Raw genomic sequence first — 72,089 nt, 5'->3', positions numbered from 1 at the left:
TGTTGTCATAATTCTTGTTGCTGTTGTGGTTGTTGTCATACCAGTAGTAGTAGTTGTTGTCATTGTTGTTGTTGCTGTTGTGGTTGTTGTCATAGCAGTAGTAGTTGTTGTCATTTTTGTTGTCGTCGTCGTCGTCGTTGTTGTTGTTGTTGCGAGCTTTAATGAAAAGGAAGACCTGTGGGAAGGGGGATTCAGGCCGTTATGGAGGTCGTCTGAAGAAGTATCATTTATAAATCATCTAGACCACGGCTATATTGTCCGTACTATAGGCCGCTTTTCGTGGCATAAATGATAATATCGCAGACGGCATCGTGTGACAGTGATGCGGTGTCAATGTGATTTGTGCTGTCGTGGTAAGGAAAACTAAATGTTCACGGGGGTTGGCGCGTGCATGACTTCAGCCCCACCATGACTGCACCCAGCTATCATATTCTTTGTTCTTGTCAATTCATTCAAAAGCAAGATTAACCCTGTTTTTGTTCTTGTTTATGTGCGCCTAATATTTGTACACTATGGTATTTTGGGCTTCAAATTCATCTAAAACGCAGCTATCAAGAGCAGAAAAAAAGCCCGAAACCACGAGTACAGCGAAAAGATGCCTCAAACACCGAGCCCCCAAAGCGGGGACCACCCCGGGACCAATACAATTAAGCTGATAGCGCATAAATTTCATGAAAAACAATTACACTAGCGCTTCTCGGCAGAAGATTCCGCAATGACAGTGCCACCACGCTTCCGCATTCAACCAATAAAACCGCCAAGAGAAGCTTTGAGATGCGAGTTTGAGCAGCGCTGTGTTGCCCAGGCCCGCATGCCCGAGAATACACATCCGATCGTCCGCTGCATTCAAGCATGCGGGCGTTCGATCATCCGAGCAACTAACGGAGGAGCGCATTCCTTCCTTTCTTTTTCGCCTGCTGCTACCCGCTCGCATCGTTTGATATTTGGTACCTCAGAAATGGTAATCCCTCCAGGTACCACCCTCATTTAATTATGGCGTACAACGTACGATTTCTGCTGCGCTACGCTTCTGATTTAAACATCTGTACGGCATTAGTACTGTGAAGATTTGGCTGCTGACCATCAAAGCTTGGGACGTGCTTTTCTCGGTGTCTCTTGAGGTGCACTTCTATGCGATATCGAGCTTTTTTTTATGCCCCTTCGAATACTGACCCCAAGGCATGCAGCTGTGCGCAAGAGGCTCATAAAGGTTGCGGAATGTTCAAACATGACGAAGTACTTAGATCTGTATCGTAAACTTGTGACTCACAGCCGCATGACCTTTTCAAATGTGTCACAATAGAACGATTGACAAGACATCGTTGAATTGTATTGCGCCTCACAGTTTGCGCATAGTGATTCACAGGTCGTACCGTGAGGACCTTTTTAATATTTGTGCACATTTTTTCTTCTGTTTGACTTTTCGCGCACATGAACGAGAGCTTCTAGTTTATAACAAGGGAGGAAAAAACGGAAGGCTCCTTGAAAACGCATATATTGTGTTTCCTGCCGCTATGCTATTTTTTGTATATGTGAGCCCATTCTAGGAAAGAAAAAAAGAACAAAAGTACCGAAATTCTGAAAACACTCTATTAATGCATGAATATTTTTACGCCGCTTCTCTTCATCTTCAGTTTCTTTCCTTCGGCAAATAATGTGCATTTACATTGTTATAACGATTAAATGTGTCCACTTCGCCACTTGTGCATTTTTCGCGGATACATGGCTTTACACGGTTGGTGCTTCTTCACGATTTTTATTTTTGATTCTTTTTGGCTTTCGGGGCTTTTTATTTTTGCTTTCTTTGTGTTAAGATGTTGTATCAGGTGGGCGTTCTTAATTTCGTTAGTCAACGTTTAGTTATTTTTATTATTTTATTTTATGTATTGATTTAATTTTCTTCGACATTGTACATTATGCTTTTATGGAGGTTGAATGTGTTAACTGCGCCAATTTTGCATTTTTGTGCAGATACAGGCCGTTACATGGTTGGGGCTGTTCAGTACTCGGTAGAGAATGCTTGCGCAATAAAGGGCCCAAGTTGCTAACGTGCGAATTATTTTGACTGCGCCACTTCTTTTACAATGTACCGATTTACCGTGTCACGGCCTGAACATTGTTTTTTTCATGAACATTTTGCATGGTTACGTGGCCGACCAGTGTGTGCAAGTTTTTAATGGCGTAAACATTAGCAAAAATTTTCTCAAAGAAGGTAAAGTTCCTGCGACTTTGCAACGAAAACTCGCTGCTCCGTCTGACTTGTGATCTTGAAGACGAAACAATGGGGTCCTCATATGCGCCTTGCGGAATTCACCAGGAAAAAAAGGGAGCATCGAATTCGCTCCGTGAAGCTGTAACTTCATGACTGTTATCCACGTTCTGGGCAGGGCGTGTTTTTCGTACAGCGCGCTCGAGAAACACGCCAATGCGGCCTATACACCGTGCCTGCCAAAAGATAATAACAGAAGACGTAAATAATGCGGACGCAGGTGGATTTTCGTGCATGAACACAAATTTGAACAGAACTGTAGCCACCAGAAGCAGGGCGTCAATCGAAACCCGTCTACAATTTTTTTTAGTGAAGTACGACATTAGGGGAAAAATTGGGTTCTTTTGGGCTACTAAATGGTGTGCACGGAACTCGTGAAAAGAACATCAAAAACAAATTGAAAATGAACTTACTTGTTCGATTTTTCATAGAATCTGCCCTGTGAAAGACCATTAGAAAAGGTGATCCAGTATAAAATTTCACTTTCAAGAAACATGGCCAAAAAGTGGACGTGCTTTTTGCGTGAAGGAAATTATGTAGGAGGCTCCGGAATGTTTTGTGGAGGGCCAAAACAAGTCATGAGTGCCGGTTTTATATACAACTAAACTGATCAGGCAACTGTTGTAAAAACGGTTGATTAGTCAGAGCGTTCAGGTGTTCAAGATGATTGTCCTAGAAGAAATTCGTTAAAAGCGGCACTCTTATCTGTGCGAAATTCAGCCCAGTAATGTTACCGCCTTGTGGGTGTGCTTGGCGAGCGACAACCTGCTGGTGCGCCGCTTTCGCAAATGTGAGACCTCTGCGTCCCTGCTCCGTGGAGTGTACTGCAGACGGTTGCGTTGCGACGAGCTCAGCTGGCGCCAACTGTCGGCGCTCATTAGCGTCATGATGCACTACTTCGCTTCACCTCTCTTAGACGGCAGCACCATCGATATAGAGGTGGTTATAGGAAAGATATATGGCGCGTTCATACGGCCGCCGGCGCTTCAGCTCGTAGCGGAGTCGGTAAAGCGCCCGGCGCCTCCCGTTGCTGGCTTGGGGCACCCGGCTCGACTCCTGGCGCAGCCGTGTTTTTATGGCTACGTCATTTACGTGACGGATATTACGTCACTCAGATCTTGGTGTATCCCGGCATAAAACACTTTTGTGTTAAAATAAAGGTTTTTGGAAATGTAGAAATATCAAGGCGCAAACGCCACTCATAATTTTACCCACGAAAACGTTTCCACTGAAGGGCGGACAGTGGCCATTTACGACAAATAAATAAATAAATAAATAAATAAATAAATAAATAAATAAATAAATAAATAAATAAAAATAATAAATAAATAAATAAATAAATAAATAAAATGACAACCTTTCCTCAACTTTCCCTCCGCGTTTTCATTCCGAAAACAAACCAGGGACAGACGGGTGATAAGCCTAGCGCACCGTGCATGGCCTCCCAGGCTCGGTTTGGTGGAGCAATTCACAAAAAGCTAAGCCGTCAATAACCGCATTGGACATCTGTGTAAGCTGGAAATAGAGAAGTCATAAACAACTCTGGGTTCTAGGAGCAGACGTATGGTTAAGTGTCTCCGCTCAGCCAGGCTCGCAACTGGAGGGCCCGGCGTGGTAAATTGAAGTAAGAATAAGTTGAGTACGCAGGGCGTCGACTTTCTTTGCAGCGGTTCTGCTGGGACGAGTCCCAAGAAAGTAAAGCACTGCCCTCCCACCCGGCATTACGCGTTTCTGCTTGTCTTCTTCCACAATCTCGTTTCGGGAGAGCGTGCGTATAAATGTGCTCGCCGATCGGTCTCCGCGAGTGATCCCGCGCACCTGGTGCCTTCCGGATTTTACGGGCTCCTGCTCGTCCCGGGCGAAAGATGCCTTCCACGCCGCTTCCGCAAGAGGTGTCGAGTGCGGGGATCCCCAATCGGATCGGAATAGGTGCCCATGCCGGCATTTCATTGTTCTTGGGGCGAGACTTTCGGGGAGCCCGCCCCATTTCAGCTTTCGTTTTCCTCTCCCCCATGCACCCCCCCCCTTTTTTTTCGATTTTAATTCTTTTATTTTGTTCCTGGGTGATGTTCAGACGGGTGGACCTATCGTGGAATCGCTTCTCCGCTTCTTAGTATTTCGGTGTCGAAAGGAGGACGAAACGAGCGGAGAGAGACCGGCCCCGCTTTGACTTTGCGGGGAATCTCATCTGCAGGGAGGAACGGCGCCACCCGCTCTATAAGGCGCGTTTCCTCCGCAATGGACGCGTCTTATCTCGCCAAGCGAGGTCTGACCCCTCATATAACCTCGGCCATTCTCCTCCCATCCACAGCCCTTTGCTTCTTCGTCATCCTCTGTCTATACTGCCTCTTTACTGTTGACCTTTTTTTTCTCCCCCTTCCTCTCTTTTTCTCACATTTATGCCTCTTCCTCTCCATGCAGGCTAGGGTCACAGTTACAACTGGGGGTGTCTCGACTCTCATTTGCCAACAATAGCACCTATAAAGGAATGCCTGCTATCATTTGGTTCTTTTTTTCGCGGGCGGGTCTTTATTTGAGCATCTCGGAGCTGCGTGATCCTTTCCACTTGCATTGATTCCTTCTCTGTACTCTTTTTCCCGCACCGCTCCCGTGCGTGCTGTCAGAGTTGGAGTGAGAAAGGCCGGGCGCCCTAAACGCTTCCGGAAGAATCGGGGCTTTAGGGCTCCCGCTTCCGTCTTTCCCCTCCCGATGCTTCCGAATCGTTCGGATTTCTTTCCAGTCTGTACCTCAATTTCCGCTTCGCTGAGGCAGCGCCCAGATGTGCGTGCTCGATTTCATTTCTTTTATTGCGCTTCGGTTATGTGCGCCCCGTTTTTACGTCTGGCACTGCATCGATATCTCGTGCTTCGTTACGGTGGAAGCTGACCACGATAATATTTATCTCAAAAACTAACTTGAAAACAAAGGGCGACGAAATAGACAGAAAAAAAGGGGGATGGAATAAAAAAAAACGTAATCTGCCCAAGCGGTAAACAAAATTGTTGAATGGGTGTCTATCGCATATGTCGTTTGCTGAATGTGGGGATATTCTTAATCTTTTTTTTGTATGTGTTGTCTCAACCTTTCAAGAAAAATGTGACATCTAGGTACGAGGTACATTAAACTTGTGCTTTGTTTTGTGGTATTTTTGACTTGAGGCTTATAGACGAGTCTAAAGGAGTACGTGGTATTCTAGGTGGCCAAGGTAGCAACATAGTAAAAGAAAACACCAAGAAATTACCTTCTGTGATTGCTATTTTACCTGTATCAAGTCCTCGAGATTGGTACCGTAATATGTGGAACACTGCGTCTTTAGTAACAAAGACGAGACTTGAAAAGTTGACAGCTCTACCATACTGCTGAGTAGTATAGTTGCACAATGCTGTAGGCATTACAAGAAGGGAGTTATGTCGAGATTAATGCCGTTCTTTAGCACAAAGTGTTTGCCTTCACCTATACTACAGCCCATCATGGATGATGAATAATTATTATATGTCTGATTCTCATCCGCGCCAAACTTACGTCAGGTATGTCAGGGCAGAGAAAAAAATAAAAAAAAAAGTTTAACTCAACTCATTTGTAGCCAGGCGGTATTCCAAATCAACAAAAATAGATCCATCGTTATCCGCTTCTGTCTCGTTCCAGACCGAGAACCAGTATTATCCAATTAACGCCAAGAAACCATAACGTACAAATTACAGCATTAGCGGAGATGTAGCCGCACAAAACAGCAAGGCCCACATAAACACATCATTGAATTTCGTAAAGTGATGCGCAAAGCATATAAGATTTGCTATGACAAGCTAATAATTGATGACGCAAAAAAGTTTTTGATACATTTCTTTCACCCTAATCAACACGGGTTTGAAAAATGGCTTTCATGTGATATATAAATTGCCCTGTTCATCGATGACTTTAGTTCTACATGGAGTTTTTTTTCTTTTTACTTTCTTTTCCTGCTTCTTTTGTGCTTCTTTTCTGTTTTTCTTTCTTTTTTTATGCTACTTTGGCACGTGCAGCATTGTTTGCGTTCGGTATAAATGTTTGTGGTGGATTTTCAATAAATTCAATTCAGAGTCAGCGCCTGTCCTGTGGTTATTCTTCTGTCTGTCCTGTCGTTCGCTCTGTGATTAGTTATGAATAGCGTCACTAAATAAGGTGCGCTTAAGAGTACCGCCACTTCGTGCACCCAGAAGCGTCTGAGGGCCATTTTGTTTCTGGCTTGCAGTGTTGCCATCTCTCCCAATGAAACCGCCGCCGGTTGTGACGGGTAGAGTGTGACCGGCCCTCGCTCTAGCGTCCGCGCAGCAGAGAGAGAGAGAAAGAGAGAGTAGAGGCACTCAAAAACAAAATGGCTGCGCCCAAATGTAAACAAATATCACGTGGTGCCGACCGACCAATGGAAATCCTGGCGGCACATAACAATGAGAGAAAAGAGTGCCGATACTCTAAAAGCCTTTATGTAGTGACGCTAGTTATGAACACCTACTAGCTCGCCCAACTTGCAACTGTCCTACATCGAGTTCTACATCTACATTAGCGTACCAATAGACAGCACCTTTTTATCAGGAAAGAAGCTTTGGATAAAATATTTCATAACAGAGTATTTTTGAGGCATTCACTTCTCAACCCCGATGTTCTGATGTTAAATGGCTATCTGACTTCTTAGCAAACTGCCAACGGTTCATTTATGTTACTACGCCTTGCACCCCCCTTTCTTCCGTCACTTAAGGCATGCCTCAAGGCACCGAGCTTGGCCTTGTACTTTTCCTTATAGATACTGATGACTCACGACTAACATATTTTCTAATGTTGAGCTTTTCGAGGATGACTGCGTCATTCATCGCTCAACACACTGATTGGTTCAAACCTGGTGCCAAAGATAGCTTAGCTTATAAGCTTTTTTGGTACCACACATAAAGAAATATAAACATAAATATAAATATAAATATAAATATAAATATAAATATAAATATAAATATAAATATAAATACAAATACAAATATAAATATAAATATAAATATAAATATACAGAAAGCCCGAATTATTTTCTCCCCCTGCCAGCTATATATACTCCATATATATACTCATTCACCTGTTCCACTCACATAATGAACATAACTTGGCGAATCGTAGTTTTGGCTATCTACGGGCAAACTTAAATCCTGCCTCGGCTTCTGATAAACTTTTAACTTGTCTAACGCCGATCCGCCCGAAGCTGCGACATCCATGTGCCACTGGCATCCTGGTCAACCCACTTTACTAAAACACTTGAGCCCACGCAGAATTGGGAAGCCAGACATATTTATTCAGATTTCTCCCATCATAACAGCTCACTGATCTCAATCTAAGGCAAGTATTACTAACATAACATTGCGTCAGAAAATTGCAAGACTTCATCTCCTTTCTAGGTTTTATCATGAGTTGCACCTGAGCCTTGTTATCGGTCTAGCTCATCGCCTTTTATAATGAATAAGCCACTCAAGTGCTGTTTGCATCAACATCACACTTGATATTTCCCTTGCGCTTACTTTTGCCCACAACATTTCATTTTTCACGCAAACTTCGACGGAATGGAATTATCGTCCTGCAGACGTTGCTCGCAACTCTTGTATCACCCTTTCAAAAAAGCTATCTAACAAATCATGTCAGTGGCTTGCTAACCCTTCCTTGTAAGACCCCTTGATATGGGGCCTCTGATAAATAAAGAAATTGTTGCCTAAATATCTAAGTAGTCGGGGAAAAATCAATCAATCAATCAATCAATCAATCAATCAATCAATCAATCAATCAATCAATCAATCAATCAAATTTTGTATTGTGCTTCAAATTTTGTATTGTGCTTTTCAAGCCGCTGCTGCCAGGCTTTTTGTGTTGAATCATGACTGATATACTGTGTTTTGCATGTGAAAAGCTTGTACGCAAAGGGACTTAACGTTAGGTTGCTCAACTTGCGGTAGTCTTTCACGCTGGCTGTTCCTCTGATGTCACTGAAAGGTCAATCAGGTCAAAGAGCATATCCTTCCGGAAAAACCGGAAGTGCATGGATTGCGTGATAGTTAACTTCCCTGAGGAAACGTGCGAAAAAAAAACAACTTTAACACAGTGCAATAATTTGTGCTACTCAACCAAAATCTGTAGAAGTTGCTGTCACTACGGACTAGTGTAGTGGAAATGGTGTCAGGCAAGTTTGACGAAGCTATGAAGCGGCTTGACCGCCAAGACGCCGGCATCAAATAGTTAAAGAAACGTGTCGGGAAGATTGAAAGCAGCCGGCTCATAGACACACAAAAGCAGCTGCAAGAGGCGGTACACGACCTTCAATGGCGCAGTAAACAGTTAAACCTTGAGTTCCATGGTATACCAGTCACCACGCATGAAAATCCACTCGAAAAAATCAACGAAGTTTCCCCCTTGCTTAAATTGCCGAACCTCATGTCCAGTGACATTTGTGCTATTTTTCGGATTCCTGCAAAACCTCAACAAATACCTGGAATTGGCGGTGAGCGCGACCACGGGCGGCGCTGGGAAGCGCGCCTCTGGGATGTCAGCTTAGGGATTCTCGCATTTGTCGTCTGCTTCACTCGGTTAAGGAAAACGAGCGCTACAAACCAGGACAGAAAAAACGAAGAACGACGAGACAGATGCGGGACGAGACATTCGGGCTCGCTCTCCCTGCTGTTTTATTGCGTTCGGTTGACGTCTGCTGCTTGTCCGCACCAGATTTTGCGTGTGCGCAACTTTTTATCATAATAATAGATATAAATCGCATACACTAGCTCAGGGCGTAATTTAAATTATAGTTTTGGATACCGCTACAGAAGAAACATTGCCAGCGTCGCCCCATTCCTTGCGAAGCCGTTCCTGTCACGGAGCGCGAAGAGTCAGAGCTAGGTGTCAGCTTTTGTATTAAGCAATCTTTCGAAGAAAGGGAATAGCCAGATGCTAGTAACCGACAACAGCAAAAATACAACACCAAAACAAATTGCAGGCCTTTGAGACCGTTGGCTTTGGCAGAAGGCATTACAATTCCCGGTACTCATATGGAAGGTAAAACAGTTTTTGCAACCTTGCCCAACGCAGCAGAATCGAAAGTATTGAATCGCGTCACTTTACGTTGTTATGGCATGAAAGTATGCCGACATGCACTATGGACTGCAAAAACTGTAGGTTTAGTTCCAAATAACCCACTGTGTGTATAGGCGCGTGCTGGTTTTATACCAGGCTTCTGCCCAGTATGGAGGTTTATTCTGCAAAACGAGTCCCGTCTACGGTAAAGATACAGTAACGCTATGTTTGTTCAGACTTGGAGGCATAGTTCGGTACATTTCCCACAGCCATAACTTCCTACTATTTAGATATGCATCATAGCAAAACAAGAGGAGAAAACTTTATTTAACAGTAAAATCGAGCTGATCAGCGGGCTGGGTCCTCAGTCTAAGACAAGAGAGTAGGAGTAATTTTCTTCAACTCATAGAACGTCATCCCGAGTAGATTAGGATTTGTTCTTTACGCCTGGAAGGGTTGGAAAACAATAAACAGCTGCTTGGAAATATTCATCGGGTTCGATTATTGTAATACTATTTATTGCGTTGGTTGGAGAGTACATCAATCCTTTAACACCATGATAATGTCATACAGTGAAACCTCGATATCGAACAGCGCACTGCCCGCGAAATAGTTCGATATAACCAGACTTCGATATATAAAATCACTTAAAAAACGTGTCATGAACTGGTACAAATCAATAAATAAACAAATTATGCAGTAAATACTCACTTGGTGCTTCAAAGTATTTATTCGTTTGGCTTAAAGTACTGTAGCAGGGTAGCCTGGCGTGTTATACACGACTTCCTCAACGTAGTCTAAACGTTCCACAAGCGACAGGCCAGTGCCTTCTATAGCGCTGCAGTAGCGGTGCGGTAGGGCCAAAACCGCTGAAGCCTCGGTCGAAGTCGGGAGCGGCGCACTACCAGCGCTTGCGGGTACAACCTCGGCAGCGTCTTCGTTTGTGCGTTCAGTAGTAACCTACGCTAGGATCTCCACATCCGTCAACTCCGCCGTCGTTCCGGTGCTGTCGTCACCGCCAACAAAGTCATCAATGCACATGTTTCGTGGCTCAGCACCAAACAAAGCGCTCCAGCTAACCCCAGGTTTCTTCAAGCTCGCATTCTTCTTTTGCACCGTCCAATTCTGCTTCGGTGTAACCGATGCGCCGCAGTCGGGAACGCCCATCGAGTCACCGCTATCCTCGAGGGTACTGCGGGATAGCTCGCCGCCTGTCAACAGAGCGCGAGCGGTCTGGGCAGTCTGGGGAGGCGGAGTTCGTTATACCCATTTCATGTCCGCCCCAGTTCGAAATAAAAAGTGAAAATGCATGTGATTTTCCGCGTGATATAGAAAGTGTTCGATATAGGCAATAATTCGATATACCCGTGTTCGATATATCGAGGTTTGACTGTAATTGTTCAGGTTAAGAGTAAGTTCGTTATGATAACGATGGTTACGTTATAAATGTGGAGCACAAAAGCTGCCTTCGAATACTCTGGACAACGTTGTCTTGGGCTTCATCGCGGTGGCTTAACACAAACGTTCTCGTTGTATTTGCATCTGAATAAACAACGAACACTGCGGATATGCACCATCGTGCACGCAGCCATAACGAAAGCCAATTTGTGAAGAAGGGAATGTATGCCATACAGCCTGAAGAAAATATTGTTACGTGGCGGAAGGTCAATGATGAGGCGAACCATGGGCGACGGTGAAGTGATGTATTTACAAGATGTTACCGCAGAGCGATGCGATCTATTTACAAGCGGCCATGATCGCTCGATCCAGCCGCATCCTCTTCGTCGTCTTCGGTGACGTCACAATATCCACGCGATGATTGTGAGCCTCCAAAACATCTTCAAATCTATTAATAAGACGTTCGTCAAGGTGCAGAAAAATTAATGCGTTGGGCACAGAAAAAAAAAAAAGCATTCATCTGATACAAGTCCACAACAACGAAAGAAATAGAAGACAGCCGTTTTATTTCCTGCTGTGCGATGCGCGTGTAGGGGCCCGCTGCTTGGTACGTAGCATTACACTGTTGAGTCTTGATAAGAGCATCTGAAAAATACTTTAGGGAAGTCTACGCATTTTGAATACTTATCGAGGAGCTCTGAGCACTGAACCGCGCGAATAAGCTAGAAAGCACAAGTTACACACGATCTTCTGACCGATGGTTTCAAGAAAGTTGTTCTCTCTCTCCTCATGTGTTGGAAACTTGTGGGGGATACAGCTTAAAATTGTTCAGATATGTGAGAAGCTGGAAAAAATAATTGAATTACTAGAAATACGCTATTTAATGCACTAAAGCATCAAAGCGGGCGATTTCTAGCGCAGGCACTGCTGCCCCGCACAAGCGGAGTGTAGCAGCCGACAGCGGCGCGAGTCCCTAAGCCGACGTCAGAGCCAGAGGGCGCCACTCAAACATCTCACCGCCAATAATCGCCTCGACGTCAGAAACAAATGGTTTCAAAAGCGACCCGCCGCGGTGGCTCAGTGGCTAAGGCGTTGCGCTGCTGAGCACGAGGTCACGGGTTCGATTCCCGGCCGCGGCGGCCGCTTTTCTGATGGAGGCGAAAAGCAAAAACGCCCGTGTGTGCGAGATTTCGGCGCACGTTAAAGATCCCTAGGTGGTCAAAATTAATCCGGAGCCCTCCACTACGGCGCGCCTCATCGCCTGCGTTGCGTCGGCGCGTTAAACCCTACAATCAATCAATCAATCAGTTTCAAAAGCGAAAAGCGCCGCGGGAAAAGGCGAAGGATGTTTTCATTCAAGAAAACATGACAAAGCACAACCGTGAGCTCTTGCGCGCAACGAAAGAATGGGCGGCTGTCCAGAACTTCCGTTTCACTTTGCACGCAAACGGGAAGATCCTTCTCAAAAAAGAACATGGAACCCCAAAAAAATTGTGAAATCAGAAGCACAACAGAACATGTTAGTAAAATGAATGTTATCTTGTAAACATGTGACATGGGCTTTGCACCAACAGATTTCTTACAAGTTGTACAGCCAAGCAAATCTTGTCTTTCTTTTGTAACCTCTGCTAAATCAAATGTTAATGCATTAGATTGCTTTTTTAACACGCTTGGCTATGCGTTTCGCGTTATTATACTCACAGAAACGTGGTATACTGAACAATGTGAAAAATTTGCACCACGGGGTTATTGCGAATTTTCCATCAAGCGCAATAGTAAGCGCGGGGGTGGCGTATCCGTGCTCGTACATGAATGCCTTCAATCTACCATTGAAAATGAGTTAACAAACATTACAAATGATTAAGAGTCTGTAGCTGTCAACCATGCATAGCCCATATGTTTGTTTGCAGATATAGACCTCCCACCGGTGATTTTGAAAGGTTTCTCGTCTTTGTGGAACGCATTTTGAAATATGTCAACGAAAACAAACTAGAAATAGTCATGGGCAGGGATTTTAACGCCAACTTACTTGGTAATATTTCAAGACAAGCACACGTAACATGCTTGGTCACACAGAGTGGTTTTAATATCGTACATGCCAGACTACCCAAATTACTATGTCATCTGGTACTTTTATTTATTTTTTCTAAGCAACCACTCTCTGTCGATAATTACAACAGATACAATATATGCTGACATTAGCGATCACCAGCCCGTTTTCATGATGGTGAGAAAAACACACTTAGAGAGAAGAAAACAGAGCACGTTTTTCAAGATATCTGAAGCCAAAACTTAATAAAATTCAGAGAAGTTAAAGAAAAGCTTACATGGGAATGCGTATACAAAGAAACTGACTCCAAAGACGCCTAAAAAAATTATTATCTGAACTACCTAAGGCTTATAACGCTAGTTTCCCCATAAAAACCACGCGGAGAACAAATCGCTATCGTAAACCCTGGATCATTAAAGACATAAAGGACCAAATAACTTACAAAGATCGCTTGTATGAAAAGTTTATTCGTACGAAGGATAATAAACTTCCTAGAATTCAAGCGAGTTCGTAATAGACTAGTTAATAGAATCAGAAAACCCAGAAAAACATACTATTATAACTTGTTTGCCACCGATATCCACCGAACTGAGCTGACGTGGAAGAAGATAAATTCTGTACTCGGCCGCTCTCAAGAAAACAAGCCGGTCGTAGTTGTTTATCATGACGATAAGACCATCTCGAGGCGTCCGTTAGCAAATCTATTCAATGACCTTTTTGTGCATCAATTCGCAGGGTCCAAGTTTTGCCAATACGATTCGCATGTCGTAGAAGAACGCTCCTGTTCGAAATCCATATTCTTGAATCCTACAGATGAAAGCGAAGGCACTGCTGCAATTCTTAATTTAAAAAGGTACCAACAGCTGCGATGAAGAAAATATGCAAGTTAAACCTCTGAAGTATGTCGTTGACATTATAAACTGCCATTAACTCATATATTTAACCTAATCCTGGCAAATGGAGTATTTCACAATCGCATGCAACTTGCTAAAGTTGTGCTGGTATTTAAAGGCGGTGAATGCAATATCTCAAAAAAATATCGGCCGATTTCGATACTACCCGTTTTTTCGAAGGCGATTGAAAAGGTTATATATTGTAGGTTGTCTAAATATCTCTTTATTTATTGCAAATGTCTGGATTCAGGAGAGGACGAAGCAGCACAGATAACATAATTTCCTTGCTGGCGGATATCGCGCGACAAAAAGCAGCTGGAAATATCACTATAGCTGTCTTTTTGGACGTCAAGGCAGCGTTTGACAGCGTGGCACACGAAGCTATCCGAAGAGAGATGACGTCCGTAGGGCTGCGAGGACGTATGTTCCAGGGGCTCTGCGATTACCTACATCATCGGTACGTCTATATGGTCACCAGTGATGGCGCAACGACCGAGAATCCTGTCACACATGTAGTTCCTCAAGGCGGCGTCTTGAGTCCGACTCTTTTCAGCATATGCCTTATACGCCTGCCAACGGTTCTTCCCCAAGGCGTCAATATTTCGCTGTACGGAGATGACATCTGCATCTGGGCCTCCGGCAAAAACCACCGAAAAATTCGCGCCACACATCAGAGAGCGATCCTGGCGATGCGAAAGTACCTCAGGCGCTGCGGATTGATCTTTTCCCCTCAGAAGTGTGCAGCGATTGCGTTCACACGGAGTGACGTCTCACGATATACGCTCAGTGGGTACGCAGATACCTTATGTCAAACTCCACAAATTTCTCGGCGTCGTCTCTGACCGCTCGATGTCTTGGACTCCTCATATTCAGCAGTCGAAAGAAGGGCTTTTGTCTTTCGTGCGCATTTTGCGCATGCTGAGTGGACAATCTTGGGGATGCTCCGTGACCTCCCCTTTTAGACTCTATCAAGCACTCTTTGTCAGCCTTTTACACTACAGCCTACCCGCCCTACATCAACTATCTTCTACAAATTTGAAGGTCATAGATTCAGTGCTAGCGAGAGATCTACGCGTGTGCCTGGGTCTTCCCAAATGCACATCGACAATTGGAACATTGCGGGAAGCTCGGTGCCTCTCTGCGTCAGTGCTTCAACATCAAGAGTGCCTTCGAACGTCTCTACGCCATGCCACTCGGTGCCATGCGCATCATCTGGCAGCCTTCACTGCATCACATGTAAAAGGCTTGCTCCCAGCCAACTTTCAGCGACCTGTCAAGCCAGCATTGCCACCGTGGATACTCGCACCATAGAATATAATAACAGAAATTCCCGGAATAAGCAAAAAGTCGTCCATGCCCGCACCTGCACTGAAGTTTTTCACACTTGAATATAGTATATGTACCGCGTACGCAGACCACACGCACGTTTATGCGGACGGCTCAGTGACCGCAGAATCATCTGCCATTGGCGTGTGGATTCCGTCGGTCCAGTGCACAATCAGGAAAAAACTGAGTCACAAAACATCATCCACCGCTACTGAGCTAGCGGCTGTAAGGGCTGCCCTTTATTTCTTTGGTGCACATCATGCTCGGCGATGGGTGATCTTAGACTCACGGGGTGCTTTTCAAGCTCTAAGAAGGCATTCCAACCACTGCAGTCAGCTTGTGTGTGAAATCAGCGAAATGCACACAGCGGTAGTGCGCGCGGGCCATCACATCGTGCTTTAATGGCTGTCTGGTCATTCGAGAATAGAAGGAAATACTATATCTGATGCAGCCGCCAGCGCTGGCCACTCCATGCGTAACACGACACAGCTTCCTTTCGCTCGAGAGTATGGTTGTGCCCTTATCTATCGAACTGGTTGGAGTGAGCAAATGTTGAAGTGGCAGCACCCTCGCAGCGGATATCCACCTCTGCATGGAATTGACCCTCTCTGTAAATTCCGTGTTCCACCCGACCTAACCAAAGCGTCTGAAGGTGTACTGCATCGTTTGCGTCTCAACGTGGCTTACACCCGAAGCTTCTAGTTCAAAATAGGGTGGGAGGATTCACCACTGTGACCCACGTGCGCTGTGCGCGAGACTACCGAGCACTTGTTGTGTATATGCCCGCGGTTTTCTGCCGCACCAGTAACAGCGGCGAGCTGCCCGTCTCTTGTACGACGGGGAGCAAGCCTTCAGTTGTGTCACTTTCTTGGACCCTGGGCCAACAACAATGACTCATCTTTAGGGAAAAAAAATATTCTGCGTTTTTTGCGAGATTCTGGTCTAGACAAAACTTTGTAATTCTTCCATTGTGCGTATGGCTCGCTCCCTGCGTGGAGGAAGTGCTTACTTCTGCAGGCAACTCAATAAAGTTGTGCTCTCTCTCTCTCTACATCTGTACGCGTTTGCGTCGTCAAGTACGCTTCGACTCCTTTTTGTTGTTGAGCGATCTGCGCTTCCTGGGCACCATTAGCTCTATTTTTTTTACTTAACTTTATTTAAAGTTTTTTTCTTGCATTTTATTGCGTGCCATTTCTTATTTCTTATTTCTTATTTCCATTTCCAGGAAAAAGTACAAAGGATATTGAAAACAGTTGTCAAGAAGTATTACCAATTTTTATAGAGGGGACAAATAATAATTGCCTTTGTATTAATGCTGACAAAACGAAAGGCATACTCGTTAGGTCCAAAAATAAAATTGCGCCTCTCCCTAAACTAATGCTTGGCACAAAAGAGGTGGCTATAGTTGAGACTATGAAAGTGCTAGGAGGGCACTTTTGTAGTAACCTAACTTGGGACGTTCACGTTAGCGAAGTCCACAAAAATATGTTTAGAATAATTGGAATACTAAGTAGAGCCCGTCATATATTATCTGAAAAAATGAAGCTTTTAATTTACCATTCCCTGTTTCTTCCCCACCTAACCTATGGCCAGTTAGTCTAGGGCACAACAACTAAAACGAATTTAAATAAGTGGCTTCTATTGCAAAATAGAGTTTTAAGAGTCGTAGCAATTTGCCGCTCACACAAATGAGCGGTTCGATAGATATAAAATAATTAACGCTAATATTTCGTACGACTTTTGTCTAACACAAGCATATAAAATGCAGTTAAAATCAACAGTCCATTTTATGCTGAGTTATCCGGATTAAGCAAAAATGCTGCTCTGTACAACACGCGTTTCACAAATTCTTGGTAGACGCCCACTCCAAAAAACAACTGAGGCTTGCAGTTATTGACATTTAACCTACCTGTCCTTTTAAATAAGCTGTGTGGCTGAAGTAGACCTTTTACGCCTCTCCAAGCGAAACTGGCAAAAAATATTGCTTTCATTTTATTCTTTTTATTTTATTCTTTTATTCTATTTTTCAAGTTTTTTATTCTTTTTGGAATAACTATGCTCGCTTGCGGAATCTGTGTACCCCGTAATTTGTATTCTGTACGTCGTGTGATAACTGTGTGTGAGTGATGGATTTAAATTTGGGCATATTTCCTCTTGTATTGTTGTATTCTTGTAAACTCCTATTAGGCTGTTAGGCCGTTGTTGTTTGTATTGGATATTTTTTTCCACGATTCAGAAAACATAAAACCTGTTCTTGTTTTTCATTGTGCTTGCCCTACAATGTATATATACACGTCATGTTTCCTGATAACACGTTTATGACGATTTACGAAACAGACTTTACGATTGTGATAATTTCCCGTACGTGTGTCTTTGTTTATTTCGTTTTTTTCCTACACTTTCTTTAACACTCCCAATTCCTATTGTATTTTCCAATCCGACCTGTACACCGATCTTCTAAGTGGTCTTTTTTTTTGGCACGACAAACTCGTGTCACTAGTTGCTGTCGAATGTAGGGACAGTTTCCTCGTCAAGCTACCATGTAGTGCAACTTTTTGTGACTGCCCCTCCTTGTATGCTCAAGGAAGACAAAGTTTGATTTCAATCAATCAATCAATCAATCAATCAATCAATCAATCAATCAATCAATCAATCAATCAATCAATCAATCAATCAATCAATCAATCAATCAATCAATCAATCAATCAATCAATCAATCTTTATCAGAAACAAATTCAACAAATTCATGCCACCCCGCGTGCTCAACTTTACTTTCGTTTCTTAATTTGAACCGGCGTATGATCCCCACGGGTTTGCTGTTCGATCAGTAGCGCCCACGCGCAGATTCAGCGCGCCGCTACCCTGTGCGCTCGTGCTGCAAGATTGGTGTAGTCCGGGTAAGTTTTCATGTGCTGCGGTAAGCCGTCTTCGTCAGACAAGCTACGACTCGAAGAATCGTGTCCCCCGCTCGGCCCTTGCTGGGGACGATTCACGCCCGCGGCAGTTGCAATATCCAGAACAAACTGGTTCTGGCAGGGTCGTGTTGAGACGTGATTCTGCGAGCGGACGCCGCCGGCGCCTACGGAGAGCTCTCTATTTCCCCCTCTATCAGACCCAACGTGCGCCGGCTATCATAAAAACCGGGAAATAGTGTGTTTTTTTTTGTACTTTGTTAGGGCCGTGTGCAAAGCAGTGGGAAGGCGGTGGAGCCGTTGACGCTTCTGTGTATAAATTCAGCGCTTTCAGTGACCGATGTCAGTCCGCTTCGGGCTTCCGGAAAAAGTGCTCCGCGGTCCGAATCATGCTGTAAGATCGCCCGCAAGGATGCTGTTCTTGTATCCTCGCTGTTCATCTCTCTCCTTGTAGTAAAGCAGTTTTTTGCCCCTAGCTCTTCGTCGTCAACACCGAGGCAGCTCTCCTGCTCGCCGCCCGTCCGCCACGCTACCACTACATGACGGAGGTGGTGGAGCTCGATACGAGGATGCCTTCACCAATGTAACAACCGGCTATATTTCTTGCCGCGGCTGTTAGCGAGCTGCCATGTTTTCTCTAAAAGAGCCTAATGAGAACTCACAAAAACCACGTATTCGGTTATATGGGTTTCTTTTTAATGGCAACCTGAAGTGACTGTTTTGGCAGGCAAGGCAGCAAACCGAACAGTGCGAAATCATTCATAAATCTCAAGTTGCTAAAATATACCTAATTTGTTCACCTCAATTATCTCTAAACGACCTAAAAGTAACTTCGAAACTTTCAGAAGGTCATGTCCCTTTGTATGACGCCCTTTCTAAAAGCTATGGCCTCACCTTCTTGTTGAATTACACGGACACATTATTCGCGTATACTCTCCTCGAGCCTTCACGCTCTACAGTCCTCTGGTTCTGAGTTGACGGCCGCAGCTTCTTTCGAATAAAGGTGATCTATGTACGCCACGCCCCAGGGGTTCGCTTTATCCAGCGAGTTTCTCGATTACCTCGCGCGTGGCATAAATTTGTTGTTGGTCTTCCCGCCCTGATGCAAATGCACAAAACTATGTTTGTTTAAGCTCTCATATATCCCGCTGACCCGTAAATCACCGACCCAGGCAGCATTTATTGTGGGTATCGTACGCACAACAGCCCGCAGGTATTTGTCGACCCGGGAGCGGGTCTCAACAGCCGCTTTTTGGGAAGCGGGAGCCATAGCGTCCAGGGCTGCCTGCATGATTAAGGCTCGCCTAATTAGCCGGGACAGGAACCAGGCAACTATCCTGCACACAGTGCACGCCTATGGATTGCGTGCAGGCTGGACGTCATTTATCAGCGCCAGCAGCGCGGCCCTGACTCTGGCACGCCCTCCATTTCAGCCTGGCCGGTTAAAAAGACCGTAAGCGTTTCTGGCCAGAAGCTTTCCGTTGTTTGGCCGTAAGGGTTTACTTATTCCGCTAGAGGGAAGCTTATAGGCTGCGCCATGTAGCGAGGGCTTTGCTGTACAAATTTCATGCGTTCGCGTAAACGCTCGCGAAAGGCTCTCGCTTGCAATTCAGGCGGCGAGCTTCGCGGGGCAGATTTGATACATGCTAAGGGGTGCTGCCTTCGGCGGCAGCAAAGTATTTGAAGGGATTTTGCAACAATTTTTTCAACTTTTTTTGAAATCTTAAATGTTTGCAAAACGCAGTCACCCAGCTCACCCAGTACTTAGATTAGGGGGTCGCAAAGTACCTCAGCACAAAATTATTGCTCTATGCCCATCAGATAACTTGTAAAGTCGCTCAAAAGATTTTTATCTCTTTCCCAGTGTTGACGTCCTTCGATGGCTCGAATTACGTCACTAAGGCCCGGTAGCGGCTGTTGGCCGGTTTTCCTTCAGTTGCAGCAATGAACGTTTTTCAATAGAAACTTAAAAAAAGAGCCACAAAAACAAAGCAGAAACGGAAGGAGTATCTGGTGCTACGAGCAAATTACTCAGTGCCGCGCCGTGCTGGTGATAACTATAGCTTTCGCAGTGGTTCCAGACGCGAAGCATAGAGTGAAATTGCTTATCGAAAGTGCTGCAGGGTCCCTTTAAGATGAAACGAAAAATATTTGTCACTCCCGCCTAAATCACGAAGCATGAATTTCCTTCCACTGTATAAGGATTAGAGATCATAAAATTGTGGTATGTGACACAGTTCATGCAACTACCATCACATTGTGAATGAAATGTCCTTGTAACAGAACAGTTTCCTGTTAGAACTCTTTTACGTCTTTTTAAAGGAAAAATACTGGTGAAACGTTTTTACGTGTTTTTCAAGAAAAAAATCGACGTCTTTAACTCGTGTCGCAAAAAAAAAAAACTGTGCTGGCCACATTTCATTTTGATAACGAGAAGGCGATCACTATACCTCAGCAAATAATTTGTTTAGGTAATATAAGCCGGCTAGAACTCAGGTACCTGATAAAATTGAGTTTTTCTGGATTAGCACGCCATAAGAAACGCCTTACTTTGAGGACCCACGTAGCGAGGGCAACGGAAAAACGTGTATTGTCTGAGTATCGGCAACAGCCACGGAACAACACGTTCGTTCTGTTGAGCCTCGGTAATCCAACCTAGCTGACCCCCACCGTGGTAGCAGACCTCCACATAGTCATCGCCCTTGTCATTCCGCTACTGAAAGAGATAGAGAACAAAATTAAAGCCGCTAAACTCAATGTGAAAGCTGTCGGAAGTGCAGAGCAGTGATTCGCCACAATGGGCTGTAGCGCCTTTATTCGTTCACTGCTACCACCCAATGCAATCCAAATTTCCCGCCTTCGCAGTGCTTGGGACCAGCGAGCGAGCTACGACGACAAGGCGAGCCCCTAAAGTGCTTTGCACTTAAAAGAGCAGAGTCGGCGGATGACGATAGTTTTCTGCCTACCATTTCCTGTCTACCATTCCGCCGCTCACGTTCTTCCCTTCTCCTCGGGCAACGCAAAGACTAACGCAAAGAGGGTTTGTTGAATTCAATTCCATCTTCACGCGTATGCATGCCTCGCGTGCCATTTGCTCATAACTTCCGTTTCTGTTCTGCTTCCAACTGTTCAAGTTGGAGCTAGAGCTATTCATTTTGAAGGGTAACTTTATAGGGCTCGAGAAAAACACCTTGCGGCAAGCCAACTTTATCGTGCATGCTCAGCGGAAAGCGGCTCTAAGTCCTGTTTTGCCTAAAAACAATTACGGTGCAATCTGCTGCTAAGACGACTTTTCCCCTTACACCTAGCTTTATCTACTTGTGATAACTACTTATTTCACAGTGAAGTTGTGAACATTAATGAATTCTCATCCGCTATCAATATATTGACATCTACCGGAGGAGCATGGTTATAGAAAAAATAATCGGGGATACTTAGAACTTTTTAAGAATGTTGATGCAAAAGCGCAGTTAGACCTTCTGTTGATCTGCTGTCGAAGTTTCTGAAGTTTCTTCTGGAGTCCGCAGCCGCTGCTGTCATTACTTGACCGTCTGAAGCTCGTACCATTCACTCGCCATAGCCAGCGGCCACCTGTTCGTACTCGTCGGTGCCTTCACATCTAAGGGTGGCCCGCCCGCATTGCATGTGCCGTAGCAGCCTACCCTCCATTGGCACTGGTGTTTCGCTTTAGAGAGAAAGAGAGAGAGAAGGAACTCTATTTCTGCCCAAATTGGTAGAAGGAAGGGGACGACAGGGAGGAAGTCACCTGGCCTTCCCCGTTAGATGTCGGTTTACCAACGCGCGTTCAGATGAGAATTTAGAACAGCGGGGAGAGAAAAAAAAAAGGGGTGGGAGCGATGAAAGTTTAAAACAGGGTTGAGGGGGAGATGGGGGGAGGCAAATCTATTAGGTTAGCTAGGAGTATGGCAAGTAAATGGAGTAAAACAGGCAAGTCGCTTGCTGACAACCGACGCCCCGAATCAAAGGGATAGCCACTAATCATCATTATCATTATCATCCTCTACGTCTGTATTTCTCATAGCCCTTCTCCGACCCTCATCCCGAACTTCCGTTTCCCATTCCCGGAGCGCGATTCCCAGCTGGCGCTGGGTCCGAACACAACTTCAACTTTCTTTGTTGTACCACCGCTTTTCTGTGCCTCACAACTAGTGTGCTTGAAAGATACACAGTTTATTGCCTTAACACGGCTGTAACTTTTGTGTTACAGAAACTGTGCCTACAAACAATTGTATGAAAAGGTGTGGCTAAGACAATATTAAGTTCTCTTTACTTATTAAGTAAAGTAAGTTCTCTTTACTTAATGAGTTATCTTTACTTGTCATAATTAGTCCACAATAAATAAGTTCGTACTTTTGTTGAAAATTCTGTGCCGCCCCTGGGTCGTGTGCTAAACAGTTTCGATGTTCATCCGCTTTCACAGAGTGAAATGACTCATGATGCTTAAGCGAAGCATACATGGCGAGGGCTGCGTTATTTTTGATGTCTGAGAACAAATAATTTCGGGGCTACACGTGCGTTTGAAGTGCGAAGCGTTCTATAGCGTTAGGTGTTGGAAAACGAACGCTTTAGTGCGCGTGCTATTATCACGCGGTCACCACCAAAGTCGCACGCTGTGAAACATACTTTGAACCTCCTAGGAGGGCAGGTAATCGTCCATGCGCATGTACATATAACACCACAAGACAAGGCAAAACACTATTGATTGATTGACTGATTGTAGCAAGGGTCAGCAACCTGCGGCCCGAGGCCCGCGTGTGGCCCCATTGGCAGTTATTATGCGCCCCCAGCCCGTCGTCAGAACCCCCACGTCTCCCCCTGTCACTTCATATCTGAAAGCTGACATTTTAGTTCTGACCTCTAGTGGGGTTATACGGGAGACGAGGACAGATAACTGACGACTTCCAGTTGGAATTGTCTTTCTTCTTCACACTTAGCCAGATTATTGCCAGTGATTGTCAAATATCGTTGCCAATTCGCTGAATTTTCTTCTCTTTGAGTGCAAAGAACCCCCTACCTCCCTCCTTCCCCGATTTTCCGTACACCCCTCCGCGGTGACGGCTTCACGCAAATCGCCCTCCATCTCAAAAACGTTGCCGACCACTGGATTTTAGGATTTTACGTGGCAAAGCTACACCCGGGCTATGAGGCGGGCTGTAACGGAGGGCTCCGGATTAATATTCACCACCTGGGGATCTTTAAGGTGCGCCGCAATCTTAAGACACGGGCGTTCTCACTTTTAGCCTCCATCTGAAAAGCAGCCAGCGCGGCAGGGATCGAACCCGAGTCCTTGGGCTCAGAAGTACAACGCCTTAGCCACTGAACCACCAGGCCGGGTGACGAAGTCATGAGCCATTGCAGTCTCTGGTGGCGGAAAATCAGCGAAGCTGCTTTCATACTGATTCAAAAAATAGAGCGCGACTTGGACAACGACAGCAAAGAAGGACGACGGGTTTGTCCTAAAGAAGCGCTTGTCCCGTCGTCCTTCTTTACTCTCGTTGTCCAAGTCGCGCTCTCTTTTTTGAATCATAATGCACCAACTTGCCCAACCGATTTGCATGAACTGCTTTCATACAGACAGACAGACAGACAGACAGACAGACAGACAGACAGACAGACAGACAGACAGACAGACAGACAGACAGACAGACAGACAGACAGACAGACAGACGGACAGACAGACAGACGGACGGACAGATGGACGGACGGACAGACAGACAGACAGACAGACAGACAGACAGACAGACAGATGGACGGACGGACGGTTGGGCGGACGGACATAGTAGAATGTTTGTGTTTAGATAGCCCAACGGAGCATATTGTCTTTAATATGTGAACACGCACTATATTCACAAATAAATGTGAAATATATAGGCCCTTGTATCGCCACAGAAGTTATTCAGGGGCAATCTGAAGACTATCGCGATTAGAAAATTTGCCGTGGAAAGCACAATCGCTGGTGTGTACATTCAGTTGTCTTGGTCATGCGCGGTAGCTCTTGTTCTGTTCACACATTCCTCCAAAACATGTATTTATGCAGTTTTCGCTTTTTCGCTTCGGATATAAAGCGTGCAGCAGACTACAAGATACATGGGCCTGACAGCCGACGAGCAGAAAACTGCGCCGGGCGGCGATTATTGCCGCTACTCATTCGCTCTTGGAAGCCAGAAATTAGCGTAACTCATGCTAGCAGTGGCTGCTGGGACTCGCGCACATCCGGCAGCAATTTTCCCTCCTGTGACGCGCGTCAACACTCGAGAACGCAGTAGACAGGTGGCACGACGGAAATAGCAAGAGCAAAAACCGCTCGTATGCGTCTGCTGTTTACCCTTCCTTAATTGCAATTTACTCTTCTTTGCCAGGTTACAGTAATTGTATACATAATAACCGCCACGTCTAACGCATTCACCAAAAAACACACAACTATTCGGCATTCCGGAATCGGTAGGTTGGCCATGGCTGCGCTTGAGCTCAAAAAGAACGCAAAGTAAGAAACGACCATAATGTCCAATTTTATGCATAGAAAGTGGGCTCTAACAAAACACACGGCCGCGTTGCGGCATGTATGTCACCGTGAATAGGCTAGAAAAATAACCTCGGTGACCACTATTACCGGAATGATAAATCTGTCATAAAATGGAAAGAAAAAGGAACAATAAACATCGGTGTGTTATTGCCTTATTTAGGAATCATTTTTGCTGCTACCAGAATAAACTTACGAACACGTAGTAACACTTAATGCGTTTTTTTTTCTCTTACGAGAGCTCAGTATACATACATAGTCAGCATACAGCAGGATGGCCAAGATTATGAGAGCTTTCCCTGATACTCATATTCAATTGGCTCTTTTCAAAAGAAATTGATACTTAGCAAAGAATGCTTAATATTGTATCGATACTGCTTTTTCTTCGTTTTCTGCGACGAACCACAGATTGCGTTTAGACTGGTACCACGAAAGAGCTTTTGTGCAGTTCAAAATGTCTTAATGACGGCGTCACAGCTTGGTACCTAATTAGCTTCACCACAAACACACAAGCAGTGTGGTAGCGGTACAGTTCACGGCAAGAGGGTTTAACTCGCCTGCAGTTCTTTTCTGTTGACGTGTGCGTATATCTCTACCGCTTTCGAATGAATGTTACCCTCTGCGCACACTCTAATGAAAGCAAATTCCTATGCTCGGATATTAACCGACAAAACAAAACAAAAAATGGAGGTGGGATTGAATTTAAAGTTAAATAAACTTGGAATGAGCTCACATAAAACTGAGACAACACAGCGTGTTAATTTTAAAAGACCCTGCAGCACTTTTTCCGTAATTTTTTTCGACAACTGTAACGCTTATTTTGTAACGTGGTCAATAAGGGCGTCGAATTCTTAGATTAGGTGGCCAGGAAATAAATGATCGGCACATTACTGCTTGACGTACATCAGATAACTTGTAAACTCCGTCATAAATTTCCTCTCTTTCTAAGTGTTCTTCTGAGTTTTTGCATTGATTGCTTGTTCTAGTGACGTCACAAAAGACATACTATTGCTATTGGCCGTTTTCATTAAGTAGCAGCAAATTATGCAGTATCGCTCTGTGTTGGCGATAACTAAGCTTCCGAAGGGCTACGAGGAAGGCGGTGGAGGAGGAAAACAATTAAAATTTGGAGCAGGATGTCTCGGAGAACAGACACGCTAGAAGAATTCTTCCAAATGATACTGTGTAGAAACACGACTGTCTCTAACTTTTCAATAGACACATACCCACTTACTGCAGTCAACAAAAGGTTAATTATTGAGTTTTAGCTAATTGGGCTGCTGACAGGGATAACTATCATCTAAATGTGTGTCCCCTGACCACATACCTTATTTGCACAGGTTGGCTTCGCATGCCTCCCAGCGCCTAATTTTAAGAAAACCACAAAACTTAACTTTGAACACCCGGTATAATCTACCAATTATAGCTCATACCCGCCAATTTTTTCAGGAGCCTCAAGGCTTATCTTTGCTTACAAGATGGCCAATTTTTTTTGCGTGAATACAACCACGTAGAAAAACCAAGTTTCTGTCTACAGTTCTGCCCTGGTAACCCTACTCCAAGCAATCAGACAACAACCAGAGCTGCAGAAAACATTATCTGTCCTTGCTGTTCCGCGTTCCGCACGCAAACTACTTGTAACGCAGAAGCATTGCAGTCTCGACAATAGTGATGTAAATTACAGAGCACGGGAAAATAGGAGAATATCTCGTTATTCTGGCATACGATTGCGTCCAGCGCACACAGTTATTGCGGACACCAAAAGGCTCGCTGTCACAAGTCTGGGCGAAAGAACTCTTTGCTTTTATTTTTATTTTTTGCAGTGAGAGTTCTTGTCAAACCTCTAGCTGATTCCCCAAACGTACCAGTTCGGGGCTGGAAAAACACGCTGCTGGCACTTTTTTTTTTATCTCACGCCTAAAATTTCCCTCGAGGCTCCTACGCGGATACGGTTCTAACGCCATCCCCGTGCAGCAGCAGATGAGCTCAACTTTGTGTTTTTTTGGAGTGATAGACAGCGCGCTAAGATTTCCCATTGACTTACACAAAAAAATTCCAGAAAAGACGTATTTTGTCAATCTCCTTGTTCGCTGCGCGCTGGTTTAAGGGGGAAAAGCGGTTCGGCATATCATAGCTGTGCGCTGTCATTTGTAGCTTCCTTTTTTTTCTGCGTCTACTTAGCGCTTCAAAATAACTACACTATCAAAACTGTAATACAGCCAAATGTTGACAACTTTTTTCAGTGTGTAGATTTTGCTTCCACGAGGCGTTTCGGTTATATATGCTTTGTTGATCTAGTGCACGCTCATTCTCTCTCTCTCTCTCTCTCTCTCTCTCTCTCTCTCTCTCTCTCTCTCTCTCTCTCTCTCTCTCTCTCTCTCTGCGGGCGTGCGTGTATGTGTGTGCGTGCGTGTGTGTGTGTGCGTGTGTGTGCTTGCGTGCGTGTGTGTGAGAGCGCGCGTGTGCACGTGTGAGTGTGCGTGTGTGTGTGCGTCTGCGCGTGCGTGTGCGCGTGTGCGCGTGTGCATGCGTGCGCGTGCGTGCGCGACCGTATGCAAAGGTGGGTTTGGCTCAGTTCGCTATATTTTTAAGGTCCTTCGTTCTACAGCAAAATCCGGTACTGCCGGATGTTCCCTTTTACCTGCCCCCCTCCTTCCCCCGCCCACCAATTAAATAAACACTTGTAAAAATAGGTATACCACAGATGTCTTATGGAATATTCGTCATTAACCAATATTTTATGCCTAGAAAATGGGATTGAAACTTGTGCCGAAATTGTTCTGGTAAAGCCGAAGTACTGTAGCGCCACCATCATCATTTTCTGAAGCGCCACCATCATCATCAGCAGATTGGCCTGCGGGCACGGAACACACTCGGCACCCGGCACACCTCAGGAACGGCACTCTGGTTCTACGCGCCTCGTCGTGTCCATGGCGCAGCCAACGCAACCGTAATAAACGTGGGCTCGGTCGCTCCGCCTCATCGGCCGCCTACAATTTGGTGACCCGACAAGCGGCTTCGCCATGGCTTTTCAACGCTGCTTCCCCAGCCACAACGTGAACGACGGCACTCGAAGAACGTTCCCCGCCCTCCCAGACCTTCCCTTGCTGATCCCGTTTGCTTCCATCTCAAACCACGCTGCATGGTTCGTCATCTTGGAGAGCCATTTTTATGTAAATGACATCTGCTCCCCTGAAATCAGGTACCTCGCGACACTACAGAGGCTACCTGCTGACCTCGTTGAGCAGATCCAGCTGCCGACCCCAGGACCCGGTGCGTATGACGACTTGAAGGCCGCTGTCCTAAACCACTCCGGTATAGGAACGCCTTTGTCCACACCACCACGCCTTCCAACAGCATCCGTGGATTACACGTCGCTGGCAGGTCCACTCTCGCATGACCAACAAGCGCGAGCCCCGACAACGACTTGCGGCACTTCCAAATTGGCCTTTCACTAGCCAACTCGACGCCACACCATGGCGCGGTCCCACACGTTGTTGCGTCTCCTGCACAAACCCACCCGTGTGTTGACTGCTTTGCCGCTGACAACTGGGACACTTCGCCGCCTTCGCCGCACGGCACTGGTGAGAAGGATCTTTCAGACCCTTCTCCTCCACGCACACGCGAGCCCTCTCCCCCGTCGCCGGTGGAACAGCTTCCAGCGGTCGACAGCAGCTCGGGATCCTCGGAGGTGCAACAAACACTCGAAACTGATCAGACTGCCTCCGACAGTCCTGACACCCTGGCTACGATGGAGACACCGGAGAAACAATTGCGGGACAAACGTCTCAACAAATGTCGCCGAAAGAACAATGTCTTGTCCCCATGCAGTCAGACGCGCCGCAAAAGGGTTACCCCACCCCGACCGATTCCCTGCTACAGGAGCGTATTCGGTATACGGTGTCACAGGCGCTCTGCTCTCCGACCCTGGATGAAACCAGCGCGAGTGCACTGCACGACAGGAACTCGACACACCGGTAGTTCGAGAGACGCTTGTCGCTGGCGCCCTCCGCTGCTCCGTCTCGCACGGCGCGTGCGCACGTTGCACAGACAGCGACGCATCCCTAGAGCAAACACCACAGCACAGTCAAGCTCGAACTCCGGTCGTCATTCTGCTGCACCGCGCTTCACCTTGCCGATGTCCTTCGAGTTACGCCTGCCGTTCGCTCCCCCATCAATTGCAGCAGCCGCTTCGCATCCCGCAATGCGTCCGCGGCCGCACTCCCAGCCTCGTCCACCAGAGGTTGCCCACATCCCGGACGCTACCTCGCCGACGACCAGGACCGTGCCGTTTAGTCAATCCCTGCCACTTGACCACTGACTGCCCACGGACTCTCCCTGACTACGGACAAATTGTACATACCTGTACATAGTGCATAGTGTATTTTCCTGCATTGATATTTACATTTGTCACTTTACCGCGCTTCACGCTAGGGGGGGAGCCCTGTAGCGCCACCATCATCATTTTCTGAAGCGCCACCATCATCATCAGCAGATTGGCCTGCGGGCACGGAACACACTCGGAACCCGGCACACCTCAGGAACGGCCCTCTGGTTCTACGCGCCTCGTCGTGTCCATGGCGCAGCCAACGCAACCGTAATAAACGTGGGCTCGGTCGCTCCGCCTCATCGGCCGCCTACAGTACCATGAGGACGCAGCTTAGCAGCAATTCCTCATCAACGTTGTAAACACAACCTTAGAGAATTATTACTCATTCAAAAAGTGCTAGGACACCGCAGCACTTCTTAGTCGTGAATTCGAAGGCGATAATCTCACACTGAAGGCCTCAGAGTGCTCCTTCGAGTGGGTATGTTGGCGCCGAGCGAATCGGCCGAAAGCCTTTGACGGCAGCTTTCGTAGTCATTAGCTCCCCTTAAAGGGGCCATGCAGAAAAAATACAAATTTGTTTTATTCGAACGATTTCGTTTTTTATAGTGCCCCGAGCGCTTGTCCGGATGCAAACGATGTTTTGTTCATTGAGAAATAATTCAATTTCTGCTTCCCGTTAAATCGCTAAATCGTGTGTTTTCGTGGCCTGCAATGACGTCACAGGAACCGACCGCTCTACAGCCGATTGCGAAGCCGTGTTTACCGTAAGTGAACCTAGATGGCGCCATCATACCGCGGCAAGCTGTTTTATGCCTTTGGTTTGTTTTTGACGGTATTTAAACCTTCTTGTTTTTGTTCAAGGAGGAAATAATCGTTTCGTGAAACATAGTGCTCGCTCGACAAATATGGTCACGTAAGTCACCGTTGCTTGCGTCTATCGGCCAGTGCCGTCTGAGACAACCCCAAAGCCCCGCAGTCCTGTGCAGCTAAGCCAAGCATAGCGCGCGCAGTACCAACAGCAGTACACATCGGTACTTCTACGTTTACGTGTGCTTTCAGAACTTCCACTGTTTGTCCCACCATTCTTAATGATATAAAAAGAATGTGCCCTAACTTTAAGCGCAAATAGCTCCTTCGGCAAGCTTATAAGCTCTGCCTAAATTGCGTTTGCTTTTGCCGGCCTCCGCCAATCGCAGAGCTGGCTGGTAGGACATCATAGATTGTGTTGCGGGAAATGAGCTAGTGGGTCGCATGACCATTCCCTTTTTTCCTAATTATATATCTTTCTGAGCGGAGTGCGTGTTAAAAGCGGTGTCAGTATGATTCGAACGAGACAATCTTTTGAATGAATCAAACTGGTGTTTTGTCTTCATGGCCCCTTTAAAGTTGGCATGTGAGAATTGCGGGTAGGCGGGTTGACGCCGCAGACAAATGGTATGGGGAAACGGCGGTGAGTCTCTGACGGCAGCAGTAACCGTCACTCAAAACACCCAGGCAGTTATCAGATGAACTTGTTATACGCCATCACGGTAGGCTACTGCAGTTCCCGATGGCCATATTGATTAGTTAAAATGCCTGCAGTGCGCTTTGGTTACGACACCGCCATCCGTGATAGCCAGAAAGCCAATAAACAACCTGGGTGACAAAGTGGTTAGCGAGAGACGAGACTGTAACACGACCTTTAACGCGACGCACAGACAAATTAAGAAAAAATTGGGGTTGATTCCGCTATCATAGGAATCGGTAAAACACGAAAGTGAAATGTGCAGCGAAATGTGCTGCTAAGCTTGATTTTCAGGTCGGCGGCTGTCCTGTGGGTGTGCTTGGCGAGTGACGTCCTGCTGGCGGGTCGCTTCGGCAAAGGTGTACTGACGTCATTTCCGTGACAAATATGACGTCAGTGAAATCTTGGTGCATCCCGGTGTAAAACACTTTCGTGTTAAAATATAACACCCGAAAACGAACAACCCTAAGTATAACGTACTCTCTAGTACTAAACGTTGCTTCCCCGCAAGAGGACCTGTGTGCAGGGGTGCACGTTTAGAGGCCGCTTGCTTCGTTGTACTGGCGTCGTTTCCGTGACGGATATGACGTCACTGAAATGATTGTGTGTCCAGGAATAAAACACATTCGTATTAAAATTCTAGGGCGCCTAAGCACTGCTTAATTAAGTGAATGTGAAAGCCTTAGTGTCGAAAACTGGAACGGATATGGTGGTATTGCGTACGCCGCCATGTTTCACAGCTGTCGCTTACATTGTTGGTCTAGAGTTCATCGCTGTATACACCGAACCAACGAAATTTGTAAAAGCAGCGTCGCGTAGAAGGCAGCGCGTTCATTCTATGCACGGTAACGACGTGGTGCATACGGTGTCATGTGCCCTGTGGTGCACATGTTTACTCTCATTATAATAATCATTATTATTCTTTTTTTCTATGCGACGTTTTCTTCTGCTTTCAACTGTTATGACTGAGAGGCTTGGCCAGTAGCCCTTGTTAGCCATACATACGGGCTTTGCTGCTCACATGTGTAATTACAATGCGCAAATGTATCCTGTTGCGTCGAGTACATGTGTCTAACCCACGTTTCTAAGCCGAACGCTAGAACCCAATGACTGCTTCCCTTTTAGTCGGCTAGGAAGATCGAGTAGTGCTGGTCCGAGAATTCGGTACTCGTCGCGCATTCCGCATGCCACTGGTTAGAAACCATCCAGAACAAAATTGACCTATTTTTTTTTTCAACTCAGTTTATTATTTTGTTTATAGGAGCTTTCCTGAGAAATGTGACGTCATTCCGAGCACTATTTGAGCAGCTTTTTATGCTTTGAGGTTCCGGCCATTCTGTGCTCTGCGGACGCCGGATTTACGACCAACATGGGTGACTAATGATTTCGCATTGAAATTCGGGGACAAAAATGGACTAGGGCAACGCAGGTAAGGAGTGGTTCAAGAGCTATGGGAGAGGCCTTGGTCCTGCAGTGGTCTTAGAGACGACGACGATGATGATGTTGTTGTTGTTGATGATAATGATGATATCGATACTCAGATGTATCATAGCGCATACTGTGAAAACAGTGTGCAGGCGGGGATGGGGAAAAATACCAACCCGAGCGCTGTGTTTGTATTTTCCACCGTCCCCTGTCTTCGTTCGGTTTTTCTACATGTTCAGTTCAAACCACCTAGCCCAGCTCAGACCCTCTCCAAAGCAGTATTACCACACTGCGTAGTCAGGATTCTTGACCAACAGTGCACGCAGGTATGGGCCATGCGTTGGTGCATGCGGAGCGGTTTTCCTTTTCGCATTGGGAGACCAGGATCAAGATTTTTAGCGGCCCCAGGCCGCTAAAGCGAACTGAACTTGAAATCAAAATCGAAACGAAGCCAATCGAACTCAATTGGCTTTGTTGATTCTTTGGCCAACCTCCCGCATGGGCAGGCGCACTAAGTGGGTAGCGTTTTTTATGCGTCATTTATCGTTCCAGTTGAGAGAAGGTAATCTAATTTTGCACAAAAAATTGTCATTACAGATCTTTGTATTGGTCGGCGAAAGTTTTTTGCTTTTCTTCGCCTGAAAAGCAAAAAAAAAAAACTTTATTTGAGAAGACAGTAGCACTTTGAACACGTGCCTCAAGGACAATCTATTTTGAAGTGGGACACATTACACAGTACTTTTGATGCTGGCACTTTTCCACCTGCTATTCCACCCTGGTACGATACCTTTCAGGGTATCACCAAATATTATAGAAATTGTAGGAGGGTGCTGGCACCGCCTCACCCCGACCTAACCAGGGAGGAAGCGTCCACGTTCAGACAGCTGCAGACGAATTCACTGATGACCCCGGTCGTCATGAAGCACATACAGCCAGAACTCTATACGGACGACACGTGCGTGTTATGTAGCAATGCTAGGGCCTCAACCGCCCACTTACTCTGGGACTGTGAAGTGCGACCTAACGAGGCGGCAACCAGGACAGACCTACCGCCGTGGATCCAAGAAGCAGTGCGCAGTTGTGACAAGGACATCCAACTATCAGCCGTCCAGCAGGTCCTGGCGGCCCTCGAAAAGCAGCACCGGAGCGAAAGCTGCGGCGCGACGCCCTCCCTTATGGGGCAGCGGCGTCCAACACCGTAGGGAGTAGCGAAGGTGTGGTCCGAGTAGGGGTGACGTCGGGATCGACGGGTGGCTACGTCCGGGCGCAGTGTACACACTGTGTCTGTTGCAGGCACTCAACAAAGTCTTCCTTCCTTCCTTCCTTCCTATTCCACCCTGGGAGCGACCCGCCCTGGGCCACCTCAGGCGCCGACCCATTTCTCGCCGTAACCGCGCCGTACAAGAACAATATGTCCGAACTCTCGCCAACGACAAAGCTCCCGATGAAATAGACATTTTTACCGACGCATCTATGAACAGAACAACAGCAGCGGTGGCCTGGACCTGCCCTGACATCCCCCAGCTTAATGGCTCTCGCTATATAACAAACACATACGGTCTCAATGATGAAGCCGAACTTTTCGGAATCCTCGGCGCCATTCAGACCATACAAAGTGCGACCTCATTTATCACCACCAACAAGTTCCGTGTCATCACTGACTCCCATGTCGCTCTACTGGAACTGAACAGGTCCTTCTCGCCCAATTCTACGGTCACCAACATTCTTAACAAAATTCGCGACCTCACTCACGAAGGGTTCAAGATACGCCTGGTCTGGACTCCTGCTCAAACATATGGAGCGGACGGAAACCATTCGGCGCATAATGCTGCCCGGGAGTGTTTACGCAATACTCCCATGGTTTCCGCGTCCATCCAAGAAAAACCTGAGCCCCAACAGGCATGCGAATTGGACTGACAGCAAAAATACCGTAGAAATAAGAACCTCAGCCGGCAACGGCTTGCCGACGCCTCACCACCTGGTTTTCTTGCTCATCTGCAGTCCCTGCCAAGAACAGAAGAAATTTTCGCTAATAAAGTCTACGCTGACTCGGCCTACACTCCGGACGTCATCTCCAAATGGACAACGCATAGGCACCTTGCTAGTCCTCGGTGCCCCTACTGTGGCAGCAACAATACACCGAACCTTGTCCACCTCATCTGGGCTTGTTCAGCTTACTCGACTGACCGCGACCAGTTCCTTACAACGCAAGCACACCCGACGACTTCTGAAGAACATGTCCAACACGTGAAAAACGACCCCCACATTTTACAGAAAATTACAGAATTCGGTCTCAAAACAGGTCTCTATAAAGTAGTATGATGGCGGATCGTACACCAACTCTCTAGATGGCCCCCAAAACACGCTTTGTGGCTCCTGAACTGCTCCAATTGCACACCCAGATCATGGTCGTATTAGCGTGTCCTCGGCACAACTCCCAATGTGCATACCGTGCTAAGTGAACCCTCACAGTGCAGTGAAGACTTTATATGAACCATCTTCCCATACCATTTTTCTCATGTCCTCCAACAGGGCCTATTGGCCTCCTCCTATAATAAAGTCGTCCATTCCATTCCATTTGAGAAGATCCTTGATTTAGTGGAATGAGTTTTGTGGCTTATTTCTTGAGGAAGTTGATACAGCAGCAGGCCTACACACCGTATACCTACAGTGTATTCAGCTGGCTGCTGGTTCTGAAGTTGTAAATGAGTTGAATTCTCTTTTAGTACGTAAATCGCACTATTTGCGAAGAAACAGATTCCGACAAAGCTAGAAACAAATCTAGAAACAACTTGGTTAGAAACAAAAGCGGACTCACCAACTTTTCTTCTTTAGTTCTTTTTTAATGCAATACTCGGCGCAAGTAAATTGCAGCGGCTTGCAGCTCAGACAAATTGCAGGAGAACTGCAGCGGCTGCTGGTGGTGGGACAACACTTCGCAAATCTGCCAGACCGTGCAATTGTGGTCTACGGCGTGCCGGCATCTCACATTTCAGTCTCCTATTTATACGCAAGATGCAAGCGGGTTCGGGGAGTGTGCGCCGCTCTATGCAGTAAGCGAAGCTTGCTTCTTGCGGTGCTCAGAATTCTGGATGTCACTTCTACAAGAGCTACAAATACGGACATAACGGGGAAACTTTCTATGCGATAGAATCGCGGCGGAGTGGTTCCCGATTACCGCTGAAAAGGCACTGGGCCCTACGTTCGCTCACCAGCACTCGCAGACTAGTCAAAGGTATTTTCTTCATTTTACGCCAAAGCGCTTCATGGGTCTTTTTGTTTGGTTGCTTACTCGCGAAAGATCTCAAATGAGGTCCTTGCGTTAGCAGCTTTCACAGCAAAAAAAAAAAAAGGAAAAAAATCAATTCTGCATTGCATGAACCTATCGAGTTGTCATTCCCGATCAGAGTAAAAGGAGTAGCAGAATATTTGAAGAATATGTTGGTTAGAAAGGTAAAATATTAGAATTGTATGTTCTAACCCACAGGCATTCCCACTGGCCAACTAAAATCTAGCGGAAACAGAAGCTCTGGGGGGCCACTAAAGACAGCTTAACTTGGAGCACACGCGGTGCGGGTCACGCTGAACTCGCTTAAAGTTTACGCTGGTCTTAAAAGTAGAAGAATAAACAGGAGGTACAGCTGGCGGCTTGGTTGTTCACTCAGCGTGGTCGTCCGACGTCATCATAGTCCTCAATACCTAGCGTAGCAAGGAATGGCTGCAACGACCCAGGATATAGTGCATCGCTCGAGATAAGTTTGAAACTCTGCTTAGTGGATTAGGGCCCTATTCGGAATGGAACCTACCGCTTTTTCTCCACTTTTATTCTTCGTTCTTTTTTTGTTGTTTTTTCCAGCAGAGATGGATACGGACGTGCGCTCACGTAATGGTGATTCCCCGTAGCCCTGGTCGGTCTACAGGACGCTCCGGTTAATCCAGATTGATGCTTTTTTCGCCCCCAAGTAGACATCACGATTGAGAGCGAGGGAGCGATTCCTGGCTGGGAGGATCGGGAGTCTCGGAGAGATCTTTGACGTCAGGAGAGCCTCTATACGGGATGGCGTGAGTAAGTCTCCCAATGTGCGCTTAAAGAAGTTGGAAGTGAAATCTAGCGTTGCTTCCCCGAAATTTCGAAGCAGGAAGCAAGGAAGTGAAAGGAAGGTTGCCCGGAAGGAAATTTTTTTTTTGCTATCTTTACGGCTTTTGTTTTGTTGAACCCAAGCACAGCAGCTACATACGTTGCGCGGTCAGTACTGGAACGAGACTATGTATGGCCTCAAGAAGCGTGTGGTTGAGCATCGCCTGCCAGTTACTGCCGAAAGGGACGCTGCAGTTAAAATGCGGAGACGAGTCAGGCCATGTAAACGCACACGCAGAAGTCCACCCTGCTCGCCGCTGTGGCTGTCGCAGGGACGATAAACCGAGTGAATGTTGGGAGGCGTAGTCCTCAACTGTGAAACTGACGCGACACTATATGCAGGATTATAGAATTGAAACAAGAGCACGCGTGCCGTGGATTCCCAAAACGCCGCGCATAATTCTTATTCTCCTTCTTTCTTTTTTCTTACCGCTTTCTTATATTCCTTTTGCAAAAGATATTTCTTAGCAAAGGGTTTTGCAGAAGCGTTACAGTGTCATCTTTTTTTAAGTTACTTTGTTCTGTCGTGTTGCTCAAAACATGTGCATGAGATGCAGGGTACCATGAATTGTTTCTGATATATTTATTGCCTATGTTCTCTTTCATATGTATCTCATTTCTGTTGTGTATAGCCCCTCCTGCGTAAATCAAAGTTTTGACCTGCTGTACCATTAAATAAATAAATAAATAAATAAATACCCTCGCATGCCCATTTTTTGGCTCCCTCTACCTGATATTTCCCTCAATAGTAGGATTTGTAGCTTTACCGTTCACATCTAATAACCAGAAGCTTCAAAAAGTATAGCTATGTTCTACAGAATAAAGGTATACTTTTAGGGGCTTCTGGTTATCACATTTTTAGAAAGAACGCACTGAAAAAGAGAGTGCATGCAACTTCATTCGATTGATTGATTGATTGATTGTAGGGTTTAACGCGCGTACGCAACGGAGGTGATGAGGCGCGCCGTAGTGGAGGGCTCCGGATCGATTTTGATCACCTTGGGATCTTTAACGTGCGCCTAAATCTCGTACACACGGGCGTTTTTGCTTTTCACCTCCATCAGAAAAGCGGCCGCCGCGGCCGGGAATCGAACCCGCGTCCTCGTGCTACGCAGCACAACGCCGTAGCCACTGATCCACCGCGGCGGGTCAACGTCATTCGAGTTCCCCAGTAAACTCTGTTATTGATAGTCTCTGTCAGCCTTCCATCCATCGCATTTTTTCTGGTTGATAATTCTAGAGCTACCAAGCATCGTGCACTCTTTTCTAGTTGGTTTAACGTTGAAGCTCAGCCTCCGATTTGTGTGCAGCATCACCTTTAAATCCTGCCCCTTGTACGCGAAAGAGCAGCGCCATCAGGCGCAACACTACCGCATGTCAAGCTGAAGAAATTTCAGCAGTGTTCTGACACACGGTTTTCATGCAGAAACCCCGGTAATCAAAATTTCGTGCTTTCCACGGAGTTTCATCAGGTTCCTGTAGGGCTAATCTCTTGTATGAAGTTACAGAGGTAGGAATTGTGTTATTAAGCTACAAGTAACCATGTCTTGTGAAGCTTGCTTTTGCAACACGCGAGTCGTGAGACGTGGGGGAAGTAAACTTGACAGACAAATTTTGGGGGCAATCTGAGATACGGGCCTTAATATCTCGTACATTAATGCATATTTCCCACACCTCGCTGATAAGAAATAGACATCGGTAAATTAAAAACAAGAACAACATCCTAGACATATTCCTGGATTAGTATAAATTTTGGTGTCTTGTGGCGCAGCCTGTACATGCGCCGTTTAGTGCTACTTCATTCTAATTGTGTCTGCAGAGTGCGAAGCTTGAGCACTGCAGAAGTTCAGTAGGGGCATGTCTGTATATCGATAATAACCTCTCGAGGATAACAATTAGTCATCCTACTTCGCCAAATTAGCATTTTAAGTGCGAATGCACTTCTTAAGCGAGCCTGAATCGTCCGCCGCCGTAGTCCGCATAGCAACAGCTGCGGGTGCGCGCGCTCCTCGTCTTCCCTAGCAACGGGGGGAGATGGGCGCGCGCTGCCTGGCCGCTGACATGGCACATACCCACGTGGGGGATTGGCCAGGAATCGGGCGTGAGACGGGCTAATGCACCCGCTTAAAGGAGTACTGACACGAAATTTCAAAGCTGAGATCCGCTCTAGCAATCAAGTACAACGACAACACAAATAGGTGTCTGTGAATAAATGTATCTTTCTTTCTTTGTAGTTGTGTGTGTGTGTGTGTGATCTCTCTTTCGCGAACATTACCGAACCGCGCAAATTCAACTCGTGCATTCGCACTTTCACATTCTTCCCCTCGGGGAAATGCGGGGAATTTTTTTTTTGCGCTCTGTGTAATAAAAAATTCCGCATTTGACCGCACATTGCGCTTGGCGGTGAGTTTTGAGGGTACCCAATGACCATAATAGCTCTCCAGTACTTGGAAAGGCGGGGTGGGGGGAAAAGGAGGATGGAAGAGTCCATACTCGACCCACAGGCCGCTGTCCATGATGTCAAACTGTAATTAGCCAATACCAATCGTCATCGTCATCATTATGGTGCATTTTCCTTGTTTTTAGGCATCGTGAACGTCGAATGAGGTTCTAGTTACATGTAGATGTACATAATTTAAAATATAGTTCTTTTTAGTCGAGAAGTGGGTTACTTTTAAATTTTGAATGTTCAATAATGTTAAAAAAAAAGCAATTATACTGTGGATGGTCTTCGTAGTGAAAAAAATGCACCCCGGAACATCATTATCATCATCACCACTGCCCCTGCCGCTCCGCCGAGCTCGAGAGCTCGCCCCAGGCAAGCCTTTCTTTCCCGTTTTCGCGATGGACCTGCGCCGAAAACGTAAATTCGGCCCGACACACCCCTGAAGTGGGGACGCAAGGCATCGACTTCTGTGCACAACAGCGCGGTTCATGCACGCGTGTTGGCCCATGCGTTCTCCAAGGAGGCGCCTCGACTGGCGGCCCGGCAAACGGCCCAGCTGAGCATTTCGCCGCCACAGTGGGAGGGTCTCGTCCGCGCCCCGCGCCATGAGTTCTTCGGAAAAGCTTCGACGTAAGCAACCTGGCACGCATCCTCTGGCCACGCTGGACGAGAAAAGCCAAAGTGAGCCTCGCCTCGAAGGCCCTCCGGTTCCATACGGGTCGGCGAGCGCTCTGAGCAGCCAGACCGAACAGAAAAGCCGCGAACCACCAGAGCAGCCCTTGGTTGAGTATGGAGACATTCGGAGACCCTCCATCAGCGTCAACGAGGGCGAGCTCGGTAGTCAGCCTCCGGCCGGCGAGCACCCACGCAAAAGCATCGGAAGCGTCGATTACGGAGACCCGGGACCAGAGAAGTCGGACAATCTTCCGGTCCTGCCTCACCTATCGGGAGACAACGTCGAGCCCGCCAAGGAGCCGCTCGACGGCATCTGGAGCGTTGAAGAGTTGCCCAAGGGCGTCGATATTGCGCCGGTAGGGGCGACCTCGTTGGCACCGCTGAAACAGGGAGACGTGGAAGAGAAAGAGGGAGGCGTGCAGCCGGTCCCAGCGGCGCCCGTGTCGCTGCCACCGCCGCCTGCTCCTCCGCCTGTCGCAGCACAGCCACAGGTGGCCGGCGGCAAAAATGAGAGCAGTTCGAAGACAGCGTCTGGCTCTGGATCCTCGTCGGAGGGCTCTGAGAGTGAGACATCGACGAGCGGCTCGAGCAGTACGGGTAGCAGCGGCAGCAGCAGTGGTAGCACCAGCGGTACCGCCAGCAAAACCACCGGCAGCACGAGTGGCAGCAGCAGTACCGGAAGTACGGGTGACAGTCAGACGAAAACGTCAACGGCAACGGCCAATGCAGAGGCACCTGAAAAGGCAAAAGCCGTGCCTGGTGTTAGTGCCGCTCCTGCAGCCCCGGTTCCTCCTGCGGCTGTGAAAGCGCCCACCACTGGTCAAGCTGTGCCCCCGGAAAAAGGGCCTTCAGAATCGTCGGGCTCGTCCTCTTCCGGATCGTCGTCTGGTTCGAGCTCGGACAGTGAGTCTAGCAGCGAGTCCGGCGAGTCAGCGACGGAACCGGGTGCTGCCCCGGACGCTGAGAAGGAACCGCTTCTAGCTAAACCGCTTCCGGGGGCAGTGACACAGGCTCAGAAAACGGGGGACACAATGCCGCAGACAGTTGAAGACAAAAAATTGGAGACGAAGCCGCCAGCTGGTCAAGGCAAGCCTGGCGTGACTGCGCGTCCAACATCAGGTACCGAGAAACCACGAGTGGAGCTTCCTAAACGTCCGCCCGTGCCACCTGGTGGTCTAAGGGCCCACCGCCCTCCCCCGCCAGCCAAAGAACCAGCGAAGGCGCCTCCACCACCGGCGCCGTCGTCAGGAAGCGGAAAGGGCGGAAATGACCCTTCCGTGTACGCTGGGATGAACAACGAAATTCACCGAGACGCCGAGACCAAAAGTAGACGAGTACCCTGCTGCCTCCTCGTAGCGAACATCGTGATCACGCTTATTCTTGTTCTAATTTCCTACGGCCTTGTTATTCACCAGCTCGATAGAATAGCCAAGCGAAAGACTGTGGCCCCACCCCCCGAGGTCATAGCCGACGACCACGTCTGTCGCGATGTGCAGTGCAGCTCGGCTGGCACGCATCTCTTCTATGTGCTGAACAACAGTGCAAATCCGTGCCACAGCATTTACAACTACGTTTGCAAAGGCTGGATTCATGAAGGACCGAGTGCCTATCGCAAAATCGTGCTTGGTGCTGAGCGAATCTTTGTGGACAGCAAGTACATTGAAATGAAGGACGCTCTACTTGCCTATCAGACGAGACCCAGTGAATCGGCTGCTGTTAGAAAGGCTACAGACCTTTACAGGATGTGTCTAGAAGAGCCTGTGAGAAACCCGAAGGACACTAAATTGATTGAAAGTGTTTTGCAGAAATATGAATTGTCTAATTGGCCTTTTTCGCAGGGAACCTTTCTCCAAAACTCGCATCCGTACGTGAGTTTAGGAAAATTCATTGCCGACACCGGGGCGGGAGCCATTGTGGCCGTCAAGGCGCTCCCTGACCCTGAGAATTTCGAGACTAGAGTGTACGGCATCGACTGCTCGACTTTTGTCGTGCCCATGGGCACCCTGCTGTCCTTCGCTGAGCACAAGGACTACACGCTGCTCGGTTACAAGATGTACATCAAAGATGTCATCTCGGCGTTGAGCCCGGGGAAGAAAGACATCGACAGCTTGGCCAATACAATCATGGCCTTCGAAATTAACCTGGCAGCTCGTTGCAACAAGGGCTGTCGTAAGAAGAGGTACAAGAGGACGAACCTGAAGCAACTAGACGCTGAGTCGAAGGGGAAGCGTACTAGCGAGTACTGGCTGGAGTTTTTGAAAACTGTGTCTGGGGACAACGCTCACAAAGTCACCGACGACATGCCTATCCTAGTTAGGTCGGAGCGCTATCTCCGGATCATCTCCACGCTGTTTGAACAGGACGAGACTCGGCTACGGGTCATGAATTACATTGGTTGGAGAGTGGTTCACCACTTCATGCGGCATGCTGGTGTGCACTTCCGAAACATGACGGAGTCTTTCTTCGCGGCTAGAATCAAAGAGGAGAAGCTTCCTTACGACAGGAGTTGCCTTCGGGACGTCAACGATGTCATGCCGTACGCTGTCGGACGCGTCTTCGCGGATAACGTGCTATCTCGGGACGACTTCGACAAAGCAGTGAAAATAGTCGCCGCCATCCTCGATGGATTCCAAGTCGTGTTGAAACAGTTCCGATGGGCCTCTTTGGACGTGCAGTCCATGTTCGCCAGGATGAACTACATCGTCAGCTACCCCGAGTGGATCAAGAACTACCAACGGCTGGACGACTACTACGACCATGTCCAAGGGCATGGGGACTATTTTCACCGGTACCTCAGCGCATCACGGAATCGCTACCAACGGTACCTCACGATGCCGAACATCACCGCGCGGGCCTCGATGCAGATGACCTACCACTACCGGAGGATGGCCGAGTTTATCTTCCCGTCGCGCATTGTAGACTTGGAACGTCGCGTCGGACCTCCTCGGGAGAACACCTTCTACGACGCGCGCGACAACGCACTCATTGTGCCGTCAGGTGCCATGCAACCACCGTACTACGACGGCCGCTCCCCTGCGGGCCTCACGTTCGGTGGGCTGGGAACCATGATCGCGCGGGATTTCATCAACGAGATGTTCCACACGAACGAAGGAATCCTGCGAGACGACAAGAAAAAGAATGCCTTCAAGGAGAAGACGCAGTGCCTGCTGAATGCGATAAAAGAGGGCCTGGATCCGAACATGAACCCCGACTGCACTAGCATCATCTCAGACGTCTTTTCCGTCCGAGTGGCGTACGAGGCTTACCAGATCTATCTGGACGGCAGCGAAGACGACACGCTGCAGGGTGTCGCACACATGACACCGGACCAGCTCTTTTTCATCTCAGCAGTGCGTACGCTCTGCACAAACGTCAGGGAGCAGCACTTTGCTCAGATGGTGCTTTTGCGGAAGCCTGTCATGGAGACCGACCTGATCGATCCAGCCGTTATGGGCATGAGAGAGTTCGAGGACGCTTTCGCCTGCAAGGGGAACGTCTCGACCACTCAGAACACGTTCAACAAGTGCTTCTTCGCGCCTCAGAGCTCGTGATAGGACTACACACTCCTTGAACATGAAAAACAAGACACGTTCCGAATGAGGATGAAAGATGTGAGGCATCGTGGGTGCATTCGTTAGGTGACGGCGGGACCGCGAAGTGGGTCCACTAGTCTCCAACGCGGTCCGATCGCCGCTGGACCACTCGTGGCTCGAAAAACGAACTTTCATGGCCGGCTGTTTCCTCCTGTTTTTTTTTTCCAGATGTAAATGGATCAAAGGTAGTGCTGTGAATATGTTAATAGAAACTGCTGGTGCATAACATCCTTTTTTTCTTTCTTGCTTTGGAACTAACTGCTTAATCGCAGTGTATATCATGTCCTTGTTCGAAGAATGATAACCTTGCTGAGCGAACTTTCACGAAGGTTTTCAAGATTACCTTGAACCTTTTTTATTTAAATTTTCTTTCTGAAGTATAAAACCGGGGGTTGGAGGTGAGCCCTGTTTTCAAACACACACACAGAGTCTGTGAACTACAGGAATGCGTGCTTATGTTTTAAATGCGATAGTATTTGGGCGTTTACCGGTAGGTGCGTGAGGTCTGAATGTTGGCAAGTGGGCATGTGCGTAACCACCCCGATAAGTCACCTCATCCACCAACCATAGGTGAACTCAGGAGCCTAAGGCGATAGACAAGCGGCAGGCAAGGAAGGCTCGAAAAAATTTATGCAGATACCTAAGTACAACGCCGAAAAAACTTTCTCGGGGACTTAAGTCTGCTTACTTGCTTTGAAGGCGAATCCTATACTTACCAATCACTTAGCTGCTACATTGTGCTTACTGCATCATATCATTGTGTTGCTGTTTTTGCCGTCGTTTTTTTCCTCGTCTTTTGACGCGAATTATTTCAGCGAGCAGACTGGCACGTGTATTTCCAAACGCTTCGCTGCACAGCGCCCCACGTGACAGGTGCCTTCGCTCGATACTGAACATTAATTAAACGTGGACATAGGCCCCGAACCTAAAGCGACCTAAAACATACTAAATCACCATTTATAGCAAAATACAACACGAAGAATTGAGTTCTTCCGCAATCAAACAATTGAGTTTAGACGAGAGAAATGCAATAAAAACTAACATAAACATTCTAGGATTAGTTCCGAGGCCGTCAGGGCAAGTACCCGAACTCTACCTCGAGGCCCCAGAGCCCGAACGGCGGTATCGTTTTAGCAGTAGCTCAATATTATAACACGCGCAGTGACATCACAGATTTCACGTGGAACGCTGCACAGCGAAGCGTTTGGAAACACGCGCGCAAACGCCGCATCTTCGCTAGAGTCAGAGCTCTGCGTGGCTTGCGTGCACTTATGTGTCACTCGGCACGGAGTATGGGGGGAACTTTTAGGTTTTCAGTTCGTAGTTTTCTGAGGCGGGCACATAATCCCGTCAAAGTTCCCGTTTCGTGGCCAATCCCCCAAGGATCAACAACGACAACAACTTTGTTAAACCATTACCAATGTTCAGGGATGGAACGGTAATTTTAAAGACAATAAGCTTTCTTGGGATACTTACACCCAGAAATTTTGGTCTGTCTGTCTGTCTGTCTGTCTGTCTGTCTGTCTGTCTGTCTGTCTGTCTGTCTGTCTGTCTGTCTGTCTGTCTGTCTGTCTGTCTGTCTGTCTGTCTGTCTGTCTGTCTTTCTGTCTGTCTGTCTGTCTGTCTTGAAAGGATAAATTTATTATAAAAAATCCTGGTATCAATGATGCAACGTAACAAACAGAAACAATTAAACAAATGCAGCGCCTGTTGCTACAAAACTAACAGAACCCGAAGGCTGCCAGTTACAGACACTTACAGAAACACACAAACAGCTTCAAGTTGATTGCAGACAAAAGATTGACATACTAATAATTTAGAGTCGCTTCGACCAAAATATTAACATGCGAGGGAAACAAGGATACAAAAACATTCGCTTCAAGAATGCAGCAATATGCAAAACAAGGTTGGTGTTAATGTCACGAGTACTGCAGCACACTAACACCCAATTCTAACACCAAAATCAATTGTTACAACGAAAATACCTAACTACACAGGTCTGGAAAGCTGGCATGAATAATAACCCTTTCGTTCGAAACCTCAATAAACCTGGTAGACCACTGTCGCAGAAACTCTTCCTCACCCAACAGGGCCAACTCGCTTTATAGAAAGGTCACGAGGTGTTGCCTGAAAAAGGAAAGCAGGGGCCACTGCATACGTAGCCTGCGATTCTGTGCAAGGGCCCTGCAGTGATCACGCCATAGTACATCATCGCCAATTACTACAATTTGCCTAGGGGAGTGCCAGGGCACTGTTCTGTCAGTTGATGCCGTGCAAGGCCCAAACTTGGAGCGGCACGGTGTATGATGCGCCAAAAGCAACGCGCAACAGTGCAGCTTGAGAAAGTGTGTGCCGTGGATTCTGGTTGAACGCAGTTGGGACAGGAACAGTTCTGTGTTACTACATAACAAAATAATCTGTCTTTTGTGGGAAGAATTCGCCACGCTTTTTGCCACCGGATGTTTTTGGCGTCCTCGGGCAGCCTACCTGAAGCCATCCGTAACCAGGGAAAATCTGGTAGATCCACGCCTTCCCGACCTTGCAGTAACTATTTTTTTACACAGCCTGGCAGGTTATTCATTCACAAAATCGAGATCAGCATCCATTGCGCGAATTTCTTTAGCTAAAGTAATGACGGCCTTGAACAGTCTTGACGGAATAGCTGCACTGGAGTGTAGGTTTCTGGACATGGTTGGACAAAGAACCCGTCTAGAAGGACCGCGAAAGTAGAGGTTCAAAGGTCTGCGCTGAGCTTCTACGTCACTGAGAAGTGAAGAGGCGACTCTAAAAGCCATCAACTGGCTCATGAGGTCGATGCAAGGAAGACCATAACCCACAGGGCGGCGTAGGAGGCGCACAGCATCTCTCGCTAAACGCTCCGTGCTCACATCCCAAAAGAAAAAAAAAATGTCGCGGGACACTTTGTGCGTAACAGGATTGGGATGCAGCATAATCCTGGAGACAAAAAAGAATTTAGCAAGAAAAATGCATTTAATCAGATACGATTTCTCCGAAAAAGAGAAGTTGAAAGACCTAGCCCGCGCAACATTATTTTGAATATCATCAACTAGCTCGGGCCACATGTCTGAGAAACACCTTCTTCGGTAAAGTTGACGCCGAGAATTTTCAGGTCTCGAACTATTTTTAAGTTATGATAGGGGGCGAGTGTAGCGTTTTCCAGAGGGAGAACAGCGCTTTTTGTGACATTTAACTCGGCACCTGAAAGTCGAGCATAAGACTCGAAGTCCCCTAAAACAGCCACGAGGCTATCAGTGTCCTGGATAAAAATAGTGACGTCGTCTGCGTACGCAGACACTTTAACCGAGCCTTCTCCGGGCAAGGGGAGCCCCTAATTTTGGGGTTATCAACGATTTTTCTGATGAAGGGGTCTAGACATAAGACAAAAACAAGCGGCGACAAGGGGCATCCTTGTCTGACGCCCCTATGAATTACAATTTCACCCTGTACCACACCATTAATGACCAGGTCACTGGATAAATTTTTAGACAATTTTCGGAGAAGCTGAACAAATTCAGGAGGAAACCCATATGCCTGAAATATGGCAAGCAAGTATGAATGATTGACCCTATCAAATGCCTGTTTTTGGTCTAAAGAGACACACAGGACGGCTATGCCAGTTTGGTGCGTATAGGCTAATATGTCTCGAGTTAGGCTAAGTGCCGAAAAAATATTATAGTTAGAGGAGTTCCGGCCACAGAGCTTTAATTCTGGACACCAAAATGGAAGTTAAAATCTTGTTGTCCGCATTCAAACCAGTTATTGGTCTGTAGGAACTCGGGAGAGAGGGGTCTTTTGCTTCTTTCAAAAGTAAGATTAGACGGCCTCTCTTAAACGAGTTTGGAAGCCGCTGATCTGCTAGGATTGAATTTATAAGTTGCACTAAGGAAGAGCCTAATTCTGCCCAGCAGCGCTTGTAGAATTCCGTAGGAAAACTGTCCGGACCAGTCGCTGATCCGGTTTTCATTTTTCTTAAAATGTCGTATAGCTCGGTACAGGTTACGTCCTTCAGTATTTGGGAGTGTATGCTTTCTGGAACCTGAGGTAGGGAGTTTGAAGAAGAACATAGTTGTGCTACCATGTGTCTTTCACCTACCTCGAGCGAATCTCCTGAAAACACCTCAGTAAAAAAAGAAAGAAACACTGATTTTATAGCTGATGGGTCTGTGGAGATGGTGTTATTCGGACAGCGCACCCACTCTACAATGTTTGGAGTTTCACGCATCGCCGAAAATCTCTAAATTTCTAAACTACCGTTGCAAGGACAATGAATATTGTAGGCAGCGGATGGGTGCATTATTTCATTCAGTTGGCCTTTGTACCACTCCCTAAGGATGCCAAAATATTCACTCATTAAAGGCGTTAGTTCTCCATCATATCTAACTACCCGGATACGCTTGAGCGTGTTGTTAAGCTCAGCTGTGTCACGAACCTTTTTTTTTTTTTTTGGCCAGCTGTTTGAGCTTGTTGCCTGCATATGGATTTTAAACTGTCCCACTGCTGTTTGCTAACCTCGACCGGTAGGGAAGAAAAAATATCCGTTTTCAATGACAATTAATGCAACGTCATCTTGCAGTATTCTAGTATCAAGCTTCCAGTGTTGGGTGCCATCAAGTCTACGGTGACCTTTAAATAGGGACAGGAGCACTGGGTAATGGTCGGAAATGTAACCGGCCATACTAGGCAATTGATTTACTTTTATGTTTGACACCGTGTTGATTAGGTCTGGAGTCATATAAAACGTGTCTAGTCGGGACATTGAGGAACCGCGCTTCCACGTGGGAGAGAAATTATTTCCGCAATAGAGCAGCCATACATCCTCCAGGTGGACGTCTTGCACTAGGAACCCGAGTTCGCGTGCGTTCCCCGTTGGTCGACCCTGACCCTGCCCGCGTACATCACGCATACTTACTATCAAGGACGCAGTTGAAATCTCCGCAACGAATTGTGGGCACGCACTCCAAAACATACGCCCCTATAGGCAACGAAAGAAGTTTTTGTTTGTACTTGTGATGCGTGCAGGAGCGTACACGTTGACGATTTTAAAGCGGGCACCAGAAAGAGAGAATTTCAAGACTAGCAATCTTCCTTCACTATCTGTCGAGTTAGAACTGGAGCAACGGATGGTGTGGTTGAAGATTAGGACGCCCATTCCACAGCAGTGGTTAGACGCCAAAGAAAAATAAGACGGGATATTAAAGTTCTGCTGAAAGGTTCTGACGTCTTCAACTGAAAAAAAGTTCACTTCTTGGAGGAAGACCAGATCTACAAAATTTTCACTGGCAAAGGGAATCACCGCTCTTTGTTTGTCACTGTTCTTAAACCCTTGTACATTTAGGGTTAATATCTGTAGCATAATTACAATAAATAAAACACTAGCATGTACTGCACTAGCCATAAAAATTTTCAAGAAAATAAAAAATAAGGGAGCTCAAACAAGCGCCTTGAAACATCACGCGGGCCTGGAACGCAGAGGTTGGGCGAACGCCAAGACCACGTGCAGCCCTCCAGTCAGCCGGCCAAAGTGAAACAAAATCAACTGCGCAATAGTCTTATATACTCACAACGAAATGTAAACGTCTAAGTACAGTTTAATGTTCATACTTGTCAACATTGTTGAAGAAGAACAAGACATTACAAAAATTAATTACAGAAAATTAATACATAAGGGATGTTCACAGTGTTCCTTTATAAAAAAATCATAGATGCTTGATTTTTGCGAAATAAAATACTACATCCACTGCAGAAAAAGAATTCACTCCGTCGCCTGCTGTCGCCCGCGCCACTATAGCTTCTGGCGGCATTTTAAGAAATTAAGCGGCAACAGTGACGAAAGGTTTCACTAGATAGGTTCCACGTTCTGCTTCGAACGCACGTGGACTAGGGCAACGTGGTTCTATAAATATTTTCTTTCAATTCCTCTGATGCCCTGGGGCAAAATGGCGCAATAAAAAAAAAAAAGCGCTGAAGTACGGCGACTCGATTCATGCGCGTCTCCGCCGTACGGCAGCGCTGGCATTGAGGCACCCGGCCTGGAGCAGTGGAGCGCGGTAAATTTAAATTAACTTGAGCAAACCTCTAGCGCAAACCTTGGGTGGAGCGCGACGAGAGAGGAACAGCATGACAGGTGAGCGGGAAAGAGAAGGGAAGCTTTTACAAGGCAAAAGCACCAGTCGACAATCGTCTTTTGTCGACATTTGCAACCAAAGAAACAGATACGCGGCCATTTCTTTCACTGAAATCATACACTAGGTCTCGCAATTCGCAGGATTTGCACACTTTGTCTGACTTACTGGAATTTTAAACCATTGTGGGGCAGCCAAGCTTTGGAGACTTAGCGTGAGTGTGGAAGGGCAAGTTTGAGACGCCCGCGATCAACACTGTTGCGGTGGTGACCAACTTGTCGATTGTTCTCTTCTATTTTCACGGACGATTGAATCTGCCAAACATCGACAGAATAGAACGATCAGCGAAAGAATCTTAAGAAAATTGTCGGACCCAACGCAGAGGTGGGAATAGAAGTAACGCGAGCATCGTGGCATACCTCGGTCGAAAGGAACTGACGTGCGCCGTGGCGAACGGTGAGCTGTGGCGAGTGTGTCAATAATTACCAGACTTGCAAGGGAAACCTTCAACGTTTTATCCCCCTCAAGAAGAATCCACCGGCTCCAAGTGTTGGCTGAGGACATGATACGCGCAGGAACTCCGGTTTCCCCAGGTGCTCCCAACTAGCCATTTCGCCGCCTGGCTCATCGGGCGCGGTCCGAGAAAACTCGCGTCACTTCGCCAGGCGCCACAGCGAACCGCTTTAAGGTCGCCACGGGCGCTATACCGAGAAGCCAGCTGCGTTAGCTGGCGTAAGATAAAACGCAGCGGCGCAAAAGGCCAGAATGCAGCAACAGCAGCAGTAGTACCAGCAGCCCCCTCAAAACCAACGGGAGGAGGAGGGGTCTAGGGGAGAGGGGTGGCGGAGGATGCCAAGCTCTTGGCGACCTAGGTGGTCCGGTTGGTTAGTGCCAACTGCGCTTATGGGTCGAGGCTTTCCAGGGCCCGATCCCAGTCTAAGGGGGAGGGAAAATGGGGAAATGGGTTGTGGGGACACTCGCAGAGAGAATAATAGCGGGTATCCCGTCGAGACCCTGAGGACAAAGAAGCGAAGGATAGAGAATGGGGTTGCTGCGGTGAAGGATAGTTCGGCAGAGGGCTGTGTGGGTTTGAAGTAGGCGCCAGTGGCGAGGGGCCTCGTTGGTGAGGGAAGGGTGTGACGGAGGATAAATCCTGCGGAGGTGGCGGAAGTGTTGCGTAATCTCCCGGTACTAGACTAGAGCATCTCGGAAGCTGGGGGTGCCGTGGGAGACTGTACTCGGGCGAGGGCGATATGGCCGCCGCCTCCGCAGCGGTTGCTGATGTATGTACTGTGAGTGTGTCCTAGGCGGGAGGGGGGGAGGGGGGCTGTCGAGCGACGAAAAGACGGCTGTGACGAAAGGCGGCTTATCGTGGTAGCTAGCCGCATCGACATATAAATGATGCTGGGAGGGAGGGAATGTGGGCTGCAGATGTCTTGGCCTCGCCAATCGGCGGTCGGCGTGGTGGTGGGGATGCATATTGCGTGGCAGTGGCGTTCATATAAGAGCTGGCGTAACGGATTTGGAATAAGGGAGGCCATAGGTAAGGGGAAGGGGGAGATCAGGTGGGCCACTGCAAGAAGGGTGCGGCCAAGCTGCGTGCGTGATAGCCTGGCTATCTGGCTTGCGCGGTGGAATTCGATGATTTCATCGACGTTATTGTGAATTCCCAGGGCTAACAGATGGCCGGTGGGGGCTTTAGGAGGTATTAGGAGCACAACGCGGTAGAAGAGTCGTAGTAGGTAGTGTATTTTTGTTTTGTGGGTGGCAGTGAGTTTGCAGTACGGGAGTTAAAGCGTTCAGATTCAGAAATGCCGTGACGCCGTGTAGGGATTCCTCTTAGAAGGTTGAGAGTCTGAAATACGTGCGATCGGAGCTTAGTTAAGGTGGTCACGTCCCCGCGGTTGGCCTTAACGGTGAAGCGCAGCACGCGGAGGGAGTAGACGTGAGGGACGATGTAGTTGTCTACGTAAACTCTGATGGGGGGTTCCGCGAGAGGTTGTTTGTGAGTAGGGTGCAAGAGAGTTAGCTTAGATTTGTGTGAGGAGCACTGAAGGCCTAACTGAGAAGCAGTTGCTTGGACAATGTCTGCGCCTTTCTGGAGAATGTGTTCGATTAGAGCATCGCTGCCTGATTTGACCCATAACGTAATATCGTCTGCATAGATAGAGGGGTGGAAATTTGTGATGGAGTACAACGCGGTGGCCACGGGGATCACAGCGAGATTGGAACAAAAAAGGAGACATTACCGAACGTTAAGGTGTGCATATGGCGGGGAAGGTTAATTTGGAGGTATGGAGGGGTCCGACTTGTAGAGTGGCAGTGCGGTCATGAAGAAGGGAGATATATTAGTAGATGTTTACCCCAGGTCTAAGCGAGTTTATAGAGTTCACAATGGCTACGTGAAAGACGCTGTCAAATGCTTTATAGAGGTAAAGTGCCAAGATGGCCGAGGTGTCCGCTTTGGAAGGGTTAGCTATGATGTCATGGTAGAGACGGAGGTGCGTATCCTGTACGGACAGCCCTGGGGTAAATCCAGTGAGACTGTGTGGGAGCTGCAAGTGATGGGTTTCGAGAAAGGTGGTGAGCCGTGTGTTGATGATGGGCTCAAGCAGTTTTCCAAGACAAGAGGGGAATGATATCTGGTGGAGGTCTCCAACTGAGTAGCTTTGTGGGGTTTGGGAATTAATTAGATGTCAGCATGCCACCCCGTTGATGGGAGCGTGCCTCGAGACCAATGGTGATTGAATAGGGCTGTGAGGGAGTCTATTGCGTGGTCGGTAAGTTGTCGCAAGATTATTGGTGACCTTGTAGTTGCCTGGAGTGGCTTATCGACGTATTTGGGAAATATCGTGCTTGACCTCAGCGTCCTGGTTACGTCCTGGTGGAGGGAAACGTTCGTAGATCCGGAGTAATGGGGAAGGGAAGGGTGCCGCGATGAGGAAGTAGGAAGGCACATGGAACGAAGCTTGTCGAGGAGCTCAGCGGACGTGCCTGAGTAATTGTTTATTAACGAGTGCAGTCGAGTGCTTGTGATGGTTTTGGATGAAGTAGGGTCGAGGAGTTGGCGGAGGAGGGAAAAGCCAGAGAAAGCTTCGCTTTAAAATTATGGGGAAGAGGGGGGGGGGAGGGGGGGCTACGGATTACAGTAGACCAGGTGCAGGTATTCAACTCTCACCGAAATCTCGGCACACAAATGTTTTAGTTTTTTTGCTTCAATCCGAAAATCAGCCGCCACGGCCAGAATCAAACTCGCGTCCTCGTGTAGCAGCCCTTCGCCATGACCACTGAGCCACCGTTAGGAGCGAACGAATCCAAATTAATCAGCAAAACATGGTAGAGGGAGAGAGAGCGAGGGAGAGAGAGAGAGAGACGAAGGCTGGGACGACGAATTTAAATTAGATTAAAATAAGTGTGAAAACATGAAACGAGGATTGCTGTTGAGCTAACTGTACAGACAAAGTCTGTGTGAGGGGGCGAGGGGGGGGGGCACTCAGGTGTCGACCAATGGGTGAGACAGTTGGGCCGTCGTGGTTTCATTCGGTTGCACTAACTCACCAAATATTTCTAATCGCGAACTTCAGGTTCTAAAATCGGGTATTGATGGTTGATTTAGGTTATTGGCTTTAATTTGCTGCGTCCATCGACGGTGTGCACGGCGTTTGCACAAGATGGAGATTTAGGAAAAGGGCGTATCCCATGCGGCCGAACCACCTGTGCCTGTACGTCGTACGGATTGAAGGAGTTTTTTTAAGTGATGGAGGAGAAAACGCTTGATTAAAACATCACGTTGATCTTGATATGCCACTCGTTTTTACTTGAAGTGCTTGGGAACCTCCTGCACTCCGGATTTGCTCCATTGGCTGGCGCTGCTGACGGCGCTGCCCCCGACCTCGACAACCCAATCCCCAGCCTCTCCACTGGTAAAGCCGAACATCACATTTTATACTGCCTTAATTTTTCCATGACCCCAATGTAAACTTAGCTTCAAATGAGTTATGGAATGCAAATATTTAAGTTCCGGAAGAAAACGACGACGTCGGAGCAGACCCGCCGCGGAGGCTCAGTGGCTAAGTAGTTGTGCTGCTGAGCCCGAGGACGCGGGTTCGATTCCTGGCCGCGGCGTCCGCTTTTCTGATGGAGGCGAAAAGCAAAAACGCGGTGTGTACGAGATTTCGGCGAACGTTAAAGATCCCCAGGTGATCAAAATTAATCCGGAGCTCTCCACTATGGCGCGCCCAATCGGCTTCGTTGCTTCGGCACGTTAAACCCTACAATCAATCAATCAATCAATCAATCAATCAATCAATCAATCAATCAATCAATCAATCAATCAATCAATCAATCAATCAATCAATCAATCAAGCAATCAATCAATCAATCAATCAATCAATCAATCAATCAATCAATCAATCAATCGGCACAGACAAACGACCCCACGAGCAGCCGTACACTGTTCGTAGATGACTTGTGCACGGCCAGCCATCGCTTTCCCCGTTAATTCTCATCTTCTTATCTGCTCCTATTCGCGATGGTCAGATAATGACAAAAGAAGAGCTAACGAGAATCGCAAATGTATCTACTTCAAGCGCAAAGCTCGTGGTAAAGCGGATGCTTTTCGGCATCTGAAATGCTCGTCTAGAGGAATTTTCACAGCATGTGGTTGTTACTACAGATGCTGTCTTCAAGGACAAACCAGCTTGTGCAGGCATCTTTTCCGAGTTTATGGGGAGGTCATTTTCTCTCGCATTTTAAAGCAGTCTAACTGCTTAATATTTTCAAATAGCCCTTTTCTTTAAAGCCAGTCCGATTTGTGTTGAATTTCTGCCACAGCTTTTATTTCTCTCCCAGCGTTCCTTTACTCCTCCTGTGAATGAAGCCAATATCCCTTTCGCACGTATTCTCTTTAAGAGCCCCGTCGTTGCTTACCACCATCCTCCAAGCCCGCGTGACGCCTGCACGACTTTGGCGGTACAGCTGTCTTCAAAGTTCACCGAATGCATCAAGCTACCCTAACGTCTATCACCTCCGAAGCTCTTGCAGGCATTCCTTCCCTTGGTACCGACTGTACGATGAGGCCCCCTCTCGCTGCCGCGTAACAGCCATCAATTTTCACCTACCCGGATCTTGTTTAGCGTATTACACCATTTTCAGCAGCAAAGAGCTCTTGGCCAAGATCATCAATCAAGCTCAGGCTGCCGCCAGTTCCCAAGGGATGCTGGCCGACTGCTAACAAGGGTTTAAAAAAAACCCATTGACTCATACTAAATAAACGTATTTCATCATCATCATCATCTTGCTCGGCTGCTAACGGCTTTTTTGCGCTCCACGAGCGACACATAACGGTGCTCTTTACTGTTCAGGTTTTAAAGCAGAGCTTTACTAACCTCGTGGAGCCGTTTTGCCGTCGCGGGAAATTTGACCTTCATTTGACCTTCAGCTGCGCTGTATCCTTGGCAACGCATCACGTGACTCGCTGTGCTGAAACTCGCGGACGGCCACGTTTCCAAGCCACCACCGCCACCGCTTCCGGCTCCGCATCTCGGTCGTCGCCTGACCACGTGACTTGCCACGTGCATGCGAGCTGGGCCTTGGATGAGAAGAGCGAGGCCGGGACGTCTTCTCTGAGCGCGGGGTGGGAGTGGAAGGCTTTGAGCCGTCGGCGTCCAGCGGAGTCTGACGACCCCGCCGATGTCGCCCGGCGACCTGCTTCACTGCAGATGGTCTTGAATGCCAAGCGCGTGGCTAGCGTCGGAGACTAAGGAAGAACGAGCCGTTCGGCTCGGAAAAAGCCGGAAGCGGGACCACAACGGTAGACAAAGACAAGCTTTGCCTACTAGTATAGTAATCAGGTAAGTGAAAGAACAAATAAGTGAAATCAAGACTTATTCAGGCTAAGCCAGGTTTTCTCTTTTCATTCTTAGGGCTAGCTAAGCTAAGTCGCTGCCATTTTTATGGACACCTAAGTGGCCTCTATTTCGGGTATTGCGAATATCATTTAGTTCGAGGATGTTTGTGGAACCCTTCCTCTTAGGGGCGAAGCCCCTTAGCGGCTGGGAAAGTCGGTGTCTCATGTCGTCGTATTCTCATGTGGTCGCGGTACTAAATCACCGGGACACTCGTTTTCAACGCTTCGCGCTGCAATGTAACGCCTCCTAAAAGTGTATAATGGATAAAACCGGCTCAAAATAAACTGACATGATTTAGAGATTTGTGTAACACTGCCTGCCCACCTAAGCAATCATCAAGCACAAGCAGAAGCTGCTTGTAGACTGGCTATTGGCCGCGAGGCCCACCACTGGAGAGGCCGACGCTGCGATAGTTCTGACGGCACTTGTAGGGTCACCGTTCCTATCTTGCTGCGTAGTTGGCTTGCATCGCGTGACACTTCGCTTAGGAAGCGCGTTCTAAAAGTATTTTCATGTTAATTCCAGTAGTTTGAAGTTAATTCTCAGTGAGACAAGCGCAGTTTCACCTCATGGGGACTTTATAACCGTAAGAAATGTGGTACATTCTCCGCAAACAACTTGAGCGTGGTGTTGTATGACGTATGCGACCGAAGCGTAAGCTGCGGCTCGTTTCCCCGATTAACAATGTAGACTACGGTGATTACCGAGCTATGTTTCAAGATTTCCCTTGTTTGTACCACAACGGGGAGGACGACCCCCGAGATTCGTCTGCATGTTCCGGGCATTGGAAAGAAGGCCGACTTACCACCACTGGCTCTCAGACAGTTTTCTATGCGGTTACTGCACGAACAACACAATGACCGGAAGCATGCATACACAGATGGTTCTGTGAAGTCCTCGAGTTCGGCAGGTGCGGTGGTTATACCATCAGAATCAACCAAAATTCAATTCCGTGTCGCCCATGTGACGAGCTCTACGGCTACTGAACTTGCAGCCATCCGTGAAGCTCTTCAATACATCATGGAAGCTTCTCCCCAAAAATGGTCTATTTTTACAGACTCCAAAGGCTTCCTTCAAAGCTTCCGAGCAGCCCTGTGCTACGGTCCTTTGCACCAACTGGTGACATAAATTCGAGAATTATTTCACCAGGCTGTCATAATGGGCCATAATATTGTATTTCAGTGGCTGCCAGGTCACTGTGGAATCACCGGCAATGTTTCGGCTGATGCAGCTGCCCGGACAGGCCATGACAGTGAAAGGACCATCTCGCTTCCGCTTGCAAGGACTGATGCCGCTAGGCTGCTTACACAGTTAGCGCGGAGGACCTCCATTACTCAATGGAATACACCGGACTTTGTGCATCCGCACCTCCATAACCAGGACACTCTACCCCAACGCCATCTTCCGTGTGGGCTGTATCGATCACAGTCAACTTTACTTTGTAGACTGAGGTTGGGAGTGGCTTTCACAAAAGCCTACTCCATCCTCATCGGCATGGCCAGTAGTGCCCAGTGCGACGCCTGCGAGGCTGAAGAGACAATCGAACATGTGCTTTGTCGTTGCCCGCAGTATTCATAAGAAAGACGTGTTTTAGCCGCCGAGCTCAACCGATTGGACAATCAACCATTCACACTAGAGACTATTCTAGGACACCGACCCCCAGAATCGACTTCGCAGAAGGCAACAAAAGCCCTTTGGCGTTTTGGAAACAGGCTTAGCCGAAAGACTATAGTGCCCGCAAAGGGACTAAAGTGTGTGCGCGGCCCTTCTGCTTTCCCCTCTTTTTTGCCTGCTTTCTCTTTCATCCCCTGCACACCCCTTCCCCAGTGTCGAGTAGCAATCCGGGCTCTAAGCCTGGATAACCTCTCGGCCTCTCCGCTTGCTTTCTCTCTCTCTCTCTCTCTCTCTCTCTCTCTCTCTCTCTCTCTCTCTCTCTCTCTCTCTCTCTCTCTCTCTCTCTCTCTCTCTCTCTCTCTCTCTCTCTCTCTTGTTTGTAAGAAATGTGTAAAGCAGGAAATCATGAAGCGTTTACTGCTCGCAGAAACGCTTCGCACACACACCCGCCATGCTCGCCCACACGGCCGACGGAGCGGCTCGAACCGACGCAGGTCGCGACAGCTTGTTGCCGCTTTTTGAAGTCATACTAGTTGTGGAAAAGAAGCTCCACATTGGTGAAACTGGATCTTTGTGGGGAGAAAAGTACTGGTTTTCAAAGCGATGCTTAAATATCTGAGGCGATATACGCCGACCGGACCCGGAGATCGGTGGGTCGGTCTCGGCACCGCCGGCCCGTTCACGCGTGGTGTGGCGAGTGGCCCAAGGATGGCGATGCCTGCGTGCAAGAATCGGCCTAGGCCGTGGCAGGTATCTTGATCATCGATCGCTTAAACGGCAATAACCACGGATACAAAATTCCACATTCGAGAAAGGGAGTGGTAGTGCGGTGAGGAGTAGTGTGAGGGACTGTCCTTCGCAAATGTAACGATAGCGGCGATGAAATATCTGCCGCAACGCTAAACATAAAGTTCCCAACATTCGATGACGTACATCCGAAGCCGACTGCGAGCTGCTGGAGAAGACCCTATCGTCGCGCGCGCGCGTGTTGCGTTTGGGTTCCCCTAACTTCCTGGGGGCCCCCAACGCTCGGTTCTGCTATTGAAAACTCCCCATTGCCCCAAATCTATAATGAAGTGCTTCGCCTCGTACACAGCCTCGCCTTCTGTGAGCAGTCATGGGTTCCGAAATTGATGCCAGAGAAAGGCAGGCTAACTGTAAACAGACAGAAACCCACGTTGCAGTTATAAATTCCTACGCCGAGGTCTTAATAAAAACGAAGTATAGCCATGTCCAAATCCGCTCGAAAACCCTGAAAACTCGCTTTCATACAAATCATACATTGCGGACAAGTTGTCGCGAAAAGTAAACATATCAGCCGCGCACAGTACAGGCTACGGCAGTGATATCGTTAATCAAATCCGGCCATGACTATAAAAAACATTGCAGGAGAAATAGGCAATGCTTAAGCCAAATTACAGATCATAGCAGCACTTTTAAGCATGTGCGGCGAAGCAATCCGATCATCGTTATCGCGTAGTCATTCATTTACCAAGCAATACGAGCAGTACGCCCGCTGAGATCACAAGTAAGCGACGCGTTTTCGTCGCTGTTACAAGGGGTTTCCGCGCATGCAGTCTCGTACATGTCACGTCGCAAGTATTTCGTAATGAATATACAGCGTACTTTTCTCGGCATCAGTTGCATCTTCCTTGGCGTTAGCTGGCTGCGTACGAGCTAAGGTCGCGATGGTAGCAACTACCTAAACGCAGCGGTGTAGCCGGGAACAAGCGAGTCGTTGACTGCTTTCCCGGATTATTCGGTCTGCATATCACCTTTTTTGGTAAGTCGCATCAAATCCACAATGAGGGGGGAGACGGTGCCCGCAATAAAAACAAACAAAAAAATGCGGTCGCATACGCACAGGAAATGTGTTGCAGGAGACGACAACACGACCTGGCGTCCTACAAGTGGTCGGTCGAAGCAAGAAAAGGCATGCGACTCCTCCGTTTCTGGCACAATTCCGGGGGGGGGGGGGGGGGTTACAAAAGAGTTTTTCGGGGAAGTATTCACAAAATGATGGTGTATGTGTGCTCTGCGGAAAAGAAACAGAAACTATGCGGCACATAGTGTTAGAATGTGAGGGTATCCATCCAAATCTACATGAAGGGAATATTGGGCTTCCTGAAGCCCTAGGATTTAAGGGTATCAGAGAGGAAGTTAACTTCAAGGGTGCCGAGGGGACGAAAAGAAGATTAGAATGCTGGTGGACGAAAAGCAGAGAGGGGAATATTGCATAGGACAGTTAGCACCTGTAACAGGAAAAAGAAAGTATTTCGGGCCTAATAAACTTCAGTGCCTGCCCTAAGCAGCGCTAGTATTAAACCAAAAGTGTAAAACATGGTTATATTAGTCCTTTTTGGTAAGATGATATGTCATCACCCCGCTTCAAAGGGGAAACCAATAGCAATCATCATCAATCACCATCAAGTGTTTTCCCCGGTCCTCAAAGGGCAGCTAGTAATAATGATTAACGCGTTCTTGGCCTAAGGAAGGAAACCCGACTCGTTTCGCGCGGGGAAGGTAGTTCTAATAGCTAAGCCCGATGGTAATCCTTCAGAACCGCATGCCTACTGGCCGATAACTCAGCTGAACGTGGACTACAAGCTGGTACCGTCTGTGCTGGGTAAACGCATCGGAATCGCGCTCCCGGAGGTTGTTAGCTTAGCGCAGGCGTGTAGTGTCCCCGGCCGCACTATATTATCCGCGCTGACGCTAACTAGAGACGCGGACGGGCATCTCCGACTGTTTCTTCTCGGTCGATGAGGCGAAAGCCTTCGACCGGGTCGAGCACCAGTACTTGCTTGCCGTTTTGGAAAGCTCCGGTTTTCCTCTGGAATGCATGGCAAGGTTGGGGGCTCTATACGCGGACGTGACGTCGCAGCTTTTTGTTAACGGGCAGCTAACTGAACCCTCCTCCGTCACTAATGGAATAAGGCAGGGTTGCCCTCTGTCTCCCATCCTGTTCGCCCTATGCCTTGATCCGCTTTTGCGTCGAATAACTGACTCCCCAGCGATACCTGGCTTCCCGTTGCCCGGCCTTGGTCAGGTCAAGGTCTCGGCGTACGCGGGCGACGTTTCCCTGTTCTTAAGGGACGAAGACAGTTATAGCGTTTTTACGGATTTTCACAGACTACAGCGAGTTGTCCGGTGCACAGCTGATCAAGAGAAAAGGCACGGCGCTCAGCTTTGGCGCGTTCGCGTCGGACCTGCCTGGCGACGTTGACAAAGTGTGTAGACTGAAAGTGTTAGGGGTGGCCTTGCACGCGTCGGGCGAAGCGGATGTGCGGGTAGCGGTAGCTGCATCGTTTGACCTTTGTTTGCAGGAACAAAGCTTTGTGATAAAAGCCTGCGTGTCGGCACTCGGCCACCTACTTCTACATAGCGCGGGTAGCGCGGCCACCACGGCATGTACTATTATAAGCAATATGAAAGGGAACACAGGGACGCGTAGAAAACACCCTCAGACTCAGCCATGAGTGATACGCAGCGGCCGCCGTCGGAAACAAAGTGGTAAGGGTGACGCTGTTCTAACAACTGTGTCCATTCCAGCCGTGTGTCTTATCGGCTGTCCGACGATGCCATATTATCGGCGAAATGACGTAGGCTGCTGCTTTGTATAAATTCCAGCGCGGTGGGAGTGCCAACAGTTAGTGGAAAAGCGCCCTCCTTTTCCCCTTTCGTTTCCACAGCGCCATCCGCGTATCGCTCCGAGTCTGTTTTGAGGCTGTTTACCACGCGTTCCTGTATTCCCTGTCATATTGCTCATAATAGCACTAGCTCAGGAAACAGGGAACCATGCTAGGCTCCTTTTTTGGGTATGGGAAAACTAAAAAAGTGGCCCGCACTTGTATGCGACTTCCAAGCAGCCTGCACGGTTTCATCCCCCTGTTTAGATGAGAGAGAGAGAGAGAGAGAGAGAGAGAGAGAGAGAGAGAGAGAGAGAGAGAGAGAGAGAGAGAGAGAGAGAGAGAGAGAGAGAGAGAGAGAGAGAGAGAGAGAGAGAGAGATAACTTTATTCTTTAAACAGACTTAGTCCGGGCCGTCGTGCCAGTCTCTTCATTAGGAGACGGCTGGTCGGTAGCACTCCCAGAGGTTCGCACTAACACGAAGGCAGTGGGCCGCCAGAAGTTCTTGCGTCGATTTGACATCTACGCCAGGCCCCGGGTTTAACCAGTCCTCCCAGGAAGCGATGCGGGAACGCAGGTGTGGTGGTAGGTCTGGCGGATGGCACTCCCAGTAAAGGTGTCGTACTGATGGGTAGGAAGGGCAGTCGGGTGTAGAGCAAGTGGGACGCGAGAGGATGCCATGCATGTAGTGGATAAAGGATGGAGTGATAAGAGACGAGGTCTGTGTTTTCCGGACCACAGAAGCGGCTTCACGGGCGAGGGCGAGGTGGGGGACCGGGAAACACTGCCTGCTTGCGCGTAGCGGGCAGAGATGCTGTCGGCGTGCCTGATGTTCTGAAATCTTTTGAGTGCCAGGGTGGTACACATGGGTGTGTGGTGTATCGGGAAATATTTCGTAGCGCTTCCTGTGAGTCACTAAACACGAAAATTGGGGTGGCAGGGGGCTCGACTTTCACGGCGTATTCGACGGCGGCGGCTATGGAGAATTCTTCGAGGGTTGTAGAAGTTGGGGCGGCAATCTACTTCACGGACGCCAGTTTTGAATCCACTTCTAGAGATGGTGCTATCGCCCTCCATAGCCCTACCCGATCTGTAGACACCATTGTCCACTTAAAAAGCGCCCCAACTTCTAGATACTATGAGTAATCTCCTCGCAATAAGGAACTGGTTCAACCTGGCGCGTGATGAGTAATGCCCGGGGCGAAAGCTCTGTGAATTCTTCTTTGGCATGGACCGACCGTTGTTTTTCGATAATGTGCCGGTAGGACCCTCAGACGAGCAGCCACCCCGGTTTTATAAATACATCATAAAGTCGTTCAGAGATTTTAGAACGCAGCTCCCTGACGTGGGCGTCCTTAACGCACCGCCGAGTAAAATATAAGACACCCTGGAAGTGACGCAGCTCACTGAGGACCAGCTCCGAAAGAGCAGGGCGCTACGGTAGAAGCAGCTAACGGCCTCATCTTTACCGGCCGACGTAAGGGGTTTCAGCTGGCGACGTGGCGGGGGGTCCTGGCCACGGCGGACCGCATCACAGCATGGGGTGGGGCACCCTCCGACACATGCCCACAGTGCGGGCTGCGAGAAACCCTGCAGCATGCGATCTTCGATTGTCGGGTTGCGAAGACCTATTGGAAGTTGTTAGCAGGGAAGTTTGGACACAAACTCGGCGTTCGCACTTAGTCGCGCGACGCCTTTGTTATGTTTTTTGCTGTGCGTTGGTGCCCTAATCCTCTGGAAAAGGCGTGGCTTGGCGGCGCTCACAGCGCGGTCGCAAAATTCCATGTTTCCCATGCTACGAAAGGCGCGCTCTCGTCTATTCGATCATCTTGAGGCTGAGCGGTGGTCCACTTAGTTTATCCGTGTGGTAGACAAGTGAATAGAAGCGTCTATTCTACCCTACTGGTTGTTGTATTGATGGTGATGTTTTGTCGCGAACTTTCGGTGTTGTGATCTACAGTGAGTTCTCGGGGTTATAGTAGTGGTTATAGTAGTGTGTGTACCAATGAACTGTGGAGAAATGTAGTGAGTGCTGTGATAGAGTTGGGAAGTGATACAACATGTAGTGCGCATGGTTCCCTGCTTGAGAGATTTTTTAGTACGCTTTCGATTTCAGTCTTTGGAACCATTGTTATTTTTCGGCGACCGGAGTAGTATTTAGCTACAGCGGGTCTTTGTATCGGTTATTATTAAGTTTTATTTTCGAAGACGAGCCTCCAGGGCGGGCATTGCACTGCGCTATAGCGTTGACCCCGGCCACTACCCCAAACAGGGGCAGATGGGGCATGCAGATTGCTTTAATCCGGTTCAACGCAAGAGAGGGCGCCACCGCCTCAGCGAGCGCGCGATTGCTCCTCCATGGATGTTTTTACGGCGCCCAATCAGAGCACGCCGTGGGGCAAGAAAGAGACTTACAATCTTCGAATACACTGATGCACGGCATGCTTCGCCCCTACCCAGGTTTCACGTGATTGGAGATGGCTCGGGGTTTTTTTTAACCGGGAGTCTGTCATTTAGGGTAACAAAAACTTTAATTTATTGTCTATTAGCTGCATATGCAAATCATTTTGTGTTTTAGCTTTCCGTTGCGCCATCACTTCTACTATGCTCCGAAGTTTTTATGCGTGGATTCTTCTCCGTTTTGCAACGCGCATTTGCAGCTAGACAGCACTTCCCAGCTTGTCGTGTCCCAAGAGGACAAGATTCATGCTCAGCGAGTGCTCTGGGGAAAATTTTGTGCTGGAGGAATTGCGACTACGGAGAATACTCGAAGCCATAGACATGCATCATAATGTAACAAAATTAGCAGGCAATACTAAAATTTCTGTATTATGTCCTAGCTTGCTAAATTGAATTTTTTTGGTAGTCTGCAAACATAAACGTTATCTCTCGATTGTTTTAACCGCATTTGCGTGGGTAACATCACGCGAAAGTACCTTCTCTAAAGTAAAGTAATAAGAACTTCTGTGAGATTAAAGACAACCAACGATAGGTTGCCTAATCTGGATACCGTCGATAGAGAGGAATTTTGATGTCACAGAAGATAAATTTTGATGTCACAGAAAAGCTTTTAGAAATAAAAGGACGCAGAGAACAAACAGGTCAATTTTGGCTTTCGTTGTACCACAAACTATGCTTTCTTGGTTTCTTTGTTTACTTATTTTTTTCTCACCGTATATTTGATTGAAGCGTGTCCTCTGTTGTGAACTCCTCTTTTGTGAACTCCAGAGGGTCAGGAGCCCTCGTCAGGCACTCAATGCCTAGCTCCTGCCCCGTCAGCAGGCATTGTAACACCGTCCGCTGAAAAATAGCTTTCTTCTTCTTCTTCTTCTTTGAAACCACTGTAGCCTTTTCTCTTTTCTGTTTTCCTGTATTTTTATTTTAGTCACTGTCACGGAAAGTTTCTTGTCCATTACATTTGCAGATTTGGCACGTTCAACGTTATAACTAGAAACATTCCAATATTATTTGCTGCCAAACAGTTATTGGCAGCAATCTTGTGGTACCGGCAGGCGACGTCTCCCTTTAGTCAATAACACCAAACAGCAATTAAAAAGCTGCTACAACCAACGTATACTCGTATATTTTTTATTTGGCTCTGTAGTCGATACAGACAGATCTACTCTTTATTTCAGAGCAGTGTCTACTTAAATGGGTGCTGGCATCTCTCATTTCTCGTCAATGCAAAGTGAAACATGATGCGTAAACATATATAGAATGACACAATGACACAGAGCTTCAAATATATAGCTCAGAAAGTCTGGTTTGGGCTGCCACGTTACACGCTATTGAGTCAAAATGCACACCTTGATAAAAACACAAATTTCAATTAATATTATTCACAGAAAAAGCCGGTGTTCATGATATCGTGGATATGCATATTCGGCTTCTGGGGTGCTCTAAATCAGGTTCATGCAGCTGTATATATTATGATTTAGTTTAAATAATGAATACATGGCTTGTTACTTTGTTACTTCCTCTTCAAGTATATTGTTCATAAATAACCTACACATCAGTTGTATATTATGTGTGCTCGTACTGACATTTCGAAGCCCTCGCTTTTAGTAACTGTGAATAGGCTTTTTGTACATGGGCATGTATCTAAAAACAGAAACGTGTTTTTTCTTGCTCAACAACGATATTTCTTTCTCGTGTGTGTAAGACGTGGGGTGACCAATTTTCTGAGACCTGGGTGCAAGTTTAGCCAACAACGCCACTGTCCTTAATACACCGGGCGACAAAGAAATTGACTAAAGATACGGCCCCCAACATACATAAAGCCATCCCCTTCAATTACTGATATAATTCAAAGCAATGTAAAGCTACTTGTAGACTCCAAACAATTAGCACACGTCGCCAGCACACCGCTTCGGGGGGAAAAACGAACACTCACACTTGATTCTGAAACTTTTTCGACACATCTCACTACAGAAATGAAAGGCTAGTTTACCCTGCCCCCCATCATTCCCTAACGACAATTCAGCAAACGACATGGAGGCAACTCCAATCCCATGCCTTCTTACACCCGTGTAAATTGGCCCTGATGTACCGTGGTCTGTACACCCCAAAATGCAGAATGTGTGAGGCCGAAAAGGCCGACCTAGCCCACATTCCATACGAATGCCCTGAGCTCCAACCTAAAGCCCAACGACATCTCTCTAACCAAATAGAATGGGAGACTGCGGTGACCAGCTCCGAGCCTGAGACCCGAATTCAGGCCGTGGACTGGGCTTTGGAAGTCGTCATGAAGCAAGGTCTTCTGGCCACCTCACGGAGTCAAGAAGAAGCTCATCAATAATCTAACAACTAAGCGATTTTTGAGCAAATGAAGTTGTTCCTCCTCCTCCTCCTCCTTTTCGACACGTTGAATAGATCACGAACTTCTCCCCGTTTCCTTATTGATAATCAGGCCTGATAGGAGCAGCAGCAGCAGCATCGCCCTGGCTTGCATGGCGCAGTGTTGGCTGCTCCTTTGTCTGCCAACAGCGCTCACCGGGGCAGCAGCTAGCGCTACAGGGCGCGGAGTCCAGCGAGGAGGTTCGGCGTCGTCCCCGCGAATGCAACGTCTTCGTAAATCAGCCGCGCGTCGGCAGCGGCGGCCAACTGGAAACGGAGGCCACCTGCTCCGCACCTGGCCTCCCTGCTACGACACATCCTTCCCCACACGGCGGCGGCGGCGGCGTATCAGCCGGCAAGCGAGAGGCCGCCGATCGGCTCAGGAGTTCGCCTTCGCCGCGCGACGCAGTTGTGTTGCGTTCCACTTTTGCAGTTCTCTGCTGGGTGAGTACTTTCATTTGCGGGCGCATGCCTGCGGCGCCTATGCGGACTTTCGTTGTTGTTTAGCAAGTTGGGGAGGTTGCATACGTGGACGAAACGGCATCGTTGAATCCGTTGGTTCCGCTGTCGTTGCCTCCGTCCTACCTCTTGCCGCGGCCGCAGCTGTTTGTTTTTCTTTTTTTTTTTTTTTTTTGAAGGAAACAATTTGTAGTAAAACCCGGGTGAGTCGTCCGTGCAAGCTGGGTATATTGTTTGAGACGAAATAGATGCAGAAAAAAAAACTCGGTTTTATTTTACGCTGCGGCGCTAACAGTAAATGTTTCCCTTGTCCCAATGGAGACTATCAAATCTAAACGCGCAGAAATATTACCATGCTCAGTAAAGCATGAACCAATAGAAGAGTTCGAAAATGTTGCGTAGTCATGTGAAATGCTAGCTTTGTAAATTATGAGCTGTTCTGGAAGCTTTAGAAACGTGTTTTCTTGTGTCATGTATTGTCTATCTGCCTCCTTAATGATTAGCGTTTAATGGTAACTCGCACTTATTTAAACTATCACACCGGCAGTACATAATCAGGAGAAATACACTTTTGCTGTTAGCAAGCTTAAGAAGGAGGGTGGCATGCGGACAGTAAGCAAGACTATGACGTATGATAACTCGCGAAGCTTGCCTTTTTTTTATTTTTCTCTTGAAACAATGAGCTCGGTTTTCGCCACGATGGCCATTCTTTTGCTGTTGACCTGAGCGATCCAAGCCTAGCTCTCACTGCGGGTACCGTTAGTAACAATGGTGACTCAACAAGTGTGCACCTCTTCCGAAATAACTAAACACTCCTTGTGGACCTCTTTGTAAGGAAAAATTAATTTTGTTGGACTACAAGGTGCCATGGCATTTGCGAACAAGCCACACAAAGGAACTGAGTTGGCCACTTGCGGATTCAAGAACGACGTGAAAGTATTTACGGCCTCGCCGGTTTCTTTCGTGTAAACAACATGCCGTTATCTTTTTATGCCATAGGGTTGGCATGCTTTCCATCAAGAGTGAAAGTATTCTCAGGTCTCGTGCTGAAAATGAGAAAGCGACGATGCTGTAGACGACAGCTGGTGCCAACACGAATAGTAATTTTTTTTCTTGTACAAAAAACGACAGCTTAAGGTTGATGTATTTATTTTCAGCGTGATTGCTGTCCTTGCGACTGCCTTCTAAACAACAGGAATTCTTCATCAGAGAAAAGTAACCGCAAAACATTACGAGGACGCTTAAGCATCCCCTAAGATGCAGTGATCCCGAAAGCATCACTGCCCTATTGCCAAACCTGTCCTTTGATTATAATCATTATCTTTTTTCTTCTTTTCTAGTTACCATTACTCTGAACAAACCCACGTTCGCATCGCCAAGCAACGGGGACATCCAGTGAAACGTACCTTGCTACTCGCAAAATTGCTCCTTCTGTAACTAGCATGCTCAAATTACCCGCCGCGGTGGCTCAGTGGCTAAGGCGTTGCGCTGCTGAGCACGAGGACGCGGGTTCGATTCCCGGCCGTGGTGACCGCTTTTCTGATAGAGGCGAAAAGCAAAAACGCCCGCGTGTACGCGATTTCGGGGCACGTCAAAGATCCCCAGGTGGTCAAGATTAATCCGGAGCCCTCCACTACGGCGCGCCTTCCCGTGGGGAACCCTGATGAGGATGCGAAGCACCATGGGGGTTCCGTGTGGTTCCATTGTGTTGCCGTTATGTTGAGTGATCTGGTGTTTAGTATCGCCAGAGGGAATTCCGCGTCCGGGTCCACACCGGTGGCAAAGTCGCGCAAGTACTGTTGTGTTACGGTGAGTAGGCGGTGGTTCTCGAGGCGCCGAAACTCGTCCATCATGTTCTTGTCGACGTTGTCGTCTCTGCGTAGAGTCGGCGTCAGCGTTGGTGAGGTAAAGGTTGTTGACGTTGGTGTACCGGCTGAGAGCAACGTACATGCTGCTGCTGCTGATGATGATGATGTCCTCAAATTTTTTGGCACGTACCCACAAGGGGGGATTGGCCAGGGCTAAATCGGTTAAAAACGCGGGGACTTCAATATACTTATTTCCGGAAAGAGGCTGTAAAAGGAAACTTAGTTGTTAATGAAACCCGAATTACCATTAATCAGCACCGCTTAGCAATTCAAACGACCTGAGGCAGAAAGAAAATTTTGAATGCAATTATATATATCCCTTCTTGCAAACCCCAGCTTTGATGCGCCAATAGATAATATAAGTGTTATCGATAACGTCAACCCCAACCTCTCAATCGGCTCCTTCAAAAACAGTTTTCTAGCTGTTGAGAAACGGCGACAGTCGAGGAAAAAATGGTCGATTGTTTCGGGGACCTGGCACCGCACACATAGTTCTGTAGGTGAAAGTTCTGATCTGAACAGATAGAAATTAAGCCTCGGTACCCTGCAGCGCAGCTCGGTGAAGGTCACCTCGCATTGCCGAGAGCCACAAAAATGAACATTCCACCCGTACTTTAAGTGTTGGAACTCTTCAAATGATAAGAGTGAATCGGAACGGGTGGCGTCTAAATGCCAATATCGTCTTAGTCTCGCAGATGCAAATAGAGCCAGATTAGGAATTCCGAATTGAATGGGAGCTGTGACGTACATGCCCTCCTCTTCGCAGCTTTGTCTTTTTCCCCTTCTTCTTCTTCAGCGGTTCCCCTACGGGAAGATGACGACGGTGGTTGAACGCGAAGCTATTTCGTGATGGATTCTTTGGTTGGCCAATCCCTAGGGGAATCCTGCCAAAATCATCATCAGAAGCGTTGCGGACGGGGCGAGAGCAACGTACACGCCCTCCTCTTCGCAGCTTTGTCTTCTTCTCCTTCTTCTTCTTCAGCGGTTCCCCTACGGGAAGATGACGACGGTGGTTGAACGTGAAGCTATCTCGTGGTGGATTCTTTAATTGGCCAATCACTAGGGGCATCCTGCCACAATCATCATCAGAGACGCTGCAGACGGGGCACGGACGCGGGACATCCCCCGAGCAAGAGATGCTTCGCATCTAAAATTAATTGTACGTATCAGATATTCTCAAGTACAAAACAAAGAAATTGAGCCAGGAGGGGGCATTACTCTGGGCAACTTTCGCCGTAACGAGATGAAATTAGCGCTGCGTGCCACTAGACTTCAAGAAGCTATTCCTGTTCCTATTTCGCTTCATGTTTTCAAGTGTTCTTAAGGATTTCCACGAGTCTTTGCATTCCCGGGAGGTAGCTGTGACAGGCCAGGAAATCTCCTCGGGATACGCATAGCGAAGCGAAATGGGTCTTTTCTTTTTCGCCAAATCATCTGCCAGCGTCCACCAGACAGATCTATCATGATCACATTGGCACCCGCCCACTCTGCCGTCCCGGGCAACGAAACCGCGGACTCCTCCCCATTGCTTTTCGCAATAAACACGTTTACTCTCTCTCTCTCTCTCTCTCTCTCTCTCTCTCTCTCTCTCTCTCTCTCTCTCTCTCTCTCTCTCTCTCTCTCTCTCTCTCTCTTTTTTCGCCCTTGAGGCAATACCAAAGCCGCTGGCAATGTTACAGAAGAGAATGGCAAGACAGACAGGCAGACTGGGACACACAGAGAGAGAGAAATCGATTGGAATCATTAATCTACTGGATATGTCCGCCTGGCTGGATACTCCCGGTATGGGTGAAAATGTGACTCGAACACAAACACACAGATTAGGAAATGTCTTCAGCGGAGCATCAGGCATCACAAGTTTGTAGTGCCTGACACAACTGAACACCCGGATGTTAAATTGCGTAGCGAATGAAAAGAACCACGTGTTACCTAGAGCTTTAAAGCGCGCTACTTGAGTTATTTTTCTATAAAGACAAGCACTTACCAGAAGCTCCCAGACAGAAAGCTCCCATACAGACAGAAAGCTCCCAGGCTGCCACGAGCTAAGGCCAGCACAGCGTTGAAGCCCTTGAATGGTTAGAGTAATGTCGTAACAAATCACTGGCTGTAAAAGAAAGCATAAAGATCTATGGAAAACGCAACTCGTGGCATTTAAGGAGTGATGCCTGAACGTGATTCAGAAGGTTAAGTTCACCGTCAGCTGTCCGGCCTATTTGCCCTATCCACGTTCCCTATATCCACTCCTGATTGAAGCGATCAAGTTACGGCGCTAAATAACGCGGAAAAGGGCATAAAGTAACAGGCAAAGAAACGAGTCTGAACTTTTCTTCGGATCATTGCCAGTTTATGCTGTCGTTATAAATAATGACCATAATCCTAGAAAAAGAAATCCACCTTCTTTGATAGTTCACCGTGAAACTAAATCCATATGAAAAAAACGGACCGGCTTTTTTTATAACCGTCTGTACGCACAAGGCGACAAAAGCACCCCTGTGCTTCCTAAAAACGACGGACCTGTACAAAGGACTGTACCACAAAACACTGAACGTTCTAGAGACACTCGCTGAACTTTAATGCCCAAGGTGTCCCAATGCAAGGTGTCCCAATGCAAGGTGTCCTAATGCAATACATTAAATTGCATTAAAAATTAAATAACAATTTTCACTACCTATGCCGGAAAGGAACATATCAGTCCGATGTGGGTTAAGCGGGGACTATCTTTTGCAGTGCTCTGAAACGCTTGCATTTTGTGATCCATGAGTTTTACTAAAGCGAAGACAGCCGCTGTTTAAGGGGTTTTTTTTTCGTCTATACCTCAAACAAATTGCACGCATATTGGTACGAGACATTTGGTACGTTCCCCGTAAAGAGTACACTAGATGCGCTGTGACTTGGATCATCATCAAGGTGGGGAGATGAAGAAGACGCTGCTGGAGACGCGCATGTAGTTCGGTCCCTCGCTTCGGCAGCGCTCTCTTCTACCGTGCTTTCTGCAACCGGCCACTTGTAATAAGTGCTGTAAATACACTTCTATAGATACCGGTCTACCTCGTATCATGTGTCGCATATTTTGTCAAAGACGATTGGTTGGTGTAGAGTTTTGGAGGTGGGGATAGCGCCTCTTGACTCTTGGCTGATAGCGCCTGAGTAACTTGAATGCCCAATGCCAAAAGCGTAACCATGAGGAATACTTCATGACTTCATGTCATGCGTTTCGCAGGCCAAACGGGCTTCTGTCCAACTCTTAATTGCAACAATATTCCCCCACCAACCGGAATAAATTTCAAACCGCGCACCCGTAGGAATACGTGTTGTCGAATTTAGGTTGTTGGGCGATAAGCACGTAGGTGTTCTTTCCTCGCCTGGTGCAGGTTAAAACAAAGCATTGTTCGAACGCAGCAAGCGTACGCGTGAATCCCGCGAGCAGTGGCAGAGCGTGTGTTTCCTGCCCATGCCTCGCCGACCAAACTATCTCGGTCGAACGGGTAGTCGGCGCCAGGGCCACCCATGGACTTTCGGATGAGAAAGCCACCCACAAATTTAGCTCAATAAAGTGTACCCCTATCTCTCCTTTCCTCTCTCTCTATGTCTCTATCTCCCTCCCTCCCCCTCTCTCTCCTTCACTCTCTCTCTCTCTCTCTCTATCTCTCTCTCTCTATGTCTCTATCTCTATATCTATACCTCCCTCCTTTCCCTCCTTCCCCGTCTCTTTCCTTCCCCCTCTCTCTATGTCTCTATCTCTATATCTCGACCTCCCTCCTTTCCCCTCTCTACCCCTCTCTCTCCTTCCCCCTCTCTCTATGTCTCTATCTCTATATCTCGACCTCCCTCCTTTCACCTCTCTCCCCCTCTTTCTCCTCCCCCTCTCTCTCTCTCTCTCTCTCTCTCACGGCATTTATTTGAATGGTTTAAGGTCTTGCTGCTCCCACCGGTTGATTCTAGCCACACTCGCCAAGATCCTCGGCGTAGCATTATGAGTGCCAAGAATGCCGCCTCGAGCGTTTCCAACGACACTCGAGATGTGTGACGCAGCAGCAGCAGCAGCAGCAGCGGGGAAAATAGAGCAAAACAAAAAGAGGCAACAAAGGGGAGCTGTTTCCGCTCGCCAGCTTCGCGCTCTTCTCACTCCTCTGACGTTTCCGCACGAGGACCGCTCGTCGGCACGGGCGCGGCGTCGCGTTTGTCAGCGCGCTTTGACAAGGCTCGCAGCTCGAAATCGCCCACGCCACAGCTCCCCGCCCCGTCACAATTGTCGTGGCGCACCGACAGGCGGCTGCATACGCGTGGATGCCCGGGAGGACCACTCGCTTTCTGCTGCATTCCGCTGTGACCGATGGTTCACCTCGTCGCTCTGGCATCGCTTCCGAAGGCGCGCGACGGCACTAGAGGGACGCCGTTTCCTGCCTGTGGCCCGTGAGCGCGTTTTCCTCCCCGGCTCTCATTGAGTTACACTTCCTTTAACAATCCATTCGCTCATTTAGTTAGCATGGCATAGAGGATGTGCGTTTCCTTTTCTACTACCGCTTCGTTAAGCCACGCCGGATGAGGGCGTTCCGTAGAACGGGCTAATTTCCGCTGTTTTATTTCAACTTTGGTTAGCTGCGATGTTTAACATGAACATTGCATTTCTTTATGCGGTTTAACAAGGGACCGACGTTTCTTTTAATGAGAAGCAAGTGGATACACCTCCGATATTTCATCAGAACATTGAGTTACTACCAGTTACTGGTTACTTATACTGGGCAACTGGACATTTTCCGCGTTATCAGTGTGCGTCAAAGCAATAAGCACAGTACAAGAGGGAAAGGGCCGCTGATCACGAGCCACAAAAAATCCAATCACACCCGTAAAGGAACGAACTCTCGCCGCGTTCACTTGTGTCCAAATGCTGATTTGTCTTCGTGCTGCAATTAAGTCCAGCATAAATGAGGAGGAGGAAAAAACTTTTTTCAAACGCAACATTAAGCGTTGAGAATGTCCCGGGCCAGGTTCACCAACGCCAACTGGTCTGTGAGCTGGTCCGAGGCTAGCCAAGTCCGCCACGTTGAAAGAGGAGGGTGTGG

At 47.7% G+C, this 72,089-nt stretch overlaps 2 protein-coding genes across 4 annotated transcripts in view; both read left to right on the top strand.

The window, feature by feature from the left end:
• The first annotated feature begins 38,905 nt into the window (after positions 1 to 38,905).
• LOC144179688 (neprilysin-1-like) lies at positions 38,906 to 42,526 on the top strand. The gene has a single exon (XM_077708136.1). The coding sequence runs from the start codon at positions 38,906 to 38,908 to the stop codon at positions 42,524 to 42,526; it is 3,621 nt and encodes a 1,206-aa protein (XP_077564262.1).
• Positions 42,527 to 64,987: 22,461 nt separating this feature from the next.
• Positions 64,988 to 72,089, top strand: part of LOC144178357 (sarcoplasmic calcium-binding proteins I, III, and IV-like) — a 22,173-nt gene continuing 15,071 nt past the window's right edge. The window contains exon 1 of one of the 3 annotated variants that reach the window (XM_077706139.1): positions 64,988 to 65,143. The gene's annotated coding sequence lies outside the window, so the exon portion shown is untranslated. Of the gene's footprint in view, positions 65,144 to 68,030; positions 68,186 to 71,172; positions 71,440 to 72,089 lie in introns of those variants that run through there. The other 2 variants (XM_077706141.1, XM_077706140.1) reach the window with 2 other exon arrangements.

This window comes from Haemaphysalis longicornis, unplaced genomic scaffold (assembly GCF_048455015.1).
Source record: "Haemaphysalis longicornis isolate Haplotype H1 unplaced genomic scaffold, Haemaphysalis longicornis Haplotype H1 scaffold_4, whole genome shotgun sequence".
In the NCBI taxonomy this organism is placed as follows: domain Eukaryota; kingdom Metazoa; phylum Arthropoda; class Arachnida; order Ixodida; family Ixodidae; genus Haemaphysalis; species Haemaphysalis longicornis.
The sequence above is the reverse complement of the archived record's forward strand: the minus strand, read 5'-3'. Positions and strand labels throughout refer to the sequence as shown.

Coding starts and splice junctions, on each gene's coding strand:
- LOC144179688 (XM_077708136.1), top strand. CDS start 38,906: ATGAGTTCTTCGGAAAAGCTTCGACGTAAGCAACCTGGCACGCATCCT.